Source organism: Carlito syrichta, unplaced genomic scaffold (genome assembly GCF_000164805.1).
Source record: "Carlito syrichta isolate Samal-C Ts95f unplaced genomic scaffold, Tarsius_syrichta-2.0.1 Scaffold314361, whole genome shotgun sequence".
Taxonomy (NCBI): domain Eukaryota; kingdom Metazoa; phylum Chordata; class Mammalia; order Primates; family Tarsiidae; genus Carlito; species Carlito syrichta.
In genome coordinates, this window is record NW_007258457.1 from 1,363,551 (window position 1) to 1,435,639 (window position 72,089).

Consider the following 72,089-nt stretch of genomic DNA (forward strand, 5'->3'; position numbering starts at 1 on the left):
TATCCTGTATCATTGATCTCTTTGCCTTAGTGCTGATATCACACTGTCTTAATTTTTTGAAGTTATAATGTTATAGAGTCTTGAAGTCAAATAATGTTAACCTTCAAATTTGTTCTTCTTCAAATTTGTTTTGATAATTATAGAGGCTTATTTAACTTCAATATAAATTTTAGAATCTACTTTAATGTCTACAAATGATACATAATCTGATTTCAACTAACTTTATGTTATGTCTCTAGATAACTTATTAGTTAATTGGTATCTGTCTCATCATTTATTTGGGCCATCTTTAGTTTATTTCAATATTATAACTTTCAGCATATAGGTTTTATATAGTTTCATCAAAGTTATCCTGAGATATTTCATATTTCATGCTATTAAAATAGTAATTTAAAATTTTATTTCTCTATGTTTTTTGTGGGTGTTATTCATTTTTGTGTATTGACACAATTTAAACTTGCGAAATGACTTATTAGATCTAGTTTTTTTTGTAGATTCTTACTTGGATAGATTTTCTACTTAAAATATCATCATGTCTTATTTCAATAATGACAGTTGGAAAGTCTTCCTTTCCAATCAGTCTTCCAATCCAATCAAAGTCTTCCTTTTCAATCCAATGACTTTTATTTTTCTGTCTAATCATATTACATCAGTGAGATATCATGAAGTATGATGCTATCTATAGGTATTTTTTTTTATAGATACCATTTATCAGACTGAGAAAGCTTAATTCTGTTTCTGATTTGCTGAAATTTTACCAGGAGGGGCTTTATAAGTGCTTTATTTGTATCTATTGAGGTAACAGTATGATTTTTCTTCTTAGCTTACTATCATGATGGCATTCCTGGGATAAAACACACTTGATCATGACAAATTCATTTTATATATTGTTGGGTTCTATGTTAAATAACCTTCAATAATAGGGGAAAATCTTATGTATTTACACAGTTGTTTACTATTGCTAGCATTCTCCATTCACATAATGATCTATAGTTCTTTTTATTTGAGTTGGAGTCACACTCTGTCACCCAGACTGGAATGCAGTGGCCACTTTTGGCCACCACAGCCTTGACCTGCTGGGCTCCGGCCATCCTTCCACCTCAGCCTTCCAAGTAGCCAGAACTACAGGCACGCACTAAACGCCCCAGCTAATTTTTGATTTATTGTAGAGATGAGGTCTCGCCAAGTTGCCCAGGCGAGTCTCAAACCCGCGGGCTCAGGCAATCCACTCACCTCGGCCTCCCAAAGTGTGGGATTACAGGCTGAGCCACCGAGCTCAGCCATGATCTATATTTCTGTCTAGTATTTTTTTTTTCTGTCTTGTAGTACACATCAGATGGTAATGGATTATTTCTGGTATTGTATGTCTGAAAGTTTTTATTTAGATTTTGTTTTTGAAAGATATTTTTACTAAGGATAAATTCTAGATTGACAAATTTTTTTCTTCCTGAATTTAAAAGATGTTGTGTAATCATTTACTTGCATTTTTTTCTGACAAGAAATATGCTGTCATGTTTTTCTTAATTCCTCTGAATTTAGTGTACTGTTTTCTCCCTCTGGCTGCTATTAAGATGTTATCTTTATTTCTGGTTTTGAGCAGTTTAATTATGATGTGCCTTGGTATGAATTTCTTCACGTTTCTTATCCTTTGGGTCTTGTGAATTTCTTATATCTATAGAGTTGTAGTTTTATTACATTAGGAAAATATTTAGCAGCTATTTTTTTCAAGTATTTTCTCTCCCCTTATTTAAGCATTGTAATTTCACATTTATTAGGATTTTGAAGTTGTCCCACAGACATCTAATGCTACTGTTATTTTTTGTAAAAAAGTGTTTATCTCTCCATGTTAATTTTGTATAGTTTGTTTGCTTTGTGTTAAAATATATGTCTCTTCTTTTGCAAAATTCATTCTACCATTAATCTCATCTAGTGTATTATCTCAACCATTGAAGTTTTAATCTGTAGAATTATTTTTTTGTTTCTCAAGTCACTGTTTAACTCTGAATATGTGAAATACAGTCAAGTATTTTAAATACAGTCGAGTTATCAAACTCTTGTATTTTAATTTGTATTTGTATTTGACTGTATTTCAAATACAGTCGAGTTATCAAATTCTTGTCTTTTAATTTTTAATATCTCGGCCAATTATGGGTCTGTTTCCCTTGATTTATGTTTTTCCTCAATATATGTCATGTGTTACTGCTTCTTTACCTGATGATTTTTGACTGAATGTCTGGCATTGTGAGTGTTATCTTGCTATATACCTGTTTTTGTATGCTGCAATTACAAAATTGTCTATAATTTTTTTGAACTTTGGCCCTTACCATAAGTTTTGTAGCTGTTACACTAATTGAGGGTTTGAATGGCTAGGGGTGATAAAAACTAGTGGTTAGGAAATACCAAAAGTTTCTTGATACTACTTACATCTACTGTTTTAGTTTATTTACATAACTATAACAGAATGCCATAGAATGTGTGATTTATAAAGTACAGAAATGTTTTTCTCACAATCCTGGAGGCTGAGAAGTCCAAGATGCAGGTAGGCAGGTTTGATTGTCTGGTAAGGGCTGCATCTTCTGAAGAGGAAAAAATACCTTGTCTGTACGTGGTGGAAGGCAGAAGTACAACTCACACTAGATGCTATGTTGAAGCCTCTTTTAAAGAAAAGTCCTGACCAGGCATGGTGGCTCAAGCCTATAATCCCAGCACTTTGGGAGGCCGAGGTGGTGGACTGCGTGAGCTCATGGGTTCAAGAACAGCCTGGGCAGCTTGGTGAGACCTCATCTCTACACTAAATCAGAAAATTAGCCACATGTGGTAGCATGCACCTATAGTTCTGGCTACTTGGAAGGCTGAGGCAGAAGGATCTCTTGAGTGCAGCAGGTTGCTGCTTGAGTGGCCGTGAGCATGCCTTTGCTCTCCAGCCTGGGCCATGGAGTGAGACTCCAACTCAAAAAATAAAAAAAAAATAATAAAATAATGTCACTAACATTAAAAAAAAAAAAAAAAGGTCAGGCTCGGAGCCTCAACCTGCAATCCCAGCACTTTGGGAGGCTGAGGTGAGTGGATTGCCTGAGCCCACGGGTTTGAGAACAGCACGGGCAACTTGGCGAGATCTCATCTCTAAAATAAATAAAAAATTAGAAGCGTGGTAGTGTGTGCTGTAGTTCTGGCTACTTGGAAGGCTGAGGTGGAAGGATCGCAAGAGCCCAGCATGTGGAAACCGGCGTGGCCGGGAGTGTGCCACTGTACACTAGCCTGGGCGATGAAGTGAGACTCCAACTAAAAAAAAAAAAATAGTCCTTTATCTTATTAATGAGGACACAACCTCATGAATACATTCACAACATCTGTATTTTGGAGAGGACATAGTTGAAACATAGCATCTACCTTTAAAGATTCCAGGTGAATTACACCTAAGATAATAATTTCTCTCCTGCCAAAATATAAACACATATTATTAATACACAACTTAGAATGCTGTAAGCAACAAATAACTACAATCAGCTAAATATTTTCTTAGAATGACTAAGTTCCAGATTCAATGATCTGATACCATCACTCATAATGGCAGTAATCCATATAATTAATATGTCCCTGTAGCAATCTCATCGCCCCTGGGCAAAGTAATGCAATTAAATTTTGCTATTTAGATATTGAGAGAAATATAGAAAGATACAAGGAGAAAAGTATCAAGTACTTGGAATACCTAAGTCATAAGCCTATAACTTTTCCAATGTTTTAGTGTTTTTTTTTTTCTTATTTTTTGGTGTTTATCAATATTATCAGTGGGAGACTCCTACTTGGGTACTCTTCAAGGCATTTAGACATTTTCCTGATGCTTCTACTTATAATGTATTGAATTATAGAGATTAGACTACTTCATGGTCAAGCCTCTTTTCAAATATTGGACCTCTTCCTGATGCAAAAGTAGATCTGCTTTCCAATGGTTATTGAAGTGAATTTACTTTGAAACTCAAGGGAGAAAAACCAATAAAATTTAGGCTTGGCATGGTGAAGATTCAGGGAAGTATAGAAGTATACCTTCTCTTTTGCTTTTCATATTTGCACCTATACATGGGACAGTGAATATTTACTATCGCACTATAAAAAGAATAATTACTGTCCAGTAGGGTAATAATCTATGGTTGTATTTACATGACCTCAGTCTAGTGAAGCACATAAATTCAGGGGTCAGGAAGAAATTTTACATAAGCATGTTATAAATAGAGACTGGCGGGGGAGGCTGCAGGTGTGTTGCATGATGTTGAAGTTCAAATCCTGCTGTAGACAACACAGTAGAATGGATTCTTTTTTTTTTGAGTTGGAGTCTCACTCTGTAGCCCAGACTGGAGTGCAGTAGCCGCTCCTGGCCACCGCAGCCTCGACCTGCTGGGCTCCAGCGATCCTTCCGCCTCAGCCTTTCAAGTAGCTGGAATTACAGGCATGTGCTACCACGCCCGGCCAATTTTTTTTATTGTAGAGATGAGGTCTCGCCAAATTGCCCAGGCGAGTCTCAAACCCGTGGGCTCAGGCTATCCACTCACCTCAGCCTCCCAAGGCGTGAGATTACAGGCTGAGCCACTGAGCCCGGCAGAGAGGATTCTTGACTAATTTCTATCCTATGGACATCTAGTTTAATTGCTTCTAAGGAATGTCCCATAGAACACTATATTTGCTGTCTTTCTTTGTTGGAGAAAAGTCAGTATAAAGTGTGGTTGCTTTAAAGCAAATACAATCAGATTTTAGTTATAAGACAGAAATTTTAGTTGTTGGCACATTTGGAAGTGTTAGATAGGGACAACAAATTTATTTATGAGAGTCCCTATAATTTTAAATTCCTCAGGTTAATGACCTCAGACTCATTATTTTGAAGAGATAGATCTGCAAATAATACTTTAGTGATTCTTCTTACATGCAGAAATATATGTCCTGGAATAAATCTTTTTGTTATGTTTAATAAGATCACATCATTGGAAGAATTGACAATTCAGTCATAGCATAAAAATATATCAATATGACCCTGGAAAAAATCAATTATTTAAACAAAGTACAGAAGAATATATTATGATTCTCTAAAAGACCTCAAACGTGTGGAATAATGTTTCACAAAGACTTCATCACTCTAAGTAAAAAAGCCATAGTAAGTTATAAAGATCTTTGCATTTTGAGGGAGGACAAGAAATTTTCCATGCCTTTCCTAAGGCACCATCTTACTTACATGTTAAAATGCTAAGTCATTATTTATGATATTCTTTTTAGACACAATATTTACTCTTTACATTTTATTTAGAGTGAAACTTAAAGTATTTGATTATATTTGATTTTATTTTTGTTGAAGGATGTCTGTTCTGCTGCTATTTTTATTTTTATTTTTTTACTCCCAGATGGATCATATTTAAAGACCAGTAAAGCGACATATTAACTTTCTGTAAAGAACAGTTTGTCAAATTTTTTTTATTGACTCTGTTATAAAATATAATGAACTGATATTCCCAAACAGCCCTCCATTGCTTCATAAAATAATACTACCATAAAGTATGAATAGTAAAAAGGTAGAGCTCTGGCTGCCACCTAACATGTCATGAGCTTTAAGAATGTTTTGGCGAATCCACCTGCCCTGAAATGAATCTTTGCTTTCTTTGAGCCAGGGCATAGCATTCTGCCTGACACAGAGTGAGATCACAGTTCAAGCTATATAATTGGACTCTTAATGCATTTCCATTTTATTTTATTTTGTTTTATCTCATATTATTATTTATTTATTTTGATCTTACTTTGTTGCCCAGGCTGGAGTGCAGTGGCACACTCACTGCTCACCACAGCCTCGACCCTCTGGGCTCAGACGATCATCCTGTCTCAGCTTCTTGAGTAGTTAGGACCAGAGGCACACACCACCATGCCTGGCTATTTTTTTTATCTTTTAATTTTTTTGTAGAGATGAGGTCTCTCCATGTTTCCTAGGCTGTTCTCAAACTCCTAAACTCAAGCAATGCTCCTGCCTTGAAGAAGATACAAATAAAACACTTGACAAATTATAAACCCCCTACTTTATAATTAGCAGCTATGTTTTTCAAATATTTTCTCTCCTCTTATTTGAGCATTGTAATTCCTCTTTTATTAGGATTTTTGAAGTTGTTCCACAGATTTCTAATGCTACTGTTATTTTTTTAAAATGTGTTTAGGCAGGACTCAGTGGCTCAGCCTGTAATCCCAGCACTATGGGAGGCCGAGGTGAGTGAATTGCCTGAGCCTGCAGGTTCAAGACCCACCCGGGCAACTTGGCAAGACCTCGTCTCTACAATAAATCAAAAATTAACCGGGCATGGTAGCGTGTGCTTGTGCTTCTGGCTACTTGGAAGGCTGAGGTGGAAGGATCGCCGCAGCCCAGCAGGGTGAGGCTTCGGTGACCGGGAGCGTCCACTACACTCCAGTCTGGGCGACAGAGTGAGACCCCAACTCAAAAAAAAAAAAAAAGGTGTTTATTTCTCCGTGTTAATTTTGTATAGTTTCTGTTTGCTTTGTGTTAAAATATATGCTAAATATGTGTTAAAATATATTCAGAGGAATAAAGAAAAACATGACCACATATTGCAGGAGTGAACCACTGATACCTGGCCACTTTTTATTTTCTATATATAACTCATGTTGAGAAGGTCTGTGGTAAAGTAGAAGTCATGCAGTATAAAAGTAACATATCCTTGCACTGGATATTTTTTCCAAATATCATGAACTACTATTCATATGTGATTCCTTGCCCACTAAAGGATAAAACTTCAAGAAGAGTGAGAGAGTGAATGGACATCTGAATACAATACAATCAACTTTTTATAATTTAAATAATCGTACAATTTTGATATCTGTCTATGGAGATTTATTATTTGGGAAGTGGGAAGAGAAATATGATGAGAACAGGAAGAGGGGAAGATGAAAGAGGAAAACAGTAGAGTGCTTTGTACCTGGGATCTGCTAATGGGGTAGAGAAAACAGAATTCTGACCAGGATGGCTGAGCAGTGCGAGAAGGTGCTGGGAACAAGTGTACTGAAGACAAGTAGAAGAAGCTCAGTCAAAAGAGGAGTCCAAATTATAGACAGGAGAAAGGTAAATGTCCATGCTAAGAAGATAACCAAGCATTAGAATCAAGAAATGAAATAAAGTGATCATGAGATTTGAACCTGGGGGGAAATGTGAGATCAAGGTAGGATGTAGAATAAAAAGCAGGTTGGAAGAAGAGTTTCATGCTAAACAAATGTGTTGGAAGTTTACATCTTATTGCTGTCTTGAAACTAGTCACTTTGCATCTCTTGCCAGTTGACTCTGTGGTTCAGTCACATTGACCTTCTCTTTGATTTCAGAAAGACCTCAGGAAGATTATTAAACTGCAATTTTAATAGAATGTGATAAACATTCTATTGTAAGAGTGTGATAAACACTATAAGAACGGCAATCATTACTACAGGAATTTGTTGGAACATGACGCGGATTCTGTGTTTGTGTTTGTTGGAGAGAATGAAAGGATTGTTTAGAAAAAGCTATGTTCATGCAGAGCTCTCAAGCTATTCTTGAATACCATCTGCTATGGAAATTCTTCAGCACTCTCCATCATGAAATTATGTGACTTTCAAGCAAAATATACAAAAATTGATGAAGAATAATTGATGTAGTTGTCCCTTGAATGCAAGCATGAATCATGGTTTTGAAACACAACCATTTTCTTCTTTGTTGATATCTTGTTTCATTTCCTGAAATTTCTGTGTAATTGCCCCCGAAAGGAGTAAGGGCAATAGAGTTGAAGATGATACAACACAGAGGTTTGCCACAAGAAATAGTTTGCCCTCTAGTGGTAGAGGGTTGATTGAGCTCAGACACAGAACAGGGCAGAACACTGCAGGGGTCAGATGTGAGTTTTTCTCCTGCCTGCTTTGTGTTGAACACCCTCAAAGAAGAGGAGAGGGGAACGGTTTGAGAAGACTCAAGAAGCTCCGAGTTGGTGCTCTGTTCCCCTGTTGTGTTGAGACTGGAAGTTTCCTGGAGAAGTCCCACATTTGGCATGGCACAGTGGCCAACAGTGTGTGCATTGCAGAAGAGGGTCCAGATAGATAGTCCAGATAGCACTGCAGGTTGCCTATAGCCTGGCTGTATCATACAAAAGTAGAGCAGGTGGGGGAGTGGAAGGGAAGGTGGTGACAATATGCCATGCAAATCTGTGAGTCTGAATAAGCCACGGTTTAGGAAAAGGTAGACGCACTCATGACCAGCAGCTATTCTGGCCACAGACTAGATATTTTAGTGTGGATGACATCTGTGAGCAGCTCTGCCTGGATTCACAAAAAGGACAATTGAGCAGAGTGCCTGTCCAGAGCCCATGCTTCAAGCCAAGACTGGACATGCCGTCCTCTGCCTCCATTAAGAACAGCTAAGTCCTCAGGGGTATCTTGGGAATTTAGAAGGGCCAGGTGCACATTTTCAGGTGGGAAAAGACCTTAATATGAAGTCTAAATTTTAAGTGTACAGCATTTACCACAAAAAGTTTATTTTAAAGTAGACAAGAGAGAATTACTACTAAATGACACTTTTCCCTTGGGAAAAATATATATGTATATAAAATTATGTATTAAACTAAGTATTAATATAAATATAGTAATATATATTAATATTTGATATATACTTATTTTTTCCTGGGGGTAAATATATATGTTTATATATATTTAAATATATTTGCTTCAGTGTATAAGGAGTTAAATAATACACAAGGAAAGATTCAAGGTTGATAATAAATAAATTCTTGTTTAATAGCTTTACTAAAGAAGTAGCAAAAAAGTATTTCTCACTTTTATCTTTTATCTCAGATTGGCTTCAAAAGTAAGTTGGTTTGCCACAAATTTGATCTGCATGTCATTTTTTTTCTTATCCCTTTTAAATTTTTTTTCTCTACCTCCTCTGCCCAATTTTGGACGGTACTGGGCTACTTGAGTGTGTATTTTCTTTCTTTTATTAATTCTGGAGCAGTCCAAGATATTATATTCTCAAAGATAGCTGCTTGCCCATCAAGCTTTCTCTCCTACAGGAACTATTCATTAGTCACATACTAGACTTTAATTTGTTTTTCAAGTGTCTGAAATTTCCCAGCTATTTGACTCTATTTCATTCTGGAATTATTATTATTATTATTTTGAGTTGGAGTATTACTCTCTCACCCAGGCTGGAATGCAGTGATACAATCCTGGCTCACTGCAACCTTGATCTCATGGGCTAACAGGTTTGTCCTGCCTCAGTCTCCCAGATAGCCAATTTGACTAATTAAAAAAAATTTTTTTTTTGTAGAGACAAGGTCTTGCTATGTTGCCCAGGATGGAGCCAAACTTCTGAGCTCAAGTGATTCTCCTGCCTTGGCCTCCCAAAGTATTGGAATTACAGGTGTGAGCCACCATGCTCGGCCTGATTTTTTTTTTGTTTTAAGTAACTCTAACATATAGTTTATGACTTTTCTTTCTAGGCTGGCCTAAACTTATTCATGAATTTTTACTTTTAATGATAATATTTTTGATTCTGTAAATGTTTATTTAGTCCCTTTTAAAAGTGTATTTTTATTAATTGTTCATACTTCTTTTTTGACACTTTTTCAGTCTTATATTTTGCAGGCATATTGAATGTGTGTGTGTGTATGTTTCTGTAAAATAAATCTCAATCTCTATTTTTTTGTATCTCTGATTCTAATGTTATTTTTGCTGGCTTTTTCTTATAGTACCTTGTTCCATTGTGAGTTGGTAATTTATCTGCAACTTATATTTCTTAGAAGTCTAACTGTGAAAATTATTTCGAGTGAATTCCTTCAAAGAGGATCTGAATATATTTCTTACAATTTCTTGTGGGGCATGATCAATGTTCCTTCAATATTGGTCATAGAACAACATTTCTTACCTCTAAGAGGGTTCTCTTCTTTCATTCAAAGTTGTACAAGTTTAGGCTGCAGTTATGTGAGAACTGCTCTCACAGAAGGCACTATTTTCTACATCTAGCACTGAGATTCAAGATAAGGCCTCAGTATGAAAGAAGAGGATGACAAAATAGTTTATTTCCTCTCTACCTTTATGAAAATATGTCATCTGTGAAACAAACCCAGTGCTCATCCCAGTTCAATAAGTGGCTATAAATAAAGGCCTCTTCAGTTTTCTGAGAATTTATTTGGACTCATTTTCATGTTTCCTTTAGCATATAAAGACTTCTTCTTCTTTTTTTTTTTTTTTTTTTTTTTTTTGCCAACTCGCCATGCAATCAGAAAGATGCTTTTTATAGTGCATTGGATATTATTAGATATTATCAGTTGAGACATAATTCAGTGTATGAAGTATGTCATATCACTAACAAGAGAAGTGTAGGCTTTTTAAGTTTTAACCCCACAAAAGAAAAATATTTACACAACATGACCGTTAATTAAATTGCCCACAAAAAGTATAATTTGCTGTTAGGGAATGAATTGCATTCAAAGAGATATGTTTGAATTCAAATCCCCAGTATTTCAGAATGTGGTCTTATATAATGATAGGGTCTTTAGGATGATAGGGTGATTGAGTTAAAGTGCACTCATTAGGGCAGACCCTAGTCCAATATGACTAACGTTCTTATAAAAAAGGGAAATCTTAGACACAGAAAGACACACACACACACACAGGTAGAACATCATACAAAATTACAGCTACACTGTCTTAAGCCTAGGAAATTAACACGCTAACATTTATCATTTAGTATGCACCAGATACTATTTTCTGTGCTTTACCTCTATTAACTCATTTAACATTCAACACTGCGGTGGTGACTAATGTCACACCTACCTTACAAATTAATTAATTGATATACAGAGAGGATTTAGTAACTTGTCAAGGTACTTGCCATTAAGTACAAAATTGGGATTCAAAACCAGGTAGACTACAGTGTGCATATCCTTTATAGACATATTTTAACACTTATTTTTTATGCATGGCTTCTAAAATGTGTAGACTTATCTGCTTCCTGATGTGCCTTTGATATAACCCAGCCAATGCTAACAGCCAGGAAATAGAGCAAAAGCACTTTCTAATATTCCCTGAGCTTCCATTCACATTGGTCTCTGTCTGTTCTTATTTTTAGTCCTATAGCTTTAATTTTCTGCTTTTAATGATCTTTATTAATACATTTATCTAATTTAGTCAATCATAGTCTTTGCTTTTGCTTTATGTGTCACTTGGACTCTACATATAAACAGCTACAAGAAGGAGATAACCCTATTCTTCAGCAGGATTCAAAACTACTCAGCCATCTGTCCATCACTTGCTGCACAAAGAGGGATTTGTCAGCGTATTTAAAAGTGGCAAAAGCATTAGAATCAGAGAAATCAATGCTTGAATAATGCCCCCAGCCACTTGGAGGTTTGTAACCATTTTCAAGTCATTTAAACCTTCAGCCTCAATTTCCTTACCTGTGATATGGGGACAACAATGCCACCCCCTTTTTTAAAAAGCAGGATATATTGAGAGGACAGAAAATCTCCCACAGTGGGAGGGGACCTGAAGGAGTTGTCCAATGCCAACCTTTTTGTAAGACTCTTATTTGGAGAATCTTATGTTGCTTCATAAAACACTCAATAAATAGAAACAAGACAGCAATAATGATGCATGTTGCAGCTGTTGGAGTTGACGTCAGCTGTATTCAATGGTTGGTTGGAAATTGAATTGCCTGGAGACAAATAATGGCTTAAACAGACCCCCCCACCCCCGCAACTGGGAAGCACTTTTCCAAGGTAATCTTTGTTGATGACAGGTCTTAAAACCTTGCAATTCATTCGGTGAAAGTCTATGTACATGTGCTGTGCTCCTCATAGTATTTGCGGTAACTCTGTGTTCTTTTCCACAACTTGCTCTCCATGTCAGTCTGAGGAAAGACTTGCTTCATGGTTGGATGTGTGATGATAATATATTATGTGTGACGTTTAGCTGTAGCATTTACACTAGAAAAAAAGAATATTATGGATCCTCTAAAACTTAGCTGTTTTAATCAAATGAACAAGTCACTTTTAATACCATAAGAAGCCAGGGACACTACAAAGACATTACAAAATTAATGACCTGGACTCAATACTTTTATTCAGGGTATAATCAAATAGGTAAAGACATTTCATAGTATCTGTTAGGGAAAACCTGATGAAAATATAAGAGGGTTTTGTAGTTAGCAAAACAAAATTGACCCTTCAAAATTTTGATTTGCTAATTCATTAAAGATGACCAAGATCTAAATGGAGGAATAATTATGCAGAAAATAGCCCATGATATGTTTAAATGGAGGGGCATGGTCAAAAGAATAAAAAAACCAAGGTCCAGATTGGCAAAAAATATTTGCCAAATAGTTATCTGATAAAGGACTTGTATCCTAAACAAAGAACTCTTAAAACTCAACAATAAGAAAATAAATTAATAAATGGATAATAATCTGAACAAACACTTCACTAAAGAAGATGTAGAGATGGCAAATTAATATATATGAAAAAGCTCAATACCATTTTTCCTAAAGGAATTATAAATTAAAACAACAAACTAATATTAGTTCACACCAATAGAATAACTAAAATTATTATTTTTTTAACTGACGATAACAGTTGCTGACTGGGTTATGGCGAACTAGAAATTCTAATTTATTACTGTTGGGAATGCAATATGGTGCAGCCACTTTGGGAGACAGTGGTGGTTCCTTACAAATCTAAGCATAATCTTACCATACAATTTAGCAATTGTGGTTATAGGTATTTACCTAACTCATTTGAAAAATTATGTCCACATGAACACCTGTGCATGGATACTTACTGTATCTTTATTCATAAACACTGAAAACTGAATGCAGACAAGATATTTTTCAATAAGTGAATTGATAAATAAATAGTGGTTCGTTTATACAATGAAATATTATTTAGTGATAAACATAAATAAGCTATCAAGTCATGAAAAAGATATGAATAAATGTTAAATGCATGTGTCAAGTGAAAGAAGCCAGTCTGAAAAAGCTGCCTACTAGATTACTCTAATGGTATGATATTCTGAAAAAAGACAACCTACAAAAAGGAGTAAAAAGGTCGATGATTGGCTGGACTCAGTGGCTCAGCCTATAATCCCAGCACTTTGGGAGGCTGAGGCAAGTGTATTGCCTGAGCCCGCGGGACCAGCCTAGGCAACTTGGTGAGACCTCATCTCTACAAAAAAAAAAAATTAGCCGGGTGTGATAGTGCTCCCCTGTAGTTTAGGTTACTTGGAAGGCTAAGGCAGAAGGATTGCCAGAGCCCAGCAGGTCAACGCTGTGGTGACCATGAGTGTGCCACTGCACTCCAACCTGGGTGACAGAGTGATATTCCAACTCAGAAAAAAAAAAAAAAAAAAAAAGATGCCAATGGTTTGGATTAGAGACTGGGGGTGGGGGAGTAGTTTGAAAAGTACAGTTGAATAGGTGAAGTTGAATAGATAAACAGTGGTCCTTCTTTACAGATAATTATTTTACAATAATTTTACCATGGTAAAATTTTTCTCTATGATGCTGTAATAGTGACTACAACACAAAAGCATTTGTTGAGATTCACAGAACTTTATGACACTGAAAGGAAATCTTAATATATGTGACTTTTAATAAACCATTTAGGAAGTTGGATGATCCCAGGATAGAATGATAGAATGTGACAACAGAATCTTAATGTATTAAACATACATGTAATAACCTTACTGAATGTAGTGGGAGAATAAGGTGCTGGCCTAAGTAACTTTGGAAATGAATGTACTAAAGACAAAACATACTATTGTGCATAAACACTGTACTTTAGTTGATAAAGTTGTTTTCTACAGGGTTATTTGTAATAATTCTGAAATTACTAGACATTCATAGTAGAGTAGAAAATTTAAGTTAATGCATGACAGATGGTGAGATCCAGGATTCCAATTATGGAGTTGGTGGTTACAGACAAGCAAGAGCAATAGACTATATTAATCCACCTAGAAAAAAATTAGTTAGCAAATAAATAAGTTACAGTCAGATTTATCAGTATTAACATACATTTGGCACAAGATATAGACACACATAGCTAAATATAGAAATATTTATTGATATATGGGTATACATCTTTTAGGGCCTAAAAGTAATGGCACCCCTGTAGCAATGAGCACACCTAGTGCTCAGACTTTGGTTTCTAATGCCATTGTCTAATAAAAGCAACCAGAAGTTTTTGGAGAAATGGCAGATTGTAGACTAGGAAAGGAACTATACATGATGAACCTGAAGCCATATGTAATGCTGGAAAATAGGAAAGTTAAAACCAAACAAAAACAAAGACAAAAAAACCTCACAAAAGATATGTCAAAGAATTCTAGGAGCCAACTAAAAGTGGTCAAGCTGGAACAATCTGAGTTCCACTGGCAAACCCCGAGCACTTTTAGCAAGAAAATAAAGTAGTACTGGTTTACAACCTAAATAATAAAATAAATAATGATTGCTTCCTATGGACATGAATGAATGAGTAAATAAATAAACAAATAAGTAGATGACAATAGACAAGACTCCCTTGCAGAGAGTCCTAAATAATTTATGGAGCTATTCACCTTTATGAAAGTAGAATTTACCTCCCTATTCCTGAAATGTGGGCTGTGCATAGTGATTTTCTTTCAAAGAGTATACTATAAAAAAGATGAGGGAAAGACTTACTTTATCACATTAAAATTTAATGCACACTGCCTCAAGACAGGTGATGAACGGAAGGTCATACTGATGGTATGCACCATTGATATAATGAGAATGGACTTTATTTCTGTGGTGTCCCTCTCAAAATTATATCTCACCAGTCTAATCATGAGACATTGGACAAATTCCAATTAAGAGATATTCTGCAAATTACTGGAACAGTACTCAGAATTGTCGAGGTCATTCACCAAAAACAAGAAAATTCTTAGAAACTGTCACAACAAAAAGGAGCCAAAGAAGACATGATTATCAAGCAATAGTAATGTGGTATCCTGGTGGGATTGTGGAATAGAGAAAGGATATTAAGAAAAAACTGGGGAAATCCAAGTAAAATATGGACAATTTATTTAATGATAATGTATAACTTTCAGTTATTGAATTGTGACAAGGATGTCACATAATATAAGATGTTACTAGTAGGGGAAACTGGTTGTTCAGTATAAAGGAAATCTCTTTATAAAAGAAACATGAACTATTTTTTCACCTTTTATATATCTAAAATTTTATTGTAATAAAAACTTCATTAAAATTATAATTATACCTTTTGTCTATTGAACATTTCTGGTTCTCTACATTCACAATCATGTACAAGCAAATAATAATAATTTTATCCTTTAGCAATCTCAATACTTTTTATTCTTTCTCTTCTCTTACTAGTAACGACTTCCAGTAAAATGTTAAATGAAAGTAGAGCATCCCAATTTTGGCGGAAATGGCTTCAACAGTTTACCATTAAATATGCTATTTATTTTTGATATTTTAAAGGTTCACTTTCAATTTTTTCATATCCTCTATAAGTATGTCGATTTAAAACTGAGAGTTGAAAAAGTTTTGGGGGTAGAGACTACGAATCATAGCTATCATTTTTGACTCTATACTGTATAAAAACGCCATGCTGGCCCCTTTATCTCGATTGTTCTAAAAAATCCATGCAATCACAAAATAAGTAATTTTGTAGATCTTTAACCACAAAAGTAGATCTCAGAGAATTTATGCAATGTTTCTAATGCCATTCATCTAACAGAGATAAGATTCTATCCAAAGTAGCATGTGCTTGAAGCGAGTAATTTAAGGAAAATTTTAAAATGCAGAGGCATTTATTTTTCCAAGCATGAGTTCAAGAGTTTGAAAGTGAAGTCTAAGAAGGGAAGAGGGACAGAGTATGGAAGATGGAGGAGGAGCCAAGGAGGGGTTCACAGTCCAGTTTAAGGGGTTATATTTTGACTACAATTTGTAAAGGTAGCATAGCACAGGTCAGAGTTAAGAACTAGAGTGTAGCTGAATAGACTCAGGATAGGAAATGACACTACGGTTTTAAGCATAACCTCTATATATTGCCCTCAGATACACAGAAACTGTAGCAGTATTAAAGAAATAGCCACCTAGTAATGATAATTTATTTCAACAGTTATCTCCACCACCAAATAGCTGTGAAATGTTACACAAACAGCTTAATGGTGCTGAATCTGTTACAGTACCGGATGTATATACAAGAAAGAACAGAATTAGAAACCTAAATGCTTATCAGCTGATCAGTGAATAATAAATGTGGTATATATACACCATAGAATCATACTACACAGCCATAAAAAATAATGAAATCATGTCCTTTGCAGCAACATGAATGGCGCTGGCGATCATCATCCTCAGTAAACTGACTCAGAAACAGAAAACCAAACACTTCTATTCTCACTCATATGCGAGAGCTAAACGGTCACAAAGAAGGAAATAATAAACATTGGGGGAAACCATAAGGGGGGAGGTTGGAGGGAGTTAGAGTTCAGAAATTACCTATGGGTATGATGTTCAAAATCTGGGAAATGGGCCCTTTGAGACCCAATCCCCCACCACTATACTATATGTCCATGTAACGAATATGCATGCATATCCCCTGAATCTAAAATAAAAAAGTAGAAACCTCACAGTGTTATTGAGAGGCATAAATAAAACAATTTGCACAAAGTACTTAGCAAAGGCAAATACATCCTCTTCTCCCAAAACTGCCCCAAAGGAGTGAGTGAAGGAGGAAATTAACGACTTTGGTACCTGGTGTGGATAGAGGTCCTCTGAGGAAGGGAAGTCTGCATGCTTTTGGAACAATATTGTTCAATCATGGCTGCACACTGAATCACCTGGGGAACTTCTGAAAATATTCATGCTGGAATGCAAGCCCCAAAGGTTAGGGATAATTGGTCTGAAGTATGAACTGAGCTATTGCAAAACAACTTTTTCCTTCATCTCTTGCTATGTGTCTGTTCCAGCTCCAATTCATATTTTGGATCTCATCCCTGCATTCCCACTCAGTCATACAATGTCAGTGGAACTGACTCCACCCCAATTTTAGGGGTGACAGGTGATTCAGATTTGTCCAGAGTCTTATATTTCTCTTTTATTGGTGGATATTCAACATTGTCAGAGCCAATGAGACACTATGAACCCTACTGAGGCTTTTGAAAGACAGATAACTACTCTGACCTGTTGGAAATCCAGAAATGTTAAGCTTTGTAGCCATAGCACTCATCTTTCTGTCCTGGGAGAGAAACTAAGAGGTGGAGAGAAACTTGGTTCAGAGCACCTTTGGTCAGCTATGTCTGAAGCTATTCTAATCCCCACACTTTTAAATGGATTGAATTAATATTTTTTTCCTCTTGCTTAAGCTAGTTTGTGTTCATTTTCCCCCCTGCTTTTCAAAAAGAGAGACTTAACTGATGCACGCCTTTCTTCCCCATACCAAAATTCCCATGCTTCTTACCTACAAGTGAGTCTGGCCGTGATTCCTGATAATAAGCTGTGCAAATAATTTGGCAAGTTATTTCTTTAAAGAGCTTTCAAGAAATAAAGGGCTACTCTGAGTAAAGTATGGAGTTAACCAACTAATTAAAATCTAAGCCGTGTTCTCTCCAGGCTGCTGTGGGTAATGAGGCCACCCCGTTATGCCTCAGAGCTCTCACTGGCTGAGCCATACTAGAAGAACTAGGTTTTGAAATGTGAACAAGGATCTGTCGTGAAACATATTTCACATGAGAAAGGTACCTTAAACACGAGTCAGCTGTCTGGATGGTTCTGAAACATTTAGTTTCCATTTGATCTTTAGCCACAAGTTGTCAAAAATTAGCTTGGCTAATGCTACTCAGCCCATTCTCTCAAGGGTAAGGATTCACACCATGAATTTTTCTCAGCTCTGATAACTATCTCTCCCACCTTATTTATTACTCAGGCACTATCTGTTCGCTGAGGGCAGAGTGGAGTAGAAACACTTTGCATAAAGAGACTCAGTGATGAGTGTGCATCTGTTTCCCCAAAGCTGCATTTTGTCACATCAGCCCAGAATAGGGACAGCAAACTAAGGAGCATCTCAACCTTGCATTGTAAAATATAAGGGAAAGAAGCCATGAAGTGATCAGAAAGCAGAAGAATGCACTTCAGTTTTCTCTGTAAATCCGCAGGAAATGGAACAGCAACTTTGTCCTCCTCTAACTTCCCAGGCAAATAGTCCTTTTTCATTTTATGAAGGTAATTGTAGATTTTGTTGGAAAACTTAACCACTAGAGGGTCCCTTTGTTCAAAGTCACACATATAATGTGGAAAGATTTGTATGCACACAGAAACAGAAAGGGGTGGAGGGTGGGATGGGGGAGAGACTCTACATCATTGAAAGCATGAATACAAATGAAAAATCAGAAATTAGAGGAATTGAGGAGCTGCTTTAGTTCATTAATATTTACTTATATTTTGCCACAGTGTGTTGTCCACAAACCTTAAAAGAAATTGTTACTCTTTGAAAGAGAAGAAAATGATTTTGTTACGAAATGCACTGTAAGTATATATTGATAATCATTGATTCGTACTGGCTAGACTGTTTAACATCAGTACAAAATAATGTTTAAAGGAGGTTGGTCACATCCTCCCTTCCCCTTCTCCAATGGAAACCCTAAGAGCTAAGTTGAAAAAAAGGGGGAGACTGCTTTTGTCTTGAGCTGTCAGGCTTAGATATAATTAATTCAGAAAATATAGGAGTTTCTACCATGGGATGAGTTTTACCCAAATAACATCCTTTCCAAATGTTTGGGTGTTTATGTGTGCAGCCTGAGGTGTTCTATCTGATGTGTTTTTGAAGTGGTAATGGATGGATATAAAATAGGTTCAGATGTTGTATATAATACAGCAAATGCAGACCTTACACATTTCCATAAACACCAGGGGTCCAGATTGTTGTTAGTAAAACTGTATCCCAAGACTGAAGCCTTTCTTAGCACTGTGAGTCTGAAGCATTTAAGGTTCATTTTTAGCTTTGCTGACAGTGGGAGTATATTCCAGGCCAGCTGGGGTAGTGAGTCAGATTGTAATAATTATCCTTGTGTGGACAAACTGATTAAGTTGGTAGATTTCATGGCTCCTGTTTTTTTTACTTTTGTTTATATTGCCTTTTTTCTATTAATGATGTTCTGTCTTCTTTGTCATATATTTACATTTACATACATTTGTCATATATTTACATTTAATCAATCTTTTCAGACCTTCAGAATCTTACATCTTGAAAGTCTTTATTCTTCCAAGATGACCTGTTCTTCTGAAATAGAAGATGCTTTAATCTATTGCTTTTATTTAACCCTTGGTCATGTATAGAGCAGCTAAAATTGATTATATTTATTTTTTATTATAATCACTATAAACTACTATTAGCTATTATTTATAAAGATGTTTTCTGTGACTAACCACAATAGCAAAACCATGGAACCAACATAATTGTCCATCAACAGTGGATTGGATAAAAATAAAATGTGGTACATATATACCAAGGAATACACATAGCCATAAAAAGAACAAAAACATGTCCTTTGCAGCAACATGGACACAGTGAGAGATCATCATTCTAAGCAAATTATCACAGAAACAGAAAACTGAACACCACATGTTCTCCCTAATAAGTGGAAGCAAAATACTGAATACACATGAGCACAAAGATGGGAACAACAGATACTGGGAACTCCGAAATGCGGAAGGGGGAAGGCAGTAAGTGTTGAAAAACTACCCACTGGGTACCATATCCACCACCTGGATGACAGGCTCAATTGAAGTCCAAACCTTACCGTAAAAAACCAGCACATGTACCGAATGAATCTAGAAAAAAATCCCTTGTCTATCTAAAATTCATATTAAAAAAATATATTTACTATTCATAAAAAATGGGGAGAACTGGGATGTGAAACCATATCTGCTTGACTTTCATGCATTCAACCATTCGTTCATTCAGACGTCCTCAAGTGCCTACACATGGCAGACGTTGTACTCTTCAGAGAATTCCACATTGGCTAGGATTGGTCCCTTCATATGATTCCATTAAATAACCCTCACATTGAATTATGCATGCTTGCTTCTCAGCCCCTCTCTTCATAGAAAAGGATGGATCCTGGAGGGAGAGGCTTTTGTCTGGTTCATCTTTACATCTCCTGCATCTAATTTAGCACAGTTGATGCTGTAGGCAATTATCTTTTCTTCTATTCTTTCCTCTATTCATTTGTCAATCAGGTCAATCATTTACTTATATTTTAAACTTATACTGATGCTCTATGTTGTCCCATGTTTTCTAATGGCAAGGAATAAAAAAAGGAATCAGGCATAATCTTAGTCCCACAGAAGTCATTGACCATTGGTGGGTCAATTCAAACGAATTAGTACGTCACAAAGTGTTGAATGCAATGATAAAAATGCCCAGACTGGACTTCTTGGAGGTTGGGAGGTTCAAATTCCTTCAATTTTATGAGACTCAAATTGTAATAACAATGAAAAAATGTAAAATCAGGAGTTACAACAAACAATGACTTATTTTAAATGCTTTCCCATTAAATGCATAAAATATAGTGAAATATAATTTCATTGTTTTTAAATATTAAGAGGATTTCTAAAATATTCATGAGATTCTGTGGATTTGGTATAGTTTGATATGGGGATACAAATTTATGTTGAATAAATATATTATTTCAGCCTTATCAGTATATCTCTTGTGGCTATAAACATTTAAATTTATATTTGAGTCCCTTCATAAGTGTGAGATCTTAGTCCTCTGTTCCAGGACATACAACCTTCCACCCTCTCTTTATATGACTGTAGCAGACATTATGTTCTGCTTCAAGGAGTGCTTGATGCTAATTAGCTCATAAGCAATTTGCAAATAGGGGAATGATGTCAGTATCACTTACAGGTTGAAAAACCAGTTGTTTTATGTGGACTTTTCCCCAGATCATTAATATTTCAAAATGATTAGGTTTAAAAGAAAGCCTATTCAGGGAGGGGGAGATTAAAACTTGGCAGAAATGCCAACCCTTAGTGGAAGTAGTAACTGATTTAGTGGCTTCAAGGACCACTGCACTACCTACTAGATTGAGGAGACTAGAAAAGCAGAAGAGAAAGTTGGAAAGATTATCCCCAACTTAAAAAAAATTTTTGTGGAAATCTATATCCTGGATTCGATTTTCTAATATGATCAAGTTGATCACTAGAAGAGATAAGCTTTCTCAGTGGCTACCACCTCAAAGCAGGAAGCATGAGTGTAATGTTTTAGGCTACAAAGAATGTAGTCTGGCTGTGAAGTTGGGTGCAAATGCTGGTGGAAACATAGGTGTTCAAACTGGGTGTTGTTTCTGTAAGTGCTCCCATTACAAAGTCTCATCAGTTTTGAAAGTTTGTACCCAGCGCTATTTCCTTCATAACTCCTGTTATTTTTAGTACATGATTCTGAACAGTGAGAGACAATTTAGAAGCACATATATGATGTTATAGTGAAGTACAAAAAGGTGTGCTATATAACATACAGTAATGTTTAAATATTCTATTATCTGGAGATCTTGAGTTCCATGCAGAGAAGGATCATATCTATTTTACTCCACATCATAGCCAAGTGAGTTTAAAAGAGTCTGACATATAATAAAAGCTTACATTAGTTTGCTAGGGCTGCCACAACAAAGTATCACACAAAGAATAGCTTTAACACCAGAATTTTTTTTCTCACAATTCTAGAAGCTAGAAGTCTGAGATCAAGGTATCGATGGGGCAGATTTCTTCTAAAGTCTCTCTCTTTCGCTTGTAGATGGCCCCTTCCCTCTATATCTTCATGTAGTCTTCCCTCTGTCTGTATCCTAATCTCCTCTTCTTATAATGACACCAGTCATATCGGATTAGAACCTACTCTAATGACCTTATTTTAATTTATTTACCTCTTTGAACACCCTGTCTCCAAATATGGTCACATTTTAAGATATGGGATGTTAAGACTTCAACATATGAATTTTGCAGGGATACAACTCATCCCCTAACAGTGTTCAATTAATATTTATCAATAAATGAATATATTTGGTGAGTGTCAATGGATAAGCAAAATTTAACCAGGAACAGGAAAGGAGTAAGAAAAGGCACTCAAGGCAGAAAACATAGCAAATACAGCATTAACAAAGGTTCCAGGCAGAAAACTGTAGTAAAGACATAGAAGTATCAGTTCTTTATAGCTGGAGGGTTGTGTTATTCAGGCAATGTTGAAAAATAAAGATGAAGAATAAGATGAGAGTCTTATCTTCATAAACCTGGTATTGCTTTTTGAAGAGATAGAGTTGAACATGGTAGCCATAGGCAGTGAAAGGTTTCACGTTGAGGAGACAGTCAGGTCTGGACTTGGGTATTGAGCCTACTTGTAACAGAATTGTACATTACGCATCAGGATCCTTGTATGCCTGGACATGGAAGAGGTATGAGGCAAGAAGACAGATTAGCCAGCAGAATATACACAAGGAAATCTGGGTAATTGCTGTGCCAGAATTGCTCTGGGCATGGGGCCACGTGGGAGTGAGTGGTTTGGGAAAATAATATCTCCCTCTCGCAAAGCTCTTGGGGTTAATGAGAATGAATGCTCTCCACAAGAGAGGGCTTATAGAACTGCAACCCACAATAGGTGTGCCATGGGAGAGCTGGGCTCAGGGGAAGGAAAGGAGGTCTGAGACAGCTGAGAGGGTGGGATCTTGACTTGACTCATTCACTCTAATGGCTTTATTTATTCACTCTGGGTCATTTTCTGATTCTTGATTTAAGACTAATTTGAATAGCAATCGGCCTAGATTATAGAGATGAGAGGAATAGGATACGAGATGTCAAATATTTTAAGGTGTTAGTGAAATACTTGACTCCTAAACTTATTGTCCTTACTTATTTTGGTAAAATAGTCTATTTTACTAAAAATTGATATATGTATACTTATCTCTTACACTTTAAAGATTTAAAATGGTAAAATAAAGTGAATGGTAGAGAAAATATTGTTAACTCTTCAGTGTGTGGGACTGTAAACGTAGTGAATCTTGCCCATCTGGGTTAATGACAAATTGCCAAAAGGATATTTTAGGATCATTCATCAGAGCCTCTGGTGGTAGAGATGATTGTCAATCATGATTGTACTAAAGGCAAGCAAAGCAAAGCTTTGAATATAATTATACAATGAAGAGAATGTCCCTAACCTCTTATTAAATGTCATTTTGCTTTCAGAATGTGGTCACGTTCTTTATATAATTCAAAATGTCTTGGGTGGGAGATCTACTATATTAAAACTATCCCCCGTGTTCCAAATGGGTTGCAATATTATTGCAGCAAGACATTCAGTCAGAATGAAAGAAAGTCTGATTTGTGCTGCACGTGAATCAGTGTGAATCTGACAAATGAATTATGGACTAGATCCCCATCTGTGAAGGAGATAGATGCATCAAACGCTTTTCCTATGGAACTGAGTTCAAGAATCCTAACAAAGAAAGTATGCAAAGAGTTAAACCCACGCTACCGGAATCTTTCTGATAAATTGATTTTATCCATGTCAATGCTGCCTAGCTAGGTTATTTCTTTATCTTCTGTTTTTTTCTTTTAAGAAGTCATGTGTCAAAAAAAGAACTCCTGTCAGATCAAATTTCTTTATTTCATAAAAAATAATGCCATTAGGAGGCAGGTGCAGCAATGGTTTATTCTATTTTGTATCTTTCAGTATTTCAATCTTGGTTCTCAGGGAAACCTTCTGAGCTTTGGGCTCACCACTGGGCCACGCAGAACACATGCACTGGGAGTAACAAGGCTGAAATTAGTAATTTTTAAGGGCATCTTTCCAAATTGGACTTGAAATGAGCTTTATTAGCTGGTATGATGGCTGGCTGAGTATGGCAAATCAAAAAAATATGACAAAAGCCTAGGTAGCTGGTCTTGTTGTTCACCTTTATTAATGATCAAAAAGGAGCAAACGGCACATTAAATTTGGATGATATTAATTCTGAAAGCCAAAGTCAGAGCAGGGAAAAATTTTTTTTAAGGTCTATAAAACTTAGATGAAAAATATTGAAGTAAGAGAAAGGAGACTCCTGGATCTGAGTGTAGCACTCAGAGGCACTATTTAATGAAAATGTTATATTGTTCATCAGAATGACTTAATAATATCTCATATTTATGATGGGAAGAAAAATTAATGGAATTTTCAATATGACCCAAGGGTGAAAAGATAAAGATACATTAGTATAATATGTTTAATACATAGATTGAAGAATGTGGGTGTTTACACAAAACGAAGACACCATCTGCATTTATTCCACAGTTCAATCACTACAAATAAAAGTCAGAGGACGCGTCATATGTATCAAACAACATCTGTCATCCTATGCCTACATTTTCTGCTTACTTCCAATAGCACTAGAGTTATATTCCTGTCCTCCTATGACTTCTATGCCAAGGACACAGCAGGTATTATCCTATCTACTAGGAATGCAGTCATGAATGAAAAAGGCAAAATCCTACCCTTATTGAACTTGTAGTCTAGTGGAGGAAGACATCAATAAATGACTGAGAATTCTTGATTGTAATAACATACCAAATAAATTAAAGTTAAAAAATACCTAAAAACCTAAAGAACACTAAAAATGTTTAACAAAAAAATAAAATAAGCATATACTTAGAATGTGTTGAAATTACTACATCAATTGAGTTTGTGTTAAGTTTCATAGATATAAACATTAAAATAATAAATTTACCAAAATTAGTCATTTGTGTATCAGTTTGCTCCAGACTTAGTGGTATAAAAGGTAGCAATTACTTAATATTATTATTATACTGCACCTTTTGGAAAATTGATTGGGCTCAGTTGGGAAATGGTTGCTCAGAGTCTCTTCATTGGTTTAGTCAAACTGTGCCTGGAACAGGAATCATCTCTATGGCTTTTGTGCTAGATCTGTCCAGGTCTCAGGAGATGAGAAAATAAGACAGCACACTTTTCCCAAAATGGCACAACTGATTGATCATTGTAAAGCAGGTAAAATGTGATATTGATACTGCTTCTTAATTCTGTATGAGAAAAGAAAAGTCAGAATAATAATTTGCTGCTGGATCTAGATTTTTTTATCTACCAATCAGGGAGAACCTTGAAAGTAGAACCTTTTTTTTTTTTTAATTTTTAATTTTAAAGATGTGGGGTAAAATTCAAGGTTAGGTATACACATGTTTATTATGCAGGTACCCTTGTTATTGAGGTGTGCCCCCCTCTCCTGGAAGTTTCCCACTACTGCCAATCCCCCCTCCACCACCCCAGTAGTTTCCCACTACTGCCAATTCTTTTCTTATAGTAGTATGCTAATTGTTCAAGGTCCGCTTATGAGTGAGAAAATGTGATATTCAGTTCTTTGTTTCTGTGATAGATCACTCAGTATTATAGACTCTAAGTCCATCCAAGTTGCTGTGGAGTTCATAATCTTGTCCTTCTTTGTGGCTGCGTAATATTCCATCATGTATATGTATCACATTTTTTTTCCAGTCCCCTTTTGATGTGCAGTACAGTTGGTTGCATGTTTTTGCTATTGTGAACAATGCTGCAATAAGCATGCGTATGCAGGGATCATTTTCATAGAGTGATTTGAGTTCCTCGGGGTATATTCCCAGTAGGGGGATTGCAGAGTCATATGGAAGGTTGATTTTTAGATTTTTTAGGAATCGCCAAACTGTTTTCCAAAGAGGTTGTACTAGTTTATACTCCATCCAACAGTATAGAAGTCTTCCCTTTGTGCTGCATTCTCTCTAGCATCTGTTGTTTTTTGAGTTATTGATGATGACCATCCTGACTGGAGTTAGTTTGTATCTCAGTGTGGTTTTAATTTGCATTTCTTTGATGAATAGTGAGGCTAAGCATTTTTTCATGTATCTGTTGGCTGCTAGTATGTCTTCTGTTGAGAAATGTTTATTCATATCTTTTGCTCACTCTGTAATGGGGCTATTTGTCTTTTTCTTTTTAGCACATTTGAGCTCATTGTAGATCCTAGATATTAGGCCTTTGTCAGATATACAGTTGGCAAATACTTTTTTCCTGTTTGTGGGTTGTCTCCCTGCTCTCTTGATGGTTTCATTGACTTTGTAGATGCTTGTCAGTTTGATGAGGTCCCACTAGTCTATCTTATCTCTTATGGCATGGGCACTTGGGATTTTATTCAGGAATTGGTTGCCAGTTCCAATTTCCATAAGGGTATCTCCTACATTTTCTAAGGTTCTTATGGCTTGAGGTTTTATGTTTAGGTCTTTGATTCATTTAAAATTGATTTTTGTGTATGGCGATAGGTAGGAGTCTTGTCTGAATCTTCTGCATGTGGTCAGCCAGTTTTCCCAGCATCGTTTACTGAATAGGTTCTCCTCTGCCCAGTGGTTGATGATGTAGGCTTTGTCAAAGTTGAGTTGGTTGAGAAATTGAGGTTTTGCTTCTGGAATCTCTTTCCTGTTCCATTGGTCTATATGCCTGTCTTGTGCCAATACCAGGCTGTTTTGATTATTGTAGCTTTATAATAAAGTTTAAAGTCTGGGAGTATGATACCTCCAGCTTTGTTTTTTTTTTGTTGTTGTTTGCTTTTTGTTTTTTGAGTATTGTTTTGGCTATTTGTAGTCATTTATGTTTCCATATGAATTCCTGTATTGTCATTTCCAGGTCTGAGAAGAATGATGCTGGTAATTTAATGGGTATTGCATTAAATCTGTACATTGCCTTGGGTAGAATGGACATCCTAACAATGTTGATTCTTCCAATCCATGAGCATGACATATTTTCCCATTTGTTTGTGTCATCTTTGATTTCTTTGAGCTGTATTTTGTAGTTTTCATTGTAAAGGTCTTTCACATCTCTGTTTAGGAAGATGCCAAGGTCTTTCATATTTTTGTGTGGCTATTGTGAATGGGATTGTGCTAGAATTCATGTTCTATTCATTGTTATAATCTCAGTGCTAGGCACAAAGTATGTATTGGTGAGTGAAGGAAAATAATAGTCCTCAATTGGATAATGGTTAGTTTATGATTTCTTAAAACAGGCCCTAGATACCCCCAATTTTTTTCTCATTTCAGTGGGTGGTTTTAGCCACATGGTATATAGACAACCCCATTGATCAGATTCTCCACCCAAACTACAAATTATGTGTGTCATTCTCTATTACCCCTTGGTTGGTTAGTTTTATTGTTTTATTTCTTTAAATTGAACTTGTCATGTTGCATGCACAGAGAGTAACTAGAACTTTCTCTGGCATTTTACAAAAAAGAACTGTTTTTAGATTGAGATCAATGTGGAAAAGACTCTCCTAACTTAAACTCATGGTTTCTGTGATTCTATCTGTCTTCCTAAAGCATCTGGGAGTTCAGTTTTTTTATAATATATATTTCTACTGTAGGCTGTTTTTTAATTGGACATTATTTCATATTTATATCCCATTCTTAGGTGTTCTGCTTAGAGCAGTCTATGTCCAGAGTCTCAATAGTATTCAATTTTGCAGCTTTTGTACAATCTCCCCAAATATTGACAACATATCAGAATGGGGCAAAGAGAGTGTGAAAAAAATACTGCAGATGATGCTGTTAAGCATTCCCCAAACCTCTACACCCTTGCCTCAGAACCATCCCTAATAAAGTATTACTCCTTCATTTCATTTTTAAGCATAGTAGTTATTCAATTCATAATGCTGCCATTTAGTTGTGGCAGTGTTTTCTCTCTTTCTTACAAGTTCTATCAGGCAATGCTTGGTTATATAGTAACATACCTTCTAGCATTTTCCCCGAGAGAAATGAAGACTGGCTACAAAACATAAACATAACAGGCTGAAAACAATATTATCTCTCTCCTGCCAACCCATACAATCCCAAGATCATTTGCTTGGAATAATTTATATCACAAATCTTAGCCTGCTGAAGCTTAAAGTAATCAACAAGGCTCACTCAAATTCCAGTGTTTCCAGAAAGCCTTTACTAAAATGATCTAACACATTATTCAATGTTTGTAGTTATTTGTTTGCACTTTTGATTTTAATTATTCATTTAATAAATATTTATTAAACACCTGTTATATGAAGGCATGGTGCTAACCAATGTGTGTATAAAATCAGTAAGTGAAGGCTGTATGTGGTGGCTCATGTCTGACATTCAAGCATTTTGGGAGGCTGAGAAGGGAGGATTGCTTGAGTTCTGGAGTTCAAGACCAGCCTAGGCAGCATAGTGAGACCTCGTCTTTACAAAAAAATTAGCCAAGAGTGGTGGTGCACACCTTTAGTCCCAGCTACTTGGTAGGCTGAGATGGAGGGATTGCCTGAGCTCAGGATGTCAAGGCTGCAGTGAGCTGTGATCATGCCATAGAACTCCAGCCAGGGAGACAAAATGAGATCCCTAATTAAAACAAACAAACAAACAAACGAACAAACAACCAGTAATGAAGAAAGCAGACATTGACCCTATCTTACAAACTGCATTCATGATTGGGGGAAATACATAGTGTACTGTGATGATAAAAATGTGTTTTGTGTGTGTGTGTGTGTGTGTGTGTGTGTGTGTAGTGATGAGAGGAAGAAAAGTACTTTGTATAAAGTACTCTAAGGAAGACTCTTGAAGGTGACATTTAAGCTGAGACTTGAAGAAGTTAATCATGTCAAGGACATGATCAGGGTTGAGGGGGATGATGGGCATAGACAAGGTTGAGGGAAACAGCTGCTGAAACTCTAGAATCAAGAGCTTAGAATTTCCAAAAGACCAAAGGCCACAATGTTCAGAGAGGCGACAAGAGAGGCTGGGTTAGGGGCCAGACACTGCACAGAGTTTAGTCTTAACTCAAAAATACTGTCAAACACTGTAGCAAAATTTTAAGTCAGGATTTTATATAATTTCATAATGAAAATATTTTCTCATTTAAAGCTTTTGTTGTTATTGATAGAGTATTTACTTTAGTTTCCTGTTTTTAGGTGACAAAATTACTTTAGTTCTAGCTTAAGCTTGGTCATTACTTACTGGTGTCTCTTCCGTGGTTCTTAATGGAAAGCAGATGTCCTTTAAATAGTTGCTGAATTGAGCTAAACCAACTCAGTTATCTACTTATTTATTTTCCTTAGACCTAAATATTGTTTGATTATGTATGAGTTTCTTAATGCAATACAAAAAATCCCCCCCAAAACTTGGGGGCTAAGTCAACAATGATTATTTATTGTCTGTCCAAGCTTCTGTGGGTCAAGATTTGGGCAGCTGGTTGGCTGGGAAGTTCCAGCTTAGGGTCTCTTATGAAGGAACAGTTTGCTGGGGTTGCAGTTATCTGAAGGCTTGACTGAGGTTTCAGCTTTTACTTTCAAGATAACTCACTTCTATGACTGGAAAATGGGAAATTGGTGCTGGACCGTGGCAGGAAATCTCGGTTCTTCCTCATGTGGTCCTTCCACAGGGCTGCTTGAGTTTTCATGGCAAGGTGGATGGCTTCCCACTGCGTCGTCCAAGAGACCAAGGAAGCTGCTACACTGTTTATGACTCAGCCCTGATTCAGTGTGGGCTAGACAATCACAGAAGTGTGGATGGCAGGAAGCTAGTGTTATTGGAAGCCATCTTAAGTTCAGCTATGACAGGTTATAAGCACTTAATACTAAATCTGTGTGTCATATATTGCTTAGGAGAATTTAGTCTGTGCTCTCTATACTAAATCTAGTACTTCCCACCAGAAATTAACAGGTAACATAAACTTCTCTATTGAAAAGATAGTCTGGAGATTCTACTTCAGATGCCCTAGCCTACAAAGAAGTCCACTGCTGCCTGCTGAATACAATTCAGCCTCCCTTACATACTCAGCCCCATTTTCTTTTTGTCACTATGGGAACCAGATGGTAAACTTCTCAGGGGTACTGGTGGCTTTTAAAGCATATTTATAAGATTACATGAGACAGCATGTCTTTGATTTGCTATTTAGCTGCAGAGTAATATGTTTCTCTATTTAGAAAACAGTTTTGTCAAGGTACCGGGACAAGGGATAGAAAATTAAAAGTTCTAGGATCAATTTCCTAACCGACTTATGGGTTGCTGTGTCCCCTACAGCAAGGCACCTAATGTGCTTGCCTGTAAGACGGGGATATGAAGAATAAATCCCTACTTCAAGGGAATGCATCATCGTTGAATTTATATTAATGCAATAGGCTTTGAACAATCTCACAAGCAAAGTACTATCGAAATGCAAATTTTTATGTGGTAAAGCTCTTTGGGATACAAGGTGCCATGTGCCTGCATAATGCTAAATCATCTTGTTTTATCTGCTTAGGATTGTTGCCTTTAAATTTCAAAAATTACTTCATCTTCTTGAACTGTGACAAGAAAAAGGGCAAACCTAAATTGCATTCTGTAAATGAGACATTGTTTTGGTAGCTGTCTTTCATATAACTTTTATAAAGGCTCTATCATTCTCAAATGGAACTCACCTCTATAATGAAATAATACCATTCAAAGATGATGATTATCTTTTATTTTTATGCTTATCAGTAAAAGGTGCACCGCATTAATATTCCATTTTTATTTTATTTTTACTACTGAAAGCATAGTTTTAATAATTATGAAAGCGTAAGGGAAATAGTGAAGGGGAGAAAGCTATAATTCTACAACATGAACTGGTATATAAAATATATGCGTATTTTGTATATATATAATATATACACAAGTATTTGTTCTATATGTATATTTGCACATACATATATATTATGCTTGCTTTTGTGAACAAAATTTATCTGAAAAGGAATTTGTAGGAAAGACTTTATTCCTGTGAACGATTTACAAACTGGAAAGACTTAGCATCCCATGTAAAAACGAACATGCTGCATAGAACAAAGAGAGGGTGTGGGTTTTAAAGCAAAATTTCCTGTCCAGGTTCCTAATCAGGTCCACTTATGCAAATGAGGGATTTAAACTTGTCTATTTCTAATTGGCTGGTGTGAATGAGCCCTGATTGGCCAGTGCAGGTGACTCTGATTGACAAGTTCAGGTAAACGCTGATTGGTTAGTTTCCAAGCCCCAAACTTGAAGTCTCTGTCAGACATTTCTTTCAAATGGCCATTGGGAATGGGAGTTTACACTGCAGTTTATCTCGGCACCAACAATAGTAATTGGTTTGGCCTGATTGTAGAAACGAAAGCCCTGTGATAGTTTTATATCTTTCTGAGAAAACAGAGTATAGGAACACTCTTAACCCAGCTGTGGTCATCTGATTTTGTTTTAACGCACTTCAGTTAGCCACTGGGAGTCCATTTTGTCTGTCAGCCAAGGGCATAGTTTAACATTTAGTGTTTAGTACACAAAATTCAAATCAAGGATCATTATTTTCACATTCTTGGAAAATATTCTAAGGTTACTTTATCTTAGACAGGAAAGGAGAGACAGAAAGATAGATATTGGGTATTATGTAAGTTTTATGAATGACTCAATTATAGAAAATGGTGACAGTATTTTGTGATATGCACATATGATCAGCGGCAGCTGTTGGCAAAATTTAGAGGACTTGGATTGTATTTTAGAGTTTCCTCCCTTCCCCAACACTATTTCCCATTTCTAATCAGTATCACTGCCCCTCCCTACCTTTATGCATCCATTTGTTTCATGTTGTTTCTCTGTCAAAATCACTTCTTGAAGATGAAAAGCAAAAGTGACAGAAAACAGTTTAAAATATGACCTCAGCCTAGGGAATTTGAAATTTAAACAAGAATGAATGTCCTGTGATAGAAGTTGACAAATGACCCTAACACGTCTCTTACTGGCAAGTAGACATCTTCATCCACAGCAAGTATGATTGGCTCTGCACACAACAGATACCATCTGAAATTGAAGTCCTGTGGGAAGAGCAAGAAATGGTGAAAAGGAGGGAAATCAGGGTTAGAAAAGGGCATGAGTAAGAGGTATGGCATCCGAAGCAATTCTTCTCATCCTGTGTAAATGCTTGTAGCTTCTAATACTTAAGCATGGTAAATAATTAATTCTTTTTATCAAGGAGGAAAATTAAAAACTGCTAACAGCATAAAAAATATGACTTTTGTTTACCAGTTAGCTTTAGGTATATAACAAATTACTCTAAAGCCTAGAATTTTAAACACCAGTATTAAAACCCTAATAGTTATTGTTTTTCATGGTTTTTTTGGATTGACTAGATATTTCTTTTTGTTTGGGCCAAGAAGGTAGGATGATTTAAGATTGCCTAATGAACATGTTTGGTCATTGACAGTGTTTGGCCTGGGGGTGATTCACTCACCTCTCTAGAGTAGGCTTGGTGTTTCCTGAAACAATGTGAAACAATGGTCATATTTTCTGGAAAGTGGAAGGGTTCTCAGCAGCAAGCGCAAGCACCAAGCACACAAGCCTTTGCCTATATCATATTTGCTCATTTTTTATTATTCGAAATAAGCCAAGAAATGGCTACCCAGACTCAAGAGTTTCAATGGGCTTAATTTTTTGATGGATAGAGTTCCAAAATATTTTTGGTCTATTTTTTTTTTCAACCTGCCAGAAACTGTAAGTTCTACCATTTTTGTCTTTAGTCTCTCTTTCCTTATTGCCTCCCTACTACTATATATATATTTCTTCTTTGTTTTGCAGGGAATACTTAATACCTGGTATTCTCCTTTTCTCCTCTCCAGTAAAAATATTGTATCAAGAAAGGTATATATATATTTTTCTACCAGCAGTGAGTAATCATCCTCTTTACATGCGATCTATCATTTTAACATGAAAAAAGTTTCTTGAGCCTAATATCATCATAATATGAACAGAATCACAGATTTCTTTTTTTTATTTTAATCAGTTTTCTTTAATGATATTGTGGGGTACAGTTAAGGGTTAGGTATACAAATATGCTCCGTTCAAACACCCTTGTTGATAAGAGGTGTCTCCCCATCCCCAGACAGATATTTACTACCGTTAATCCCATCTCCCTTCTCCTCCCACCCCCATAGTTTCCCACCACTGTCAGTCATTTCTTATAGTATTACGTTGGATGTTCAAGGTCCACTATATGAGTGAGAACATGTGATACTCAGATCTTTGTTTCTGTGAGAGATCACTCAGTATTATAGACTCTAGTTCCATCCAGGTTGCTGCAAAATTCATGATTTTGTTCTTCTTTATGGCTGCATAGTATTCCATCATGTATATGTACCACATTTTTAAAATCCAGTCCTGTTTTGATGGACAGCATGGTTGATTCCAGGTTCTTGCTATTGTGAACAATGCTGCGATAAACATACATGTGCAGGTATCTTTTTTATAGAGTGATTTGAGTTCTTCAGGGTATATTCCCAGTAGGGGGATTACGGGGTCATATGGGAGGTCAATATTTAGAGCTTTTAGGAATCGCCATACTGTTTTCCACAGAGGTTGCAGTAGTTTGCACTCCCACCAACATTAGAAGTGTTTCCTTTTTGCCACACCCTCTCCAGCAGCTGTTATTTTTTGAGTTATTGATAATTGCCATTCTGACTGGAGTTAGGTGGTATCTCAATAGATTTCTTCATACTGATTTTGAGTGAAATAAGTTAGAGTAAAGGTAGGAATTTACTATTATTAGTAGTATTTTGATTCTAAAATACTATCATATATGTCACTGGAGGTACGAAGCAGTCTTTTTAAAAATGTCATCGTTTACCTAGAGTAGCTGAGCTTTCCTTTAAAAGCAGTGATGACACAAAAAGATACTAGAACTGGAAATGCAACCACCAAGGTATCTATTTATCCTTTTCCTATTCTTTTCCAATCAGGCATTCAACTGATTTGAATGTGACCCATGCATACCAGATAGCACCTGCTGTGTGAATAGCAATCATCAAATCTAGAAAACTCTTCTCAGTTCTAGCTTTATGCTAACCAAATTGCATACATCTGTGAAATAATCTTTTTGTTTTGTCTATTTATGTTTTTCCTGATAATTAGTTGCATCTCTGCAATGTAAATATGTTGATCTACCTATCTACTCATTTTAGCAAGAGTTCATCTCACAGTGCCTCCATGAAACTGAGAGTCTATCAATTGTTTTATTTTGTTTTCCGGGTCCTGACTATATAAGAACATATATTCTAAGCAATTAATTGAAAGAATTCCCATAATTTTCCCCCAAACTATGGCCTTTTGTGGTAAAAATTCACTAGAAATGCCCCATCTAAAAACAGTAAATCCAAAGCTATGTCAAATTTGCTGGAGGATGGAACATTTTTACTTTCACCAAAACTTTGATAGACACAAAAGTTTTATCACCTCATTTAACTTGCATATTTTGGTCGGCATACACAAAAAAATTAATTTCAGTTATTTCATTTTTTTAGTTAGCTAATTTCCATTTTTGATATTTGGGATTTCTTTGAGAGATACCCTCTTTGTTAACTGATGCCACATTTTCCTTTAATTCTTTTATTATGTTGTAAATAATTGCTTTGAAGTCATTATTTGCTAAAGTCCACATCTAGACTCTCTGGGATCCAAATTACTTTAACTGTCTTTTTTCCTAAGAGATATATTTTTCTTTTTTTTTTTAAGCCTGAAAATATTTGAAAACTGGGCATTATAAACCATGTGCTGTAACAACATTGAAGTATGCTGTGTTCTTTGAGAATTAGTATTCCTTCTTCTACTAGGCAATTAACTGGCCTGGATTCATACTACAAGCATTATGTTCCCAAAGTATAGGTAAGTCATATTTCTGTGCTGTTTTAGTGGCCTCCAGTACCAATCTTTTTTTCCTGCCCTTGGTGGTCTCCACTATGCTTGCATTATTTGGTGGTCAGTCAAAGATTTAGGCAGATATTTTTTGCAGACTTAAGGGTTCAGCATTGCTATGATTTTCTTGCTTCTAGGGATTCTTCCCTCATATCTAGCTGTTCTGTCATCTTCCTGCTCCATTCTCTGACACCTCAAGCCATTCACTCTAACTTTATGTTAACCAAATTGCCTACGACTGTGGAATATTCACAGTTATAAAAGCAACAAATTTACAGAATTCACCTACCTTTGGCTCAAACTTTAAGAGCAGATTTGTTTTTGATCATTGACTGTTTTTTGTCCAGAGCTCCTGGATGTCTTTGTGCACAAGTATTTTATTTATCAGCTATTGGTCGGAGTAGAGTTTTCCAGGTTTCATGATTGTTATTCATGCAATGTGGTCTGTCTGGTAGGCATGGGCCACATCCAATCAGTTGAAGGCCTGAATAGAACAAAAGTACTCCTCTGAGTAAGAGAGGGTTCCTCCTGTCTGACTGTTTCAAATTGGGGTATTAGTTTCTTTGCCGTCTTGGGAATCAAACTAAAACATTGGCTCATTTTGGGTCTTGGGCCTGCTAGCCTGTGGACAGGAACTACATCATCAGGTCTCCTAGTTCTTGGACTTTTGAGTTTATACTGAAACTACTATTGGCTCTCCTGGATCTCCAACTTACTAAGTCATCCTGCCTGTCTCTATAATCACATCAGCCAATTCTTTGTAATAAATCTCTTCATATAATGTGTTCATGTGTGCTGTGTGAATGTCTGCTGCGTTATATATATATATATATATATATATATATATATATACAGCACACACACACACACATACACACACACATACGAGGGGAAACAAAAAAAACCAGAATTAATTTATAAAATCTTGTGTATTTATTCTTCCATGTTTAACCTTCAGTCACCTTCCAAGCACTCTCCATTTGATGCAATACTTCTATTGACACACTTTTTCACTACTCAAAACTGTTTTAGAACTTGTCAATTTTTATGTCTTTTAATGTATCTTTTAGTGCTTCTGCCATTTTTTTGCCTCACCTCTTCCACATCGACAACACATTTCCCTTTGAGGATTTTTTTTCATCTAACGAAACAAACAAACAAAATGTTGCTTGAGGCAAGATTGGTTGAATAGGTAGAATGGGGCACAGGAGTCATGTCATTTTGGATCAAAAACTGCTGAACTATCAACGTGGTGTGGGCAGGTGTGCTCCTAAATCATCCAACATGAAATGGGCAAACATATTGAAAGAAACTCCAAAAATTTCACTGAAGCCAAACATCGCCCCTCACAACAATGCTAGCTGACACCCTAATGCCAATGGGTTCCTAGAAAACGTATTTAGTGGGAGAAGCCTGTGCTAGAAGGGCTCATCCTCCAAAAAGACAGTTATAATTTTTTGGGTTACCCCCCTCCACATACTGTCGATTGTAGACATCATATACACATGCTTATACATTATATATATACATACATCTATATCTACATCTATCTATATATAATGTATATAAGATATATATACATCTTATTGCTCATGTATGTATCGTTTTATGTTGTATATAATTATAAAACACATAATACATACATATAGAACATATAATATATGTATATATACACACATATACATCTCTCTCTCTCTCTATATATATACTTCATATATAGGATATACATGAGAAGGGGAACCAGAAAAACTAGAATTATTTTTTAGAGGATGGGTCCTTTGTAGTGCAGTTTTCCCCCACTAAGTAAGCATTCTAGGAACCCTTTGGCATCAGTGTACCAGTTAACTTTGTTGTGAGAGACTGTGTTTCGCTTCAGTGAATTTTGGGGGGAGATTCTTTTAATGCATTTACCCACTTCATGGTGGGTGATTTACAAACACACTTGCCCACACTACATTGATTGTTTAGCAGCTTTTGACCAAAAAGGCATAACCTCCATGCCCCATCCTCTTATTCACCTGATCTCACCCCGAGTGACTTTTTTTTGTTTGTTTCCCTGGATAAAAAAAGTCCTCAAAGGGAAATGTTTTGCTGATGTGAAAGAGTTGAAACAAAAAATGACAGAAGCACTGAAAGGCATCAAAGTTGAAAAGTTCAAAAACTGTTTTGATCAGTGAAAAAAGCATCTGTGTCAATAGCTATATTGCATCAATTGGAGAGTACTTTAAAGGTGACAGAAGTTGAAACATGTAAGATGAACTAATTCTGGTTTTTGGGAGGGGGTCCCTCCTTGCATAAATCCTATTGGTTCTGGTCTTTTGGAGAATCTAATATGTAGAGTACCTAATACATATTAAGTAAATACTTACTTATGAAAGTAATATTTTGTAACAAAAAAGAGTCACCAATTCAGATTCCTCTTTTCTATGTAACTACAAAATACCTAATTTGAGTGATATATTCATATATCTGTCATTGTTCTAACTAATTCTTTAATTTCCCTTTACTGAATTAATACTATTGAGATACTAGGATATTAAAGGTAATGATAAAAACAGCTAATTTAATTTAATATTTTTAACTTAAAAAGAGCACCCATATGTACCAAAACTCATTATAAATGCTTGAACCATGAATTCATTTAGTCCTCAAAACAAGCACATAAAGTATTCGTATTATCCTGGAAAGAAACAAATACAATTTATTAGGCATCTCCTTTACATCAGCCCCAATGCTAGGTGTTTTACATTAGGTCGGTGCAAATGTTATTGTGGTTTTTGCATTTTTCAAATTTGCTGTCTGATGTCGGAATACAGTGTTAATAAATGTGGTTATGCTATACATCATTTAATGCACATTTCTCGCTTTATGGTTCTTGCTGACTTATACTTTCTGTTTATTTTATATTTATTTTAGACTATGGAAATGATGTAATATGAAAAGCAAATTTGCGTGATTTTCTTATTCAAGTTCAAAGTGAGTCATAAAGCAACGGAGATAACTGCAGCATCAACAATGCATTTGACCCAGGAACTGCTAACGAACGTAAAGTGCAGTGGTGGTTCAAGTTTTGCAAAGGAGAGGAGAATCTTGATGATGAGAAGCCTAGTGGTTGACCTTCAGAAGTTGATAATGATCAATTGAGCAAAATCATCGAGGCTGATCCTCTTACAACTACACGGGAAGTTGCCAAAGAACTTCACGTTGACCATTTTACGACAGTTCAGCATTTGAAGCAAATTGGAAAGGTGAAAAAGCCAGAAAAAGTGGATGTCTAATAAGCTGACCGAAAATTTTTAAAAATTGTCATTTTGAAGTGTTGTCTTCTCTTATTTTACACAATAACGAACCATTTCTCAAACGATTGTGATGTGGAATGAAAAGCGGATTTTATTCGACTACCAGCCGATGACCGACTCAGTGCTTGGACCAAGAATAAACTCCAAAGCACTTTCTAAAGCTAAACTTGCAACAGAAGGTTGCAAACAGTTCACTGTTTGTTGTTCTGCTGCCAGTCTGATCCACTACAGCTTTCTGAAACCATTACATCTGAGAAGTATGCTCAGCAAATTGATGAGATGCACCAAAAACTGCAGTGCCTGCAGCCGGCATTGGTCAACTGAAAAGGCCCATTTCTTCTCCATGGCAACACCTGACAGCACATCACACAACCAATGCTTCAGAAGTTGAACAATTTGCATTTCTTTGATGACTAGTGAGACTGAGCGTTTTTTCATGTATCTGTTGGGCACTCGTATGTCTTCTTTTGAGAAGTGTTTATTCATATCTTTAGCCCGCCTCATAATGGGGCTGTTTTTTGTTTGTTTGTTTTTCTTTTTGGCATGTTGGAGTTCCTTGTAGATCCTAGATGATAGGCCTGTGTCAGATATACAGTTGGCAAATATTTTTCCCCAGTACGTGGTCTGTCTCCCTGCTCTCTTGATGGTTTCTTTGGCTTTGCAGAAGCCTGTCAGTTTGATGAGGTCCCACTTGTCTGTCTTATCTATTATGGCCTGGGAGTGTAAACTAGTATAGCCTCTGTGGAAAACAGTTTGGTGATTCCTAAAAGATCTAAAAATGGACCTTCCATATGACCCTGCAATCCCCCTATTGGGAATATACCTGGAGGAACTCAAATCACTATGGAAAATATAACTGCACATACATGTTTATTGAAGCATTATTCACAATAGCAAAAACATGGAACCAACCATCCTGCCCATCAAAAGAGGACTGGATTTTTTAAAATGTACATATACATGATGGAATATTGCACAGCCATTGGGAAGGATAAAATTATGAACTTTGCAGCAACTTGGATGAACTTAGAGTTTATAATACTGAGTGATCTGTCATAGAAACAAAGAACCGAGTATTACATGTTCTTACTCATAAGCAGACCTTGAACAGCTATCATAATACTATAAGAAAGAGATCGGCAGTAGTGGGAAACTGCCAGGGGAGGGCAGAGAAGGGTTTGGCAGTAGTGGGAAACTGCCAGGAGAGGGAGAGGCACACCTCATCAACAAGGGTATCTGCATAATGACCATTTGTATACCTAACCCTGAATTGTACCCCACATATTTAAAATTTTTTTAAAAAGTTGAAAGAATTGGGCTACGAAGTTTTTCCTCCTCAGTCATATTCACCTGACCTCTTGCCAACTACCACTTCTTCCAGCATCTTGACAACATATTGTAGGGAAAACACTTCCACAGCTAGCAGGATGCAGATAATGCTTTTAAAGAGTTCATCAAATCCTGAAACAGGGATTTTACAGGAACAAACAAACTTATGTCTCATTGGCAAAAGTGTGTTGATTAGAATGGTTTCTCTTTTGCTGAATAAAGATGTATTTGAGTCTAGTTATAATGATTTAAAATTCACAGTCCAAAACTGCAATTACTTTTGTACCAATTTAATATAAATTATTACATTAAAATGTCACTTTATATACAAGTTATAGATGCAACGCTAAGACTCAATGACTTTAATATTCTGTTCAGGGTCAAACAATATGGAAGAAGATATCACTTTGAAACCCAAGTCTTTGTAATTCCAGGGCTCTTTCCTTTACAGCATTCTGTTTGTGCTAAGGCTAAGATTTGACACTGTGTAGAAGTAAACACCTTCTTTTCACCTAAATATACACTACTGAATTTTGTTTTGGGGGACCATGACAGATTTCTCAGGTTTATCTTAGGGTCCATCAGGAGAGAACATTGTAAGCTTGTACACGGTTTTGCAAATGTAAAGTACTTGGTGAGTGCATATCAGAAAGGACTAGTGAGTCACAAAGGTTAGAAACACGTAGATCTTAGCAAGCAATGGAAAAAAATCCAAAAGAACATAGAGTTTGAATAACAAAGTGGATTTGAAACATGTATAAAAGAAATACACATTCATGCTGGATATCTGCCACTCTATGAGCTTCCTTCCTGAGTTTTTTTAATCTCAGGAGTATGTGATGTATATTAGTTGCTTTTGAACCATTACAGAAAGTCCTTCTTGACCCTAAGTGACGTTACTACTCTTAATAACATAGTGACGTGCTTATTTGCTTATTTTGTCAATGTGCAATTCCAAATGTGTTATTTGTCCCATTCTCTAATAGATTTAATGATGTATTTTTTCCATCTAATTATGATTCCAAATATTAGTAGAGTCAACATTGTCTCCTTCCCTAGGAAAAGGCATGACTTCATACTAGGACAAATCTTTGTTAAAAATAAATAAATAAACAGCCTTGCTGAGTTTTCCTCTGAGGCATTTTTCATTGCTTGCTGCCTGTTCAAAGGCCAGGTGACTTGCAGATAGAATAATATGCACTGTCCTGTAAGTACTATGCATTTAGTTGTTGCCATTTGGTTTCTTTTTAAAGAACACAGTCCTCTTCCTGCTAGTCTGTGTCAGAAGGTTTAGCAGATGTTTCAACTGTGTAAGCTATCACAAGTTTTCTCCTCCGTATGTAAGCTTTTCAAACCAGATTTAATGATCCAACCACTTATATGTTTTATTAGAAATGAGTTTCAAAATAGAACTGCCGATTTATTATACTTTTGAAGCTCATTGAAGGAATCAGGACTTGCCTCAAACCATTTAAAAGAGATTTACATTGTGCAATAAGTAAAATTAAGCTGACATAGAACACAAGACACTGAAGACACTGTTTCTTAGAGGCATTAAAACTGATAGTATATAAAGGTAATATAATAATGGTTGGCATAATCCCATCTGAAGATCTCAAAACATTTTTACATTTCTTTCATTAATATTATCTCAATTTTGTTGAATTATCTTTTGCCAATTGTTATTGATTCTATTTGAAGCAGATTTAAGCAACTGCATGCCATTATTAAAACATAATCAGAGCCGGGCTCGGTGGCTCAGCCTGTAATCCCGCGCCTTTGGGAGACTGAGGTGAGTGGATTGACTGAGCCTGCGGGTTCGAGACCCGCCTGAGCAGCGAGATCTCATCTCTAAAATAAATGAAAAAAATCAGCCGGGCGTGGTAGCGCATGCCTGTAATTCCGGCTACTCGGAAGGCTGAGGCGGAAGGATCGCCAGAGCCCAGCAGGTCGAGGCTGCGGTGGCCAGGAGCGGCCACTGCACTCCAGTCTGGGTGACAGAGTGAGACTCCAACTCAAAAAAAAAAAAAAAAAAATCAGATTTAGCATAATTCTTGGAGATCTTAAAGAGGTATTCATATTCCTATAAACAAAGGTCAACCTAAAGATACCTCTGTCTCCTTCCTGGTGACAAAAGCTGAAAAGTTTGGAGAACTAGTCTGAAAATAATGATCATGACATTGATTTCTTCTTGATGATCATATTATTTGAGGAAGGTGAAAATAATTCTGGATTTTCACTTATTTTTCTGGCATCAACACAAGCTTTACATATTTATATGATACATGATTATGGCTAGGAATATTTTCAAAACTATTCTTGGAGAGAAAAATACCAGCATAACTATAACATCATGATATATGATGTAAGTTTAAGACTATGAATAAATTATTCCCAAATAATATGAAACCCCATGCCAACTTATATTGTGTCATTTTTTTAAACAAAATAGATCACTCACAAAGTCAGGGGTGGATTTTGCTCTCTTCTTTAAACAACTGTTAATATAAATATGTGGGATCAGAATTATAGAGCAAAGTTTGTGGAGTAGAAACAGTTTGGGGAAAAACGTTAAAGTTGGTGTAAGCTGCCTCCTTTATATCTACAGCTTTTTGTAATGAATATGTTTCAACACCATGTGAACATAATTTTTAGAAATATATAGTTACATAAAAATTAAAAGGTAGAGTTGTATGTGTTGGCAAAGCATAAACATATATAGAATATGTTCATCTCAGTGAGCTCAAAATAAAATAAGATGATGACAAAAAAGGGTAGGTAGTAGCTAACACTATTGAACAAGTTTGGGCCAAGATACTTCCTCAAGAGAACAGGGAATAACTAGAGTATTATAAAAATTATCAGTCAAGATGTTATAGCTTTTTGGTTCAACAAGTACAGCTCCTTTAGTTCAGCGAGTATAGCTCTTTTAGTTGTGCGAGTTCTGTTATGATTCTTTTAGTTCATTGAATTCTGGGTTCTTGTTGGGGAGCCCCCAAGAAATTTTACAGCTCTTAATGTTACAGCTCTTTTAGTTTGGACAGCTCTTTTAGTTCGGTGAGTTTCAGGTTCTTGCTTCACAACCAAAAAGAATTAGAGCGTGGACACTGAAGAGCAAGCAACTCAGAGTTTATTAAGCAACAGGAAAGTTCTCAGCAGTAAGAGGGGATTCCAAAGTGGGTGGTCAGTGACATGACTGAGTTCAGGGGCATTTCTGAGCTTGAAATGAGAATGTACGTGCTAATTGGTTGGTGGGTGGCTTTGAAAATACACCAATCAGAAAGAGGCATGATAGTGCAGAGGACCAATTGGGAGAGGACAGGATAAGGGCCAATCCAGAGAAAGTGCACCAAAAGGGAGCGGGAGTTCTCATTCTGATCAATGGACTCCATCTGAAACCTGAGCTTTGTCCTTCAGACACCAGACCATTTCTAGTTTGAGGAAGTTCCACGTGGGACCCATCCTAACTGTGTCTGACCAGTTTCTTCCTTCCCTCTCAAAGACAGGGGGTTCAGAGTACAGAAAAAATAGACTAGCACACAAGCCCATGTGGTATATACCAGGACCCAATCTACACAAGAGTCGAGGAGCTAAGTTTGTTCCATTCATCAGACTTAAGTGAGGGCATGACAATGTATATCCCGTCACCAAGATAGAGATGCTTTTAGACTATACATGTAGTTGAAAAAATTCTATGAGATGCACCACCGTCTGCCCACAATCTATCAGCATTGGAGATCTGTTGGGACTTGCTGTTTCAGCCTTGAGTTGTGAGTGGTGGAGAAGTAGGGAAAACAGTTTTTCATTTTATTAACAGAAGGCCCAGGAACAAAAAGATTTCTATGTTATTTTCCATCTTTTCATCATTTTAAAATTTGATCTCCATGCTGGGCCAATAGCACATGTTATAATTCTAGCTACTTGGGTGGCTGAGGTGGGAGGATTATTTGAGCTCAGTTCTTTGAGATCAGCCTGGGAAATATAGCAAGACTTCATCTCAAACAAAACAAACAAATGAATAAAAAATAATAATAATAAATTGATGTATAGTAAATACAGATATGAGACATACCTATTGGGGTCCTGGCAAGAAACAGATGGCATATTTAAGCCAATAATTTGAAGAAGCTTAGTCAAGAAACTTTTAAAAGGCTTTGGTAGAATTTAGGAAAATCAATAGGGGCTAGCAACAGAATTAGAGGGGAAAAGATTGAAGTTCATATAGAAATCTCCATGCGTTCAGGTCTCCAGAAGCTCTCTGAACCCTGTCTTTTGGGATTTTTTTTTTTTTCCAGTTGGAGTCTCACTCTTGTCTCACAGACTGGAGTGCAGTGGCATGCCTACAGTCACCGCAGCCTCTGCCTCCTGGGCTTAGGCAATCCTTCTGCCTCAGTCTTCCAAGTAGCTGGAACTATAGATACATGCCACCATGTCTGCCTAGTTATTGTAGTTTGTCTCACCAAGATGCCCAGGCTGGTCTCAAATCCTGAGCTCAGGTAATCCTCTCACCTCGACCTCCCAAAGTGCTGGGATAACAGGCTGAGCTCTCTCTCTCTCTCTTTTTTTTATTTGCCACATAGACTTGTCACATCAGACTATGCAGCTGCAACTTAATATGTTTTGTGATTTTTACTTTTATGTATTTATTTATATTTTAATTAACTAATTGTTTTGCTTTTAATTAAATGGCCAAGAGCCCTGAAGAATTACTTGGAGAATTATTCTATATTTGTAGCACAATCTTATTTCTGAACTTCTGTGTCCCTAGGTTTCGTTGGATTATCTCACAGGACAACCGGTGGCAGGCCTTACAATATATACTGTTCTCTACAATGGCACTTCTCTCTCTCCTGCTGTTGTAATGTCTGTTCTTTGAGGCCAAAATCAAACCTCTCTGGTCATAATCTTTCTCTTGTCTATATACTCATGTTTCATTCATACTCCAAGAAAGCATATGTTATTCTTGGTCTTCTCTCTGTGTTAAAATGATTTATATGCATCTCTCTCATCCACCACTCAGCACTTTACCAAAAATATTCAATATGTTTTTGGTCATGTGGTCCATGCTATTTTACAAAGAATTTTGGAATATAACAGGATCTTTGTGTCAATGAAATTCATATTGAATTCGACCAAAAACTAAGCAAAAATAGTTTAAAACAATCTGATATAAGAGAATGTATGAAATGTTGTATTAAAAGTGAAGAAAAAGTATCTATTTCTGCTTATGAGAGTAAAAGGAGGTTTTATTCGTGACAGATTAATAAAATGGAGATTTAATGGATGAAGAGAAATGAGGAAAGTCCCCCTACAAGATAAACTGGTATATAAAGAGAAATAGACTAGAATGGATGCTAACAATTCAGTAATGTCAGGTTCAGAGCGCTTGTATAGAAAACAGTAGAAGTTGGTCATAAAAAGCCTCTTATACCCCACTAAGGCCATAAGGGACAGGAAAGAACTGGAAAAACACTAAGCTGACCAGCGACTTGTGTATCTGAAACAGTGCCGAGGCTGTGGTGTAGGACAGCTTGATGACTTGGAGTATATTAAACCTGGGGAAGGGCGTGAAATTAGATGATTGCTTCTGTGGTTCAAGTGAGGCATGATTAAGTAATGAACCATGACACTCACCTTGCACAAACAGGAGTAGGCAGATTTGAGTATGGAGAGGAGAAGTCTCCGGTAGAAATGGTGGGATATGAGGGATTATTGACTGGAAAAATTAGAGAGAAGAAAGGTTGAAACCTCTCTCTGGTTCTGGCTAGGCCAACTAGAGAAGAAGGCATTCCATTTAAAGGATCAGAGAACATAGAAGGAAAAACTAGTAGAAGTAGGAGAATGAAATTTTTTTTTATTAGGATAGGTTGAGTTTGAGGTACATTTATAACTTCTGTGTTGATTTATCAATTTGGAAGTAGGAAGAAAAGTTGAGGAGAAAAGTTAAGAGACAGAAATAAAGAGTACTCAAGAGAGTGTGACAGTGTTGATTCGGTTCTTGGAAGCAACAGAGCTAATTTTCACAGTGGTGTAAAATGGGGAGTCCAAGGTGAGATTATAAAGAAAAAAAGGGTCAGAGAGCACTTACAATTCTTAACCCATAAGGAGCAAAAAGAAGTTTGTGATACAGTAAAAAGGCTAACAAAGAGGCTTTAGGGACTATGGCAGGATGGAAGTTGAGAAAGGAGAAAGTGATCAACAGCATCACATCACCTATGGGCAAGATTACAATGGAATATTGATCTATTGGATTTAGGAATCAGAGATGTTTGATGATTTCATCAAGGCATTTGCAATGAGACAAAGTCAACCTTTAGCAGTTTGTGAAATGAAGAAGGGGAGATACCCTGAGTTTTGTTTTGATGAGTTGAGGAATGATGGGATAGAATGTGATAGGGCAATAGCCAAAGAGGATATGATACAGTCTACAATACAATACAGTATTGTTGAATATTTTATTTTTGTTTTATAGTATGTGTATCTTCTTAGGAGAATGACTGAGTAGAAGGCAGTGAAGAAACCCCTTTGAGAAGAAAATATTTAATAGAAGTAATTCTTAATCAAAATGAGTTTTAGGTATTAAGAAACAAGGGTGATAGAATAGTCTTTTAACAATTGAACTATGGATGAAGTACTTTCAACTATGAATAAAAGCAAGCTTTTCGATAAAAGAGTGAGTGACTCAATTTTTTTTTTTTTTTAGTTGAAGTCTCACTCTGTCGCCCAGACTGGAGTGCAGTGGCCGGTCCCAGTCACTGCAGCTTCGACCTGCTGGGCTCCGGTGATCCTTCTGCCTCAGCCTTCCAAGTAGCCGGAATTACAGGCATGCGCTACCACGCTCAGCTGATTTTTTGATTTATTGTAGAGATGAGGTCTCGCTGCCCAGACGGGTCTCGAACCCGCGGGCTCAGGCAATCCACTCACCTCAGTCTCCCAAAGGCGCGGGACTACAGGTTGAGCCACTGAGCCCGGCTTCAATTTTGTTTAAATGTGAATTAGGAAACCAGAACAGCTATTGGGTTGTAGTGAGGGAGAGGGGAGGGGACTTTGAGTACATATTTGGAGCATATTTGCAATTACTACTGTGTAGACGTGGAGAAAGATTTGACCAAATGCATTAGGCAAAAGTGTTCAGGGCCCATCTGAGGTCAAACACCGTAGATTTTTAATGACTCTCTTATTAAGAGCTGAATGATTTTTCTCATAGCTGAAGACATAAAGAAAGAAACAAGATAGTCCAGTGCAGACTTGAAGAATTTCAGGTTAAATAATGTTGAAAAATGTGTGCGAGAGTTGTAGAGTTGATACTATGAAAGTTTGGAAGTCTTGAACTATGAGGTCTTAAGAGAGCCTGAAACAAAAAAAAAGCCAAGAGCAGATTTGATAGCCAAGAAGAGGGTGGTAAGTTCAGGGGAAATGACAATTTCTTTTTGGCTTAAGCTGAGACTTATTGTTTTCGTACCTTAGGGTATATAAGAATCATTAGAAATATCATTTTTAAAAAGTGTAGGTTTTCAGGCTGCCTCTACAGACATTAGGATGAGGCCTGGGAACCTACATTTTTAAACCCCCTTAGGTTATGATACAGGATGGCCCCAACCACAACTAAAAAAAAAAAAAAAAGCTGAAAAAAGATTTCCCTTGAGAACAGAGATTGGGAATTAGTCGGAAAAGGAAAATGGAGGTTGCGCTATTATAGGACTAGATTGTTTTGCTCTGAGGAGTGTAACATTCTTTCTTTAGATAATATACTAGGCTGAGGAACCTCAAAAACAAACAAATAAAAAACCCTTTAAGAATTATAATAAATTAGTAAGGTTGCAGGATATTATATCAACAAATAAGAATTAATCACATTTCTATGTGCTAACAATGAACATTAGAAACTGAAATTATAAACACAGTACCATTTACAACTACTCCAAAAATATGTCACACATAGGTATAAACTTAACAAAACAGTCACAGGATCTATATACTGAAGATTACAAAATATTGAAAAAAGATATCAACGAAGTCCTTAATAAATGGATAGACATACTGAGTTCATGGAGCAAAATATTCATTGCAATAAAGATATCCATTTTTTCCAAATTTATTTACATAGCTTTAATGCAATTACTTAAAAAAATCTTTCCACAGTTTCTTGTAGACATTGTCAAAGTTATCCTAAAATTCATTTTGGAAAGCACAGGTCCTAGAACAGCTAAAACAATCCTGAAACAAAGCAAAACAAAAGAATAAAGTAGGAGAAATTACTCCACCCACTATTGCGTCCTGTTGCATAACTACCATGGTCGAGACAGTGTGGTCTTGGCAGAGGAACACATTTAGAGCAATAGAACTTAATAGGGAACCCAGAAATAGACCCATTCATGAATAAACAACTGATTCTTTTTTTTTTTTTAGTCAAGGTCTCACTCTGTTGCCCAGACTGGAGCACAGTGGCATGATTGATCACGGCTCACCACAGCCTCCACCATCTAGGCTCAGGAGATCCTTCCTCTTCAGCCTTCTGAGTAGCTGGGACTACAGTCATGCACACGACACCTGGCTAATTTTTTGAATTTTTGTAGAGTCAGGTCTCACTATGATGATCTTGCACTCCTGGGCTCAAGAGATTATTCTGCTTCACCTCTCAAAGTGATGGGATTAGGAAAAGGTTTGTGCAAAACCACAGGAAAAGATTTTCCTTGTCTGAAATAGAGCTGACAGGCCTGGCATCTTTCTCTTTCTGACCACTCCCCTTCCCAGAGCCTCTAGCCAAGACTTTTTCGTTAGTCATTGTGACTTCTAAGTTTCTTCCTTGGTTCCTCCATGGAAAGCAGTTCTCAAAAGTGAAACTCCAACAGTATTGCCTGGAAGATTTGCTATAAGACAGATGACTGGGTCTCACACCCAGAATTTCTAACTCTCAGTTGGTCTATGGTGGTAGCCCCAAATTTCCAAGTCTAAGAAGCTTTCTACAAAATGCTGATTCTGCCAGTATGGGGATGACACTTAGAAAATCATTGTCTCTGTATCCACAGAGTACAGGTAAAAACAGCTGTTTACGCAATAAAGAACCAAGAGAAGTTTTTAAGCAACTAACTAATACACTGATCATAATACTTCAATTGAAATTTGGAAGATTGTTCAGAGTGGCAAGAAATTGGAAGACCAGTGTAAAGAATACTGTAGTAACCCAGAGAAATGGAAGGAAGGGGCAGATTTAAGGAGCCAGATGTCTAATTGGAAGTTATGGGTGGCAGATTGGAAATTAGTAAAAATAAGGGATGAGGGGCATCAGTGATGCTTTGAAACGTTTTAGCTTGAAGAGCTACATTTTCTTTCAATGGCATAGCAGGGAAAATTTACTCACTACCATTTAGCTATGCAAAGAAAATACGGTTATTTATTCTGTAATTGATCTAACTACATATCAATTCTATAATTGCTCTAACTTTCCTTATAAGTCTTCACTCCACTAAGTAGCAAGGGATGACTGGAACTTTAAATTGCCAATTAATGGTAATGATTCTACAAGGGGCAAAAATCTACGTCAAGAAGCTCAACCTTTTTCACAAAAATGTTCAATATTTTTCAAAATATTTTCCCTTTCTCTCTGCCTCTGAAAAGATGCCACACTGTTATTTGAGGAGTGGGAGGTATGGTGAATTAGAGGTAATTAGAGGTCAGTGTGATTATAGGTCAGGTGATTAGAGGTCAGTGCATTAGTGGTGACTAAGTGTCAGTGGCACTGCCAGAGATGACTGGCTAATTCACGAAAGGTGTGAGAAGTTCTGCTTTGCCTCGTGGGCTGCTATCTGCCATTGCCCATGGTTATGGATGTTTGCTTGCCTCGGAGTCTCCTCTTTCGGTGCAGGCAGTTGTCAGCTTGGCTGTCCTCTCACTGTCTCTTGGTTCTATCAACAAGACAAGTGGTAACTCCATTTGCCCTTGACCATGGACAGCCAGAGATGCAATCTCAGCTTTCTCTCCAGGCTATGTATCTCCCAGACATGGTGTAGATATGTCCCCCAGGCTGTCTCAGATCTGGGTCCCAGTCAAATGTAGAGTTCCTTTGGGATGTTAGCAACCTAACCCAATCTCTCCTCAGGAAATCAAGCTATAGTGTTCTCAACTTCTTCATATTTAACTCTTTTCCTTCATAATCCTGTGCATAAGGGAACAGAGGCCTTATTGGATCCTTCTGTTGACCATTTCCCCTTTTCTTCTCACACTCCCAGGAGGCAAAGGGAATTTACAATTTCTATCAGCATCGGAAAGAAAATTCCTTTATATTATATACCCTTCCTTTCTAAGGTGACATTTGACCTATTCTTTTTTTCCTAGAGGCCACAATTATAGATGAATACAGGTGAGAAAAGGATTTGTCAATGATGTAAACTACATTGGATGGCATGAAATACACAAAATACCCCAAAATGTCTCAGGAAGAGAGAGAACATAAAAGAGGAGCAACATTATTGAGAAAGAGAGCTTAGTGCACCCAAGCAGTGTTGAATTAAAGTCCTGTCATTGGTCATCCAGACGGCATACCCCAACAGAATTTGGGAATATAGGATCTGGATTCCAGAAATAAGATTGTGCTGAAAATATAAATACAATAATGCTTTAAGTAATCCTTCAGGTTGTAGAGCCATTTAATTAAAAACAAAACAATCCGTTAATTAAAACCTGTCTCCTTGGCTGTAATGTATTAGGGCTAATTGGAGTGGCTTTACTGTCATGGATTGTTTTTTTTTTTTTTTCGTTTTCAGAACGTCAGACTAGTTGTTAACTATTTTGACTATAACTCCAGAATACATTCTATGTTTAACAGTTACTTTTGACTTTGGAAGTTTGGAGAATTAATCCCACATGCTTAAATTACAGATAGAGATAGAGTATTGTGGAAATGGTTCTATTTGTTTATTACATAAATGATGTCGTTTCAGCTGAGTTCATATGAAGGAGGTATACATTTGTAATTACTCCTGCTCATGTTATAATTTCCACTGTCTATTTGATGGGGGATTTGAGGCTGTAGTCTGACTGTGGCAAGAAGTTTCTAGAGGGTTCTTTTCTTTTCTTCCTCCTGCCTCCCTCTCTAGGCAAGGATTTTCTCTATGATATATTTTTCCTTCTCCTTCACCAGCCATTTTTCAAAATGTTTTTCTGTTTCCTCCATTTTTTATCCTTCTAATTTCTTTTTTTTTTTTTTTTTTTTTTTTTTTGAGTTGGAGTCTCACTCGGTCGCCCAGACTGGAGTGCAGTGGCCGCTCCCGGCCACCGCAGCCTCGACCTGCTGGGCTCCGGCGATCCTCTTCGCCTCAGCCTTCCGAATAGCCGGAATTACAGGCTCTAATTTCTAAATGTTGAAATTCCCAAAGCTCCATGCTGGACTCTTCTCCCTTCTCTCTCACCACTAGGGATCTCATCTTGTTGTCCAAATTAACAATCACAAAGACCCTCTCAGCAGGTGACTCATGGTTTCTATGACCTCTGTGAACTCCAGTCACTTCTGGTCACTTGCCATCTCCATTCAAAGGAGAGCAGATCTCAAATTTAAAATACCCAAGACAGAATTCTTCATAAATCTCTCCACCCTGAATCTGAATCTTTTTCTCTTACAGTCTTCCATGTCTCTGTAAATGAAGGTATCGTGATTAACGCCAATCTGCAGTGATGCAATTGGCTCCACCCTCAAATCTGTACTGAGCCTGAACATGTGGCACTATCTCTGCATCTGCCTCTCTATCTAGGCCTATGGCGGGATAATCCTGACAGGTTTCTTTGCTTCCACTAATACTTGTCTAGAATTTGTGTTCCACAAATATAAATCAGATTATTTCACTCTCCTGCTAAACATGATCTCACACCTTTCACATCACATTTGTCTGGCTAGGAATCTCACATGATGTCTGAGTATACAGCATTCACATGATACTGAAAGAAGTTGGGTGCAGTTTCCAACATCACAATAATAATAAAAGGAGAATAAAGAGATATGAGATAAATCCACTGCTTGTCTCCAGGAACAGATTTATAGTATACAAGGTAGACATGAAAACTACAATCTATTTTTTTCTTATCTTGAATGAAAGGCTCAGTGCACCCAAAAATCTGTCATCTATACATCTGTAGTTGTGTAAGAAAGAAATCATGATGAGTTCACATTCAGTTGATTGCCTCATTTAGAATTTCTAAAAATAATTGCACTATCCCTGGTTGTGCCATCATTTTTGTGGTTCCTCAAGCAAGTTTTGATCCATTTCAGGCAACCAAACTAATTCCTCAAGCAGTAGAATTAACTAGTGTCTCAGTGAATCTGAATAGCTTAAAAATTCTACAAAAGCAGCAGGGGGTAGATCTAACATAACAGAAAATTCAAATAAAAAATTGTCTGCATTTTTTTAACCATCACAAATACATTATACTTGATGGACTGCAGCATATAAATATTCTCTTTTGAACCCATAAACAAATGCTGATTTTAGAATATAAGACATACACATGTACAGACACACACATTAAGAGATAAAGCAACTTGAGGATTAAACACTTTAAAATATTCTGTGAAATTGCATATTTTTAATTATAATAGGAAGTTAGATACAGATGCTATGTGATAGTGCACCTTCCTCTCATGTTTTCTTATTTGGAAATAAAACTCATTTTTGTACTGAAAGCAGTAAGATCATTAATAGCAACTGCATCAAGTCCTTGGCAGGGTGATCGAGATGAGTGGTGCTCCCCTAGCTGGAAGAACAAAAGGACCAAAAAGAAACCCCAAATTATCTTTTAGATGGCTGGTCCTTTGCATTACAGGCTTCCACTGCTAGGTAAGTGTTCTAGGAACCCATCAGCATCAGTGTACCTGTGAGTGTTGTTGTGAGAAACTGCGTTTGGCTTCAGTGAATTGTTTTTTAGAGATCTTTTAGACTCATTTGTCCATTTCATGATGAGTGATTTACATGAAAAGTGTGTAACCTACACTGAGTGTTCAGTAGTTTTTTACCAAAAACTGCCAAGACACCCATGCCCCACCCTCCCTATCCACCCAATCTTGCCCCACGCAACTGTTTTTGTTCCCCTGGATAAAAAAGTCCTCAAAGGGAAATGTACTGCTGATGTGAAGAAGTAAAACAAAAAACAGCAGAAACACTAAAGGGCATCAAAACTGACAAGTTCAAAAACTGTTTTGAGCAGTGGAAAAAACATCTCAATAGGTGCATTGCAACCAATGGAGAGCACTTTGAGAGTGACTGAAGTTTAAATATGTAAGAATAAATACACAATTTTTTAATAATACAATTCCATTTGGGGGGTTTTCCCCTAGTAAGTACACTCCAGTGGGCAGTTTTCTCTCCACACTGAGGGGAGAAGTTCTCCACCACATACACTGACATTATTGCTGACCAAAGAACCCTATGGGGTATGTGCACCTTCAGCTGCATGATCTGTTAAGAACTTCAAAGAGAAGACCCATTTTTAAAAAACTTGTATTTTCTACCTTTTGGTCTTGTGAATAGTGTTGTGATAAGTATGAAAGTGCTAATAGCTTTTTAAGATCCTGATTTGAATTCTTTTGGATAAATACCTGAAGTGAGATTGCTGGATCATATGGTAGTTCTCTTTTTAATCTTTAGGGTAACCTCTTTTATAGACTGAATGTTTGTATTCCCCCAAATTCATATGTTGAAACCTAAATCCAATGTCATGTTATTTGAAATGGGGATCTTTGGGAAGTAATTAGAAGCCTTCATAAGTGGGATTGGTGCCCTAACAAAAGAGACTCTAGATAGCTCCTTCCACCATGTGAAGACACAGCAAAAAGACAGCTGTCTACGAACCAGGAAGCAGGCGTTCAGACACATTCTGCCAGTGACTTGATGTTGGATTTCCTATCCTCTAGAATTACGAGAAGTGAATGTATGTTGTTTATGTCACCCAGTTTACATTTTTTTGTTTTGGCAGCTCAAATCAACTAAGACAATATCCATACCCCTTCCCATAGCAGCTGCACCAATTTTCCTTTGCCATCAGCAGTGTGCAAGGTTTCCAGTTTCTTCATGTCCTCTCCAACAACACTTGTCTTTTTTGTGGGTGTGATAATGGCCATCTTGACAGAGAGTGTAAGGTGATATCTCATTGAGGTTTTGATTTGCATTTCTCTGAGGTTTTGATTTGCATTGCTCTGATGATTAATGACCTTGAGCTTGGAATGAAATACCAACCAGTCTTAAAAAAAAGAAAGAAAGAAAAAAAGAAAATTCTGGAAACTGGGTACATGGTTTCATTTATATGAGGTATCAAAAAATAGTCAGATTCCTAGATTCAAAGAGTGGAATGGTGCTAAACAATGGCCCTAAAGTTTCAATTAAGCAAGATGAATACATTCTAAACATCTACCGTATGATATTATAACTTTAGTCAACAATACTGTATTGTAAGGTTAAAAATTTGTTAATAGCAATTTGGAAGGTCAAGGTGAGAGGATTGCCTGAGTCCGCGGGTTCGAGACCAGTCTGGGTTAACTTGGCGAGACCTCATCTCTACAATAAATCAAGAAAAATGAGCTGAGCGTGGAGGTGCATGCCTGTAGTTCCAACTACTTGGAAGACTGAGGTGAAAGAATTGCCCCAGCCCACAGGTTCGACATCCGCCTGGGAACTTATACATGACCTCATCTCTACATTAAGTCAAAAAATTAGCCAGGCGTAGTGATGCATGCCTGTAGTTCCAGCTACTTGGAAGGTTGAGGTGGAGGGATCACCTGAGCCAAGCAGGTAAAGTCTGTAGTGGCCACGAACATGCCACTGCACTCCAACCTGGGTGACAGAGTGAGACTCTGACTCAAAAAAAAAAAAAAAAAATGTTAAGAAGGCAAATCTTATGTTGTGGTCTTACAAAAATAAAATAAAATTAAAAAAAAATAAAATAAAAAAATCTATATTTAACTTTATTACACTGTCTTCACCGTGTATGAAGAAGTGATTGGTGGTCATTACAAGAATGAAAAATATCCTAATTGACAAATTGTTGTATGTAGTATTTTAAAATGACCCCAAGTTTCCTGCTATTCTCCTTCCCCTCTGATATATGACCTATGTACTTCCCCTTGAGGATGGTAGGAACCTGCAACTTGGTTCTAATCAATAGAATATGAAAAGGTGAGGGAATTATTTTTAGATGATATTAAGGTCTCCAATCATTTGACTCTGTGTTAATCAAAAGAGAGATTATTCTGGGTGGGCCTGACCTAGTCAAGTGAGCTCATCCCTGAAGTTAGAGACTCTGTTTCTGGCTTTGAAGAAAGAACCTATTATGAATTATAAAACTACAAGAAAGGAAATTAATTCTGCCAACAAATCGAAGGATTTTTTTTTTTTTTTTTGAGTTGGAGTCTCACTCTGTCACCCAGACTGGAGTGCAGTGGCCGGTCCCGGCCACCACAGCTTCGATCTACTGGGCTCCGGCGATCCTTCCCCCTCAGGCTTCCGAGTAGCCGGAATTACAGGTGCGCACTACCATGCCTGGCTGATTTTTGATTTATTGTAGAGATGAGGTCTCGCCAAGTTGCCCAGGCGGGTCTCGAACCCACGGGCTCAGGCAATCCATTCACCTCAGCCTCCCAAAGGCGCGGGATTACAGGCTGAGCCACTGAGCCTGGCTCAAACTGAAGGATTTTAAAGAAGATCCTCCTCTAAGCAAGCTTCCAGACGAGAACACAGCCCAGCTAGCACCTTACTTTCAGCCTTTTGATACCCTGAGTAGAGGATTCAAATAACGTCTATCTGGCTTCTGAAGATCTACAGAAACACTGAGATAATAAACCTATTAAGTGACTGAGTTTGATGTAATTTCTCTCACATCATAGAAAATGGATATACGTTTCAGCTCACATAATTGTTGTGCAAAAGCACAGATTCACCACAATGGATGTTTTCTCAACTCTCAGGGTGAGAGGGAATCCCATGAAAGACACCAATGAAATTCTTGATTTAGTATTCCTGATCATCTGAAAAGCTAGATGGTATTTTAGATGTGCCCACTTATTTGGCTTGTAATGTCATTTTTATAAATCTCCCATTTTTGTTCTCATCCTCTGAACTCATGTTGTTATTTTTCTCTTGAGACTGTGCAATTGCATTTGTCTCTCAATATGAAATACACCACAATCTGGATTTTTTTAAAAAATCAATGATTTAAAGAGTTTCAAATATACAAATGTTTAGTGTTGAATAAACTAACCTTTTGGATGGGTTAACTGGTTTGAATTCCTTTTTGCTTGATTGTTTTGGGACCATGCAGATATGCCACCTGAAGCTATAGCTGACAAGAAGCCGGAATTGTTTGTGAGATAACAATATGTAATATGATAGCATGATTTAGAATCTTCCTAAAACTATGCTCATGTATATTTGATAGGATGTTTCTATGTATCACCCAATATTAGAGTTTAATATGTGTTTGAGGAGAGTTATAAAAGTTATAGCCTTTAATAATTAAATTTGCATTTATCTTTTGTTTCCCATAAATAGAACTTATTTCCCTCTCTTAGTTTTACTGCATCCCTCCTTTTATTCTTTTTTTTTTTTTTTTTTAAGCAGGACTTATTGAGAGGACAGAAAGCTCCCAGCATGAGAGGAACCGAGGGGGTTGCCTTCCTTTTGTTCTTAAATGCCCAGTTTTTTCTACAATAATCTATGATAATAGAAAATATTATATTTTTTAAAAAAGACAGAGATGGGATTCAATTTGGCAGGAAAGAGAAAACTTTGTTGGTTCTAGTTTGCAAACTTCTGACTTGGCAGGATAGATAGTGACATCCAATTTTTCACATTCAGAAATACAACTAAACATTTACATGCATACTGATTCATTTAGGAAATAACTTTTAAACTTTCTTGTAACACCACAGAACTGGAAACTGAGAACAATTTACAGAAAGTAACGCAAAATTTGTAGCTTCGATTTTTTTTTTCAATGAAGTGGATAAGAAAAATGCTATGTCACAAATAATAATTTAAGTGAATGTGAAAAATCTCTCTACTAGAGATGTAGGGACCATGGTAATTCAGAAAAAGGAAAATGGGAAAGAAATAGTTTCTATTTCAGGAGAAACAGTTTAAGTACTCAATTTTCTAATTTAATTTATTATAAATATTTGATGTTTGAATCTCTCTGGCATAAGGGAAAACATTTTTTAAAAAAGATTTTATTGTATTAAGCACTGGAAGTTGTGTCTTTATTTTAAAACTGAAAATTCTTGACTAAATGCATTTTCAGTTTGCAGGTTTGTACTTTTATTTGGTGACTGGAGTAAGTGATCAGTTGAATTGTTAGAAAATTGCATTTTCTTGAGACTGCCTTCTACACAACCAACTTGGTATTTTCTGGGATTGCAAGACAATTACTTCGAAGAATGGAATGGTAGCAGGAGTCAAGGGGTTGTGGGAGAGGGGTGGAATAGGAATATGTTGCTTAAAAAACTTCTAGGATTAGATGTTTTTAGTTTCTAAATGTTTTACCTATTAAGGCATTCCTCATTACAGATAAATACCACTGTCTCACTCTGAAGAGTAACATTGCGTAATGCAATGAATACGTGAATGTTTAAGTGCTTCCATATATGTTATTTCAAGGAGAAATGATCTCCTTCAGGAGGAGAAAAGCATTTTTGTTTTGTTTCTGCCGAAGGTCACCTTGGGCGATTGAAAAGGAAAGCATTCCTGTGCATCCAGATTCATTTATTTTTGGCTTGAATTTTTGAAGCAGAGAAAAAGCACCAGTTCCCCACTGTTTCCTGTTCTTAGCAGGTCCAGCTGCCTGCGGGTGGTTCACACAGTTGTGAGAGCAAAGGCGCTTCACATGTAGAAAGAAGTTATCCGTGGTCTTCCAACTTTGGACTTCTAACCTGCAATTGCTAAGATCTGGCACAAATTCTAGGGGGAGACTCTATTGTGGAAAACTCCTCCCTTCAATCTGTGAGTGTGGGTCTTTCTTAGTATAATGCTCCCTTGTTGAAGCTACACCCACATTTACATGCTAGTTTTGTATTTGGTTTTGTTGTGGCATTGCCTCAAGTTAACATTTCTATAAAGAAAATGGAATTATATTTACTTGCTTTATGTTACAAGTCAATGTGCAGTGATTAGTTCTTAGATTAATGACTAGTTTGTTATGTTATAGCTTATTCAATAGAGAGTATTCATTGAAATGATTTTTTTAAACATAGCTAATTCTCATCTTTTCCCCACAGTCCTATAATAAAATAACATTTAAAAATAAATATGAGCACTTTTAATAAAAATAACATTTAAATAAAATATATAACTTAGGAAATGCAAAGCAGGATTTATGTTAAAGTATTAATACAAAAATGTAAATTTTAAACTGTTCTCTCTAGTTTACAATATTGGAAATACTGACCTGTTTCAGGAGGTAAATTAATATATTCTAGTCTTTGTGCTCTCTTTTGAAAAATGAAACTTCAGTCTCCAATACTATTTTATTTAACAATTGTTGGAATAGTTTGTGTTACAGGAATTGTGCTATTTTCTGGGCTTCCAGAGGTATATATGATGCACTAGGTACTCACAAATAATGGAGGAAAATTAATTTATGGAGAAAAATGGTAGGAACTAAATGAAGAAAGAACAATGACCTGAACAGAAACATTGTTCTACTTTTTGGACCAATGAGGAAATGAGAAAGAAGAATGGCTCATGGAGCAGCAGTTAATCACATTGTCATCTTGTATTGGTTGGTTACCCTCCGGTGCATGGCTGACTATGCATGAGTTATTGTTGTAGATGACAGAACAGGATATTGCAGATTGGCTGAGTGTGAATTCCAGCCCACCCCTCACTTCCTAACTATGAACTTGAGCAAAAGCTGAGGCTTGCAGTGCTGCACAACTCCATGGCAACACCAGGATAATAATCATACCTCCCTCATCCGATTGTGAGGATTAAAGAGGTGGAACCTATAAATAACTTAGAACACTGTCTGAGATATATTATTAATGATCATGTGCTATGGATTCAGAGTTGCGAATTCCATGTGAACGTTTCAAGTAAAAGAAAAAAAGTTTGTAGGCTCTAAAGAATTTGGAGTGTTTTTATAAAGACAAGATAACTCAAGTGTAGTATAAAATAAGATAAGGAAAAAAACATTGGTGTCATTGTACTAACCAATAAGAAGGCTAGCAGGTTTTCATTGATGAGAAAGATTAACTGACTCTTTGGCAAATAATTAATTACAAATATAAACTTATAAGAGTATTATTTACATTTGAAACTGTGGCTTTATGCTGGATTCTTTAAAGAATTTCACACAGGAGACCTGTGAAATTTAACTGGTTATCCCCATTTACAGATCAGTATACTGAGGTTCATATAGGTTAAATGAATTTTGCATAGTTGCACAGCTAGCAGCATATAGGGTTTGTATTTGGACATACAACATTCGTGTCTGAAATGTGGGTAATCAACCACTTCTTGTCTTCCATGGGGAGGTTGGTATGGGCTGCGTTTACACCACTCATATCTGGATAAGTCAAAAAGAAGAGGCCGCCATATCATGTTAGGGCAGTGGCTGGACCAACGTCACATTGAGAAGCAAGCTGTGGTTGGGGACAATGAGGGATGCAAATGAAAGGACATTATTATGTTGAACCTGGAATTAGTAGAAATGGGAATGCAATCAAGAGAATATAATGAGATAGAGTGACTCAAAAATAAAGATTTTACCCAAGTAACAGGAATTTTATTGATAGGTGACTACTAGAGTTATCTTAATGATGATATCAGGGCCTCCACATTCTGTTGTTATTATATTTTTCAGTTGGGGTCTCACTCTGCCATCCAGACTGGAGTGCAGTGGCATGATCATGACTCCCTGCAACTTCGACCTCCTGGGCTCAGGTGATCCTTGTGCCTCCACCTTCCAAGTACTTTGTACAACAGGTGTGCACCACCATGCCTGGCTAAATTTCTTATTTTCTTATAGAGATGAGGTCTTGCTATGCTTCCCAGACTGGTACCAAACTCATGAGCTCAAGTGAGTGATCCTTCCACCTCAGTCTCCCAAAGTGCTGGGGTTACAAGCATGAACCACTGTGCCCAGCTTGTTGTTATTATTTTTTTCTTCATTCATAATGGGTTGACTTCTGTCCTTATGATTCTCATTTTATAGTGATATCTCAGTTCAAAGCAGGCAAAAAAAAAAAAAAAAGAAAGAAAGAAAAAAAAAGAAACCTAAGGAAGAAGCCTGAAAAGGCTATGTCTACCATGGTGATCTCCTCTCTTAAGGAAAGCCAGAATTTTTCCAGAATTGCCATCCCCTAACCCCAATCAAGTACACTCTTTCTCAGGTCTCACTGACCTGAACTGTCACACATAGTCACCTCAAGACGTAAGAGGCTGGTCACTTTTCAGTAGAATAGTGAGCTTAGCGGATGCAGTAGCCAATGACTCTACCCCAATCTTAGTGACTTCATAAGACAAGGGAAAAGAAAATATGGTGAATCTACTCAATACTTCCATTTGGAGATTATATGCCTCCTTTCCTTGTCGCATGCTCTTTTTCTTTTCATGGAATGTCTATCCTCTTTCCACCCCTTTCCTCAAAACTTCCTTTCTCATCTTTAATATTTATTAAACTCCTCACTTCCCATTCTGAATACTTAACTAAACCTTGCCTATTTTTAATTCCTCCAAAAAGCATTTCCTGAGTCTCCTGTATGGGATGAAGAACTCTGAAGGTTCATATCTCAAAACTTATCATCCTATATATTTTTTATTTTTATTTTTATTTTATTGTGTTCTCCATCATTCCAAGTGTAGTCTCAGTCTCATGTGGCTTGAAGTTGTGTCATTGTGTTTGTGTCTTTGTATCCACATGGTCTAGGTTGGGACAGCATGATCTGCACCACTGTTTTCTATATAACAACATATTATATTGAAACAGTTAAGGAACAAATAAGCCCTTTTCTTTAATCGGTTTCTAAGGTTTGAAAAGTTTAGTATACCTATATGCATATGTACAAAGAAAAATATTTCCTATATGGTTCTTGAATTGAAGGGCAATATTGAAATTTCTTTTGTGAAATTCTCTGCAATTGCTAACTTGAAGCTCTAATCTCTGTAGATTTTTTGTAGTTGCCGGGTCCTTCTTACACATTGGCAATAACATCAAAGACTATCATTTGAACAATCGCTCTTTTGATACAAAGCATATATGAAAATGATTAGATATGCTTTGTATCAGAGCAGAGGATAAATGACCTCTGACTCTCTGTCACACAAGTCTATGATGTTTCCTTGAGTATATAGTAGGAGAAAATATGGAACAAATATGTCCTAGGGTACCTGAAGAGGCAACAAAACCTGTATTAGTCGGAAAGGTAAATGAACAAAATTATTTGGTGCAGCTCAGTATGGTGGAAAGAACGTTGGACATCAAATTAAACAATTCAGGGCCTTAATTTTCACTCTGCCAATAATTAGCTCTATATTGTGATCAATTTTCTTAGCTTTTATGACATGTGATTTCCTCATCTGTGAAATGGGGCATTTATATCACCATCACAACGTGCTATGTGAAATACTTGGCATAGTATGTTTTCGGTATCAGCCCTTCTTTCCCCATGTGTCCCTATGACTTACAGACTCTCTCCAGGTTCTAGCACCCCTACTTGTCTTCTGGAATCTGAGTATTACTTCTTGCTTTGCCTTTTACATATACTGGGATACTCTCTCTTTTAACTCCCCCTATGTTTTCCATCTTCCTTCTTCTAACAACTTCTGTTGGCCCTGATTAGAGTAAATTTTGTGATTTTGCATAATAATAAATGAGTATAATAGCTTCTATTTTGAGTCTATACTATTTGCCAGAAATATTGTCGAGGATTATCTGATTTAACATTTATAGAGACTCTTAAGGAAAATATATTGTAGATTAAGAAGCAAGATTCAGAACATCTGTAACTTGATTTATTTAATGCATATTTATTAAGTTTCTGATATGAACCCAGAGGGAGGGTTAAGATAGGCATGACAGATATGTGCTCTGTCATGAAAACCAAGGTTCATAAAGCCAATCTATCAAAATTCAAACCCATAGTTTAACCACTCCATTACATTTTCTTATAGTCAAATTCTTCTTTACTAAGTAATCTCAATGAACTTACAGTAAAATATTGGCAGGAAAAATGCATTTCTACATCTCAATTTTCCAAATACTGAGCTTGTCAGAAACTTTAATTTTATTATCCTGACATATACATTTTGGAGATAAGGAAATGAAAAGAAAGTGCATAAACTTAGAAAATGGCAGAGATAAGCTATGGATCAGAGGTTATGTACCACCTTATGCAGTTTTGTTACAGCCTGACGGGATCTTATGCCCTCTGTCCAGAAGAACCAAAACTGGCATAGCCATTGCAGTTAGACAAAGCAGCTGAGCGAAGAGGACAGGAGATATTACTCAAATTTGCCTCCACTAAATTTCAGACCCTGGGAGTTTTAAAGGGAATTTGGTGGGCAGGAGGCTAGAGATTGCTGATTGATTGATGATGTTAAGGGTGTCAAAATTGCCTTCATGTCTCAGAGCTGATTTACAGGAGGGAGTGTTACAGGACTGGGGGAACCAGCTCTTGAAATGTGTTGCAGGTCTGGGTGGGGTCTCGAGTTCATCAGAGTGTAAAGTCTGAAAAGGATCTCAAATGCCATTCTTAGTTTAACAATAGCCGCCACCTCTAAAGCAAGTCCCACCGTCTAGCCTTTATAGAGTTAGTTTAGGAGGAAGGCATGGAGAAAGTGGAATCCCTAGAGACTGGAACCACTTCTTTTCCTTAGTCTCTATTTTTTATCCATGCAGTCTTAGACCTATTGTTTAAGTGAAAATATGTTCATCAGCCTTGCAGGGCAGCTTCCTCATGCCCTAGAAGTCAGGACATGAAGATAATCAAGAGTCCTCTATTGAAGTGAAAACAAACTTAGAAAAAGCAAATTTTTTAAGTTCTAACTATAGCTTCAGTTTTTCACAGTTCGAGTCTTTTCTAAAGCTTTTTTCCTGTGGTCCTATATTAATTTTATATAGGTTTGGTGGTTGGGCTTTGTTCATTGTAGGACTCAGAATGACTAAGGTTGCCAATTAACATATGTCTCCAGAATTACCACCCCAGGGGTCGAGAACAGGACTAGTCAGGCAACTGCTCTTAAAGTTTTTACAAGAAGTAACAAGTGTGACTTCTCACATTTCATTGACGAAAATGTCACATGACCCTGCCTGGAAAAAAAAGGGTGGGTGCAAAGTTCAATTGTACTATGCTCTGAGGAAGAAGAACACAGAGCATTCTGAAAATATCTTGAAGCACTTTTAAAAATTACACATGTCAAGGAAAGAACATGAGAATGAGCATTTTTAGCACCATGTCAATCTGGAAAAACTTTACAAAACCCAATGCACTTCTATCTAGTAAAACTTTTTTTTTCTTTTTTGATTTTTTCCTACAGAAAAAAAGAATTCAACATTGATTATCTGTAACCAAGTACTTTCTTAAATGTTTCCTATTGTTAGATTTGCAGTCATTTCAGTTCTATAAGGATTTTTAAAAATTAGACTTAAGAAAACTTTGGTTGAAAGTCAAATGTTTAACTCTAAAAATGTTCTCCTCAAGTTGAACAGTTCCCTTATGTTCTGCTGTCAAATGGTCATTAAAAATGTGTCTGATAGAAGTGAAGCCTGGACTTGTCTTGATAAGTCTAGTATTTTGAACACCTTGGTACTGTCCTGTGATAAGTAAGATGTTATTATTTAGAATAGAATTTCCTTCACCCACATTTATTGTTAACTATTTCCTTTTTTTAAATTAGGTTGCTTATTTATTTGTTTGTTCATTTATTAAGAGGAAGTTGTAGGGGCCACCATTGTGCTTGTACAACACGTTTCTGAGCAAATCTCTGATAGGACTCTTTCCTTGTGGGTATGAGGGGCAGAAAGATGTTAATTCAGATCACAACATTACCTCTTTCTAGCTTTGTGCCCTAAGCAACTTTCTGAGCCCTCCTAAAATTAATTTTCTTTTTTTTTTGAGTTGGAGTTTCACTCAGTCGCCCAGACTGGAATGCAGTGGCCACTCCCGGCCACCGCAGCCTTGACCTCCTGGGCTCCGGCGATCCTTCCGCCTCAGCCTTCCAAGTAGCTGGAACTACAGGCACACACTACCACACCTGGCTAATTTTTTTGATTTATTGTAGAGATGAGGTCTAGTCAAGTTGCCCAGGCAGGTCTCGAACCCACGGGCTCAGGCAATTCACTTACCTCGTCCTCCCAAAGCTCGGGATTACAAACTGAGCCACCAAGCCCGGCTAAAATTAATTTTCATTTTGAAAGGTATAGGTCAACCCTCAGGTGTGATTCGGAAATAGGGACAAAAAGAGTGAACTAGGCTGGGCACAGTGGCTCATGACTATAATCCCAGCTACTTGGGAAGCTGAGGCAGGCAGAACACTGGAGCCCAGGAAGTCTAGGCTACAGTGAGCCTTGATTGTGCCATTACATTCTAATCTAGGCTAGAAATTGAGACTCATTCCCATAAAAAAATTAGAAGAGTTGACAGGGAAGACAACCATCTCATCTGAGCTCTGCACACCTTATATCCATATTGTTCCTTGCATTTTGTGGCTCAGGGCCAACTTTAACATAAGTGTTGACCTGAGTTAGAATATATAAAAATCAGGAAATCAGGTTCTGAAGGGGATTCTGAAAAATTAACTCTAGTTGGAATCCATGACCAGGCCTGAAAATGACTCTGGTATCCATGCTTGCCAGCATATATTTTAGTATGTGACTTTACATCTCCCATCATGTCTACTCTGGCTACTTGGAAACTGTGAAGAATCATCACCTCCTGACCACTTTTCATTTTTGTTTCTCAAAATCTGTTTATTCTGTGCTTTTGGCTATACATTTGTGTCCCCAAAAGTTCACATGTTGAAATCCTAACCCCCAATGGGATGGGATATAGAGACAGGGACTTTGGAGGTAATTGCATCATGAGAGTGGAGTCCTTATGATGGGATTAGTGCTCTTGTAAGAAGAGACAGGAGAGAGTTTTCTGAAGCAAGGCAATTGTCTATCAGCCAGGAAGAGGACCTCACCAGATGCCAGATCTGCAGGTATCTTGGATTTGGACTTCCCAGCCTCCAGAACTGTGAGAAATAAATGTGTTTTGTTTACGCCACTCAGTTTGTGGTGTTTTTGTTATGATAGTCCAACTGATTAACATGCACTCTAAATCTCAGATTCTACAATATGCCAAGGAATTTCTTGTATCTCAATTTTATTAGGTGTGAACCACCATTGATTTCAGATTTCAGTCAAGTATTCCAGAAAGCAAAGCAGTTATAATCACTTTTAGCTGCTTGGGTAAGCACATTGCATGACAGACACTGGTACATGTACCCTTTTGGGTTATTTTGGCCCAATTTGTTTGTACTTTTTTCCTACCTGAGAAAATCCTTTGACTCTATTGCAGCATCTATTCCCCAGGTTTCTGCTGATTAAAAAAATAACACACTATTGTCATTTTTGATGTTTTAGCCTTTCCTTTCTGGTTCACACTTTATGTTTGATTTCTACTGACACACTGGGAACCACGTCTAACTCCATACCCGGAAGTAGTGAGGTGATAAGGATGGTTATAAAGAAAAATAACTTTCCCTATATATTAGTGACTGCAGATAAGCTATTTGGAGATGGAACATTTTGGAGGTAGTAAGGTCATGAAAGTGGAGTCCTCTTAGTGGACATATTGCTCTTATAAGAAGAGAGAGAGATCTTGCTTCTCATCTCTCTCTACCATGAAAGAATACAGCAAGAAGATCATCTACAAGCAGAGAGCAGCTCTTACCAGACACTGCATCTGCTGGAGCCTTGATCTTGGATTTCCCAGCCTTTAGAACTGTGAGAAACATATGATTGTTGTTTAAGCCACCCAGTCTGTGGTATGTGTTGCAGCAGTCTAAGCTGACTAAGACAGCTTGCAGGAGAGTCACCTTTTTTTTTTTAACCTAGAGGAGATTCCTTATGTTAAATAAGATTGCCAGTTTTGTTTCTTATACAGTGGTAGAAATACTGGCAGTAGTAGGTGTAGTCATAGAGGTAACAGTTTTATTTTATTTTTATTTAAAAAGTTTATTTTAAATATGTGGGGTACAATTTAGGGTTAGGTATAGAAATGTTCATTATGCAGGTACCCTTGTTGTTGAGGTGTGTCTCCCCCCCCCCCCCCCAGCAGTTTCCCATTACTCTCCATCCTGCCCCAGCTCTCCCCTGGTAGTTTCCCACTACTGCTAATTCCTTTCTTATAGTATGAGGAAAGTTGTTCAAGGTCCACTTATGAGTGAGAACATGGGATACTCAGTTCTTTGAGGTAGCAGTTTTAAAAGACACAATTGTGAATTGAGAAGGAAGAAGAAAAGTAAAATAGATAGCCTTAGACCCAAGCAATATAAGGTCCTTCTCAGGGTCTTGTACTTTAGATGGCTCTGAACCCTGATCCTACCTAGCTTTGTCCCATAGGACAAAATGTATATGAGCACAAGGGGACTTTTCCAAACTTCAGTAGTTTGCTTGGGGCCCTGGAATTTCCTGGCCCACTGTCCCCAATTACACTATAGTCCTACACAGGCCTCTTCCACAGCTGGCCTCTTGACATCCCTGAGGAATGCCCAATGTGAGGGTTTGCAGAGTAGCAGGTGTATGGGATTGGATGGAGATTGGACTTAGGGGCTGGGTGTTCACACATGTGTGTGAGATCCTCCAAGCTGAGGAACAGAGTTGTGTATTGAAGGAGAAGAGGTGAAGTCTATAGGTCTCCAGTATACCCTTGCCTCAAACTTTGCAAATTGTAAGTGTGGGCTTCATGGAAAAAGCATGGAGTGAGAGGTAAAGCAAGAGCAAGATGGAGAGAGAGAGAGAGAGAGGAAGAGAAAGAAAGAAAGGGCAAAACTTGCATTTGTACGTTCAGTTTCTTGTAATTGCATTTCTATTTCTTGGGTAAAGAAAGCCAAATCTTCTGTAGAAAACTTGATAGGTCAGGTCAGGTAGCTCTTCTTGGTTTTATTGTGCTTTGATATGAACCAAGCATACATAGGCACAATGAAAAAAAGAGAGACACTGAAGGACAAGATGATTATAATTGCCATGGGGAAACCAAAGCTACTGTTGTAGCTTGAATTTAGAAAAAGGAAAACTGTCCAGTTCTGTGAGTCTTTTGATGTGACTGCTGAGGCAGTTCCTGTTTCCATCCTCTCTAATGTATCCTTACAATTAACCCTAATTCTCTGAGGTTATATTCTGTGTCTTGCAAATTCTGTTTATAACACAGCTGTGTAAGGAGTACAATGATCCCCAACAAGAGACCTGTAGCTAAGATGTTATGAGAGATCTCTGTGTTTGGGTTTGAAATTTGCAAAATAAAACCACTTTAACAAACCACAAATCTGCCCCTTGTTCCCTTCAGCTGGTAAGAGGCAAATGCTATGACTGTCTCACGACTGCTATGCAGACAGAGAAATTGATCTGGGTGAAGTTTACTGACCTGAATGAATGACCAAGTCTCCACACAGTCCAAGGTAGGCGTTGGATCTCAGATTTTCGCTACATCAGCACTTGTACGTTCCTTGACTGTACATGCTAAGTGAACAAGTTCTCCTTGGCCTCTTTTGGAAGTTTGGTACAAAATACAGTATCTACTTTAAATCTTTTTCCTGCTGTTTTTTGGGGGGGTTGCTTTTGCAAAGCACTGAGTGAGCAATTCATCTCACCGACCTGCTGCAGAGGCCTATGATTCCCCTCACAGTTCTAATTTCTATCTCCTGGTGAGAACCATTGTATAAAGGCATTGTTAGGTTTCCATGCCCACTCAATCCCTAGCCTTTCTTCTTAAACTGCCAGCTGCGCCAATTAGTACCACATGTGGTGTGAGTTTGCAAAGTGGTTGTTGCCGCCAAATCTTCAAAATGTGGCCAACATGCAAATTGGCCTATAGACAAGTTTTGGGGTGTGAGTTCAGGGGAAAAAGTTTAAGTATCGCAATGCATATATATCAGTCCTTTTATTCCCCGAAGCTTCTGGCATGCTTTGTAGCTTTAAAGTAAAATATGTAAAAATGACCCAGAATGTTCCAAAAACAAAAATATAAAAAAGTACCAAAATTAAAGTTGGAAAAGTAAATTATCTAAAACCTAGCTGAAGCACAGTAAAGGAAGAGAAGATGTGTGGCTGGGGTTTGGAGCCTGTAAGTGGTTTTCATTCCAGTGAAATGCTCTGAAGTCTCTCCATCAATGGCAAGTCAAGTGCTGGTTGCCTCTTTCATTCCCTTTGAATCTTTCAATCGCAAGACTTACAGTCTGTGTCAACAATCTTTCTTGTGATTATTTTCATCTAATTCCTATTTCCCTGTGTGCATTTTCTCTATGAGTGTGTTCTGCCATCCTCAATTGTAACACATTTCCCAGAGTTTATGGCCATATTTTCTCCTGTGTTAGATCCATCTAAGTGCTAAACTGAAGTCTGGCTCTATTTTCTGACCGGTGTTAACAAAGACCCTTGAAAAGTTTTTTTATTCTTCTATGGCTCATTCTATGAAAAATCTGGATAGAGAAATGACACTATTAAATGACAGAGACACTCTTAAGCACTTTATGATATCGTTGATTTAATGACCTAGTGATCTCTATAAGGTCATTATTGTCTCTCCCATCAAAAATATGAAGAAGGAGAAGTTCAATGGAGGCAGAAATTTATTTCAATTCATACAGCTACAACCAGGTAAATCTGGTATTCAAAATTAGTCTCATTCACTAAATGATACCGTCACATAAAACAGGAACGATCATAGAGAATATCACTTATACACGACATTATCATGTAACAAGCATAATGCTAGGTAATTTACAGACATTTGTACTAAGTCCTTACAATAAAACTGAAAGTATCATCTGCAAGATGGGTTCAGGCACGTTAAATGACTCGCCTAAGGCCGCAAAACCAGAAGTTGAAGAAATGAAAACCAAATACAGGTCAACTGGCTTATACAATCTCACACTCGTCATTGGGTCCCTTCACCTCTCCAGTGAACTCTAGTGCAACATGATTTCCTCTGCCCATCCTCTGGGGAATCATAGCTCCAAGACGTCCATCTGCTAGTCACCAAGAGACTATCTGCAAGTCACCACTCTGATATCTATATGCTCATTCATTCATAAGTTTAGTTCTTATTTTTTCCTTTAAGAGAATAGCTAATTCACCCTTCAGGAAACCTTTTATCATATTCCTTAAAATAAGCAGATGTTCAGCCCCTAGACACTGGCTCCCACATTACTATAAGATTCTGTTTTCCCAAGCTTCTCACTTGTATGTTTCTGGAACACTCAAATGCCCTCTTTCTACTTGCCTGTTAGTTATCCCCATTAGACAACCATAAAAAAAGTGGGGTCACCTTGCTACATCACTTAATGAGACACAGCTGTAGTTTTGTTCGCCAGTTCACTTTTTGACCAACTCAGATGAGATATTTATCTGTAGTTTCTTCTAGTCACCACACCAATGATTTGTCCAGATCATAATTTGGTCTTTAGCAAGAAAAGAAAAATCGTACTGACTAGATCAACTAACTTCCCTAATGCATCAAGCTTTCATCCCAAGATTAATAAGGGTCATTCCTGATCCAGCTGGGTTTAGTCAGTGACCTGAGCTCTGTATATATCCTGTTACCAATGCCCGGCAGTGCAAACCACAGTCTGTCTAAGTATTTGCATGGAAAGCAACCCTAACCAAAGATTACGCAGTCTGGGATGGAAAAGGCAATCGAGTCCATTTACAAACATCTGTCAGAAAGGTCAGATGCAGGCTGGCCAGCTTTTGGCCTTCCATTCTAAAGATTGCTTTGGTTAAAAGTACTGTGTCCAAGGGAAACTAAAATTCAAAGAGAACACATCTTTAAGCAGAAATCTCTGACAGTTTACTTAATTTCAGTTCAAACCAAGATTTCACAGTCCTTTTTCAAAGGTGTTGAACTAGAGTGTTTTTAAACAAGTGAGAGAATGTATTACTTTTATTCAAGTACATATAGCAGAACAAGGGAAAAGAGAGAGAGAAGGGAGGGAGGAAGGGAAGGGGGAAGGGAGGGAAGAGGAGGGAAAGAGAGAGGGAAGGAGGAAGGGAGAAATATTACTATTAGTTCATCTTAAATTCATCTTGTTCTCTTTTTTTAAACTTATAAAGAAATTGATTTCAGTTAACCAATATGCTGCTAGCAAAATCTAGAACACTTGATTTATTTTTCTTTTTGTACAAAACTATGCTACCACTCAAGTTATTTTAAAATAAAGTCCTTCATAATAATGTGCAGTTTAAGTAATGAAAACAACAGAGACTATCAGTTTCCATTCCAGAATATTGGAATGAAACATTCCTTCAGCTTGGGGTCAGCGAACACATACTGTTACAATTCAGTGCAAGTCTTTGCCCCCAAAGAGCTCATTTCCCTTATCTGATCTGCTCAGTGATGTATCTGTCCGGGAAATTCATCATCAATCTCCTAGTGATGCCAAATGAAGTGAACCACTCAGGAGATCACACAGCACATATACGAGGACCAAAACCTACTACTATTTATTGGCTACTAAGAGAAATTTCCTTTTATGATCCACAAATATGACTTTAATTTAATGGGGTTTATTTTGAGGTGGTAGGAAGGAATAGGGGGATAAAGGAAGAGAGTAAATTTCAGAACACTGTCTCTCATGTACGAGGAACAGCGTATTTCCACTAATGGGCTTTCAGCCAGTCCTACCAACAGGAGAAAAACACCAATCCGGCAATCTTTCATGTGTGTATCATATTCCTGTCTTTGCACTTGGGCTTGCTGGTTGTAAGGGCTGAATCTAGAGGGTGCCTTATTCTCAATTTGGCTGGGAAACAGCATCTGTCGCCTACCTCTTTATTTTGACTCTTTTCACTATACACTTATTACTATAGCAAATGTTGATCCATCAAAGTGAAGCCATAAGATTTGTTTCCTTTATATTTCAGGCTGAACTTCTGTTTGTATGGATGTCCCTAAGGTTAGTGCTAAAGGCCTTACCTAGAAGTATTAGCGCAGTTACCGTTTGGGGGCTTGTGTCTGTATTGTGATTTGAAGCTCCATGTTCTAGACGAGTGTGGTAGATTAAAGACAACTGCAAATCCTTTGAGAGATGGAGTCTAATTTCATTCCCCTGGAGCTGGTCTTAGTGACTTGTCTGACTAATAGAATGTGGAGGAAGTTGGACATTCTAAAATTAGGTTGTAAGAAGTTAGGCTGTTTCTACTAAGGTCTCTTAGAATACTTGTCCCTGGAGCTGTCATGTAAGATGTTTGACAACCTTCAATCAAGTCCATTGAGGTGTAGGCTCTCGGATCAACATCCTGAGTTGAGCCCAGTGTTGGGTCATCTCTGCCAGGGTGCTAGACATGGTTGATTCCATTGGACCAGTCTTTCTACCTGCCAAATGTCACCAAGGTAAAAAACACCTGGAGCAGACAAAACTTCTCAGCTCCCTGTCAACCCTAGGATCTATTATAGTCATAATAAATTGTTATTTTAAACCATGAATTTTGGAAATGTTTATTAAAGAGAAATAGATAACTGAATAAATGTGATCCAACGATGGAAGCACACTACTTTATGAACTAGAATGGTCATCTAGTTCTTGTTCCTGTTTTGTCTTGTTTTTTGCTCTTTGAGTCTCAGATCAACTGTCACTCCCTCTAAACGCCTCTTCTGTGTCTGCCTCTGCCACTGCCCAGTACAGACTAGTTCCTCAGTGACTTTATTAAGCAACCCCCTCCACAATTCAGTTCCCTAAGAGTAGATTATTTTAAACTGATTAATCATTTATTCATGCAAGAAACATGTACTGCATACCTACAAAGTGTAAACCATTATGTTCATGGCTGGGAAATCTGTGGAAGATCTCTTTTTCTTTTTTGTATTCCTCCTTCTTAGCATGCATGTGGTTGGTGTTCAATACATGCCACCTTTTGATAAAAGTAAACTGTGGAGGTACTTTCTCTCCATGTAGCTAACTGGCTTGATCTGAAATACTGCATCCATTGTTATGAAATAGAGAACGTGAATACTGATAGTGAATAGAACCAAGTTCAGAATCTGGCTCAGCCAACTATGAGGGGCGTGTCTGAAGCAGAATTCTCTTTTGACTTCTTTTACTTAAAATGAAAGACCTGAGGTTAAATCCCAGCACCATTGCATCTCAGCAGTTTCTCAGTTTCTCTCTTGGTAAAGTAGGACTAACATTATTCACTTCCTTTCGTGGTTATGAGAATCAATTTGGTTAATATATATAATGTGGCTTAGAACAGTGCCCTATACACAGTAAACACCAGTGAAGTATTTGTTAAGTAAAGTTATTTTAAGATGGAGTGTTTAGAACAAAAACTGGCATATAATGGGAATGACGGAAATTACTTTTTCCCATGCTGCATTCTTTTTTGCACTTTTGCACCAGTTGGCATTTAAAAAGTAGCAAATTTATACATTATTTATGTTTTTAATATTAAGTAATGTGTGAGTTGAAAAATAATTTTGTGCAGTACCATATGCCAAATGTGTGTGGGTGAGCCCAGCTGTTTGTTGA